The sequence below is a fragment of the Cajanus cajan genome, chromosome 6, assembly GCF_000230855.2.
Source record: "Cajanus cajan strain Asha chromosome 6, NIPB_CcT2T_4, whole genome shotgun sequence".
NCBI lineage: Eukaryota > Viridiplantae > Streptophyta > Magnoliopsida > Fabales > Fabaceae > Cajanus > Cajanus cajan.
In genome coordinates, this window is record NC_138522.1 from 16,729,050 (window position 1) to 16,801,138 (window position 72,089).

The 72,089-nt window shown below is 34.5% G+C and overlaps 7 protein-coding genes across 8 annotated transcripts; 3 read left to right on the forward strand and 4 right to left on the reverse strand.

Annotated features, from left to right (window-relative positions):
- Positions 1–13,909: 13,909 nt before the first annotated feature.
- LOC109806878 (kinesin-like protein KIN-8A) lies at positions 13,910–18,869 on the reverse strand. Of its 2 annotated transcripts, none has more exons than XM_020369412.3 (7): positions 18,272–18,869; positions 16,874–17,147; positions 16,390–16,440; positions 16,197–16,289; positions 15,747–16,112; positions 14,914–15,555; positions 13,910–14,377 (listed from the first exon to the last, which is right to left on the reverse strand). In XM_020369412.3, exons 1-7 carry the CDS (start codon positions 18,628–18,630, stop codon positions 14,345–14,347), a joined length of 1,818 nt encoding a protein of 605 aa, XP_020225001.1. In that variant the 5' UTR covers positions 18,631–18,869; the 3' UTR covers positions 13,910–14,344. The 2 variants fall into 2 exon arrangements, with proteins under 2 accessions (XP_020225001.1, XP_082932945.1); XM_083076819.1 differs by having other exon boundaries at positions 16,874–17,139; positions 18,272–18,464.
- Positions 18,870–28,749: 9,880 nt separating this feature from the next.
- On the reverse strand, positions 28,750–29,913 carry LOC145958582 (uncharacterized). The gene has a single exon (XM_083076086.1). The coding sequence runs from the start codon at positions 29,911–29,913 to the stop codon at positions 28,750–28,752; it is 1,164 nt and encodes a 387-aa protein (XP_082932212.1).
- Positions 29,914–30,012: 99 nt separating this feature from the next.
- LOC145958583 (uncharacterized) lies at positions 30,013–31,086 on the reverse strand. Its single transcript, XM_083076087.1, has one exon. It carries the CDS (start codon positions 31,084–31,086, stop codon positions 30,013–30,015), a length of 1,074 nt encoding a protein of 357 aa, XP_082932213.1.
- Positions 31,087–37,863: 6,777 nt separating this feature from the next.
- LOC145958584 (zinc finger BED domain-containing protein RICESLEEPER 2-like) lies at positions 37,864–38,418 on the forward strand. Its single transcript, XM_083076088.1, has one exon. It carries the CDS (start codon positions 37,864–37,866, stop codon positions 38,416–38,418), a length of 555 nt encoding a protein of 184 aa, XP_082932214.1.
- Positions 38,419–50,400: 11,982 nt separating this feature from the next.
- LOC109809717 (DEAD-box ATP-dependent RNA helicase 27) lies at positions 50,401–57,155 on the forward strand. The gene is made up of 11 exons (XM_020373103.3): positions 50,401–50,804; positions 50,887–51,258; positions 52,201–52,284; positions 53,530–53,571; positions 53,786–53,857; positions 53,946–54,245; positions 55,070–55,108; positions 55,211–55,315; positions 55,582–55,650; positions 55,741–55,866; positions 56,818–57,155. The coding sequence occupies exons 1-11, from the start codon at positions 50,511–50,513 to the stop codon at positions 56,929–56,931; spliced, it is 1,617 nt and encodes a 538-aa protein (XP_020228692.1). The 5' UTR covers positions 50,401–50,510; the 3' UTR covers positions 56,932–57,155.
- Positions 57,156–60,304: 3,149 nt separating this feature from the next.
- Positions 60,305–61,468, reverse strand: LOC109807084 (protein ASPARTIC PROTEASE IN GUARD CELL 1). Its single transcript, XM_020369611.1, has one exon. It carries the CDS (start codon positions 61,466–61,468, stop codon positions 60,305–60,307), a length of 1,164 nt encoding a protein of 387 aa, XP_020225200.1.
- Positions 61,469–70,739: 9,271 nt separating this feature from the next.
- Positions 70,740–71,631, forward strand: LOC109807083 (uncharacterized). Its single transcript, XM_083076089.1, has 2 exons — positions 70,740–71,172; positions 71,264–71,631. The coding sequence occupies exons 1-2, from the start codon at positions 70,740–70,742 to the stop codon at positions 71,629–71,631; spliced, it is 801 nt and encodes a 266-aa protein (XP_082932215.1).
- Positions 71,632–72,089: the final 458 nt, after the last annotated feature.

Sequence of the window (72,089 nt, forward strand, 5' to 3'; positions counted from 1 at the left end):
AGCTCAGAAACATTATAGCGACGCTTAAGCTCGCGCCACAAGTTCTTCCCCATAATGCCTGCAAATAGAAAACAACCCACATTAGCAAAGAAACCCCGAGCTCAAACCCTAACAAACAACCAAAACACAGGTGATGGAACTAGGTGAGGAGATTGTTGTTCCTCCACTTTGCTCCATGCTTAGGACCGAATCTCTTGAGGTAGACCTTGGATTGAAGCCTGAAATCTCCTTGAAGAAATCTTCAATGGAGGTGATGCCTTAGAAGGAGGTTCGGTTACTTCTCTTGGAGGTAGAAGCTTGAGGAACCTAGACTAAGGTTTTTGAAGAACTTTGGAGAATCCTTAGAGTAGGAAATTCTCCACGGTTTCTATGAGAGACTCTTGAGAGAGAAATCAGAATTTTATTTCTCTAAAATGTCAAAAGTGAGTACAAGTGTAGGAAAATCAAATATATAGGGAATAGTAGCTTGTAGGAGAAGTTATCCCTAACCATGGTTCATTAAGAACCATGGTAGGATTAACTTAAACTCCTACGGTTTAGCTAGCTTCTAGGAGAAGCTAAACCTTGACCATGGTTCTTTTAGGAACCAAGGTAAAGTTAAGCTAACCTTGCTTGAGTTTAGAAGCTTGCAAGACAAGCTTCAAACTCAAGTAAGAATGCTTGAAAAATTCGGCCAAGGAGAAGGAAACAAGCTAGGCGGCCCATGGTTCAAATTGCTCCTTGATTTAATTTGAAATTCTTTGATTTGGTTTAGTTAGGTTCATCATATGATGATGAAACCTAGCTAAATCAAATCTATGAAAAATTAGGAGCAAAATGAGTCCCATATGTAAAATTTTGCCTAGGCCCAACTCTGGCCCAATTTCTAAGCACACTCCCTAACTTTGCTAAATGTCACCCCCTTTTTCCTACTGAAAAATAAAGAATGAATGTGTCAACTAGGGAGGTTAAATGGAGTTAAACTCTCCAAGTAACCTACCTCAAAATCAATATACAAACACTAGAAAAAGCTAGTAAAGTGCCTCACAAATACAACGGCAAAAGTAACCTATACACAAGACTATGTATAAACTGTACAATATAAACAAGTAGAACTAAGGCCTTCTCTTCATGATAGAGCATTCCAAGTGAAGATTATCTTGGGCCTGACAAACCCATTAGTCTTCTCTAGATCCAGCTCTTCCTGTATCCTCCTAGCCATAGCTCTGGTCACTGGGCCCTTGGCCCATGGTCTATCATCGCCTCCTTCTTGAGAAGGATTTGTCCTCAAATCTGTAGGTTCATCTTCTTCACCATAGCCTGTAAAAGGAATAAGATCACTCACATTAAAAGTGTTACTCACTCCATAATCACTGGGAAGATCTAACCTATAAGCATTATCATTTATTCTTTGGAGGACTTGGAAGGGACCATCTCCTATTGGGTTGAGTTTAGACTTCCTTTGAGAAGGAAATCTTTCCTTTCTCAAATGAAGCCAAACCCAATCCCCTTCCTCAAAAATGAGGGCTTTCTTTCCCTTGCTTCTATCTAAAGCAGTTCTCTCATTTTGTTGTTGTATTTGAGTTTTAACCTTCTCATGCAATTTCTTAACAAATTCAGCCCTCGATACCCCTTCTTTATGAAAATAATGAGAAGAATCTGGTAGGGGTATTAGGTCTAAAGGAGTAAGAGGGTTAAAACCATATACAACCTCAAAAGGTGAGATTTTGGTAGTCTTATGGACTACCCTGTTATAAGCAAATTCAATGTGGGGCAAGTACTCATCCCAAGACTTATGGTTACCTTTAAGAACTGCCCTTAACATTGTAGATAGGGATCTATTAACTACTTCTGTTTGCCCATCAGTTTGTGGGTGACAAGTAGTAGAGAAAAGTAATTTAGTTCCTAGCCTACTCCAAAGAGTTTTCCAGAAATGGCTAAGGAACTTAGTATCCCTATTTGAAACAATGGTCTTGGGTAGACCATGAAGTCTAACCACTTCCTTGAAGAAGAGTCTTGCTATGTTGCTTGCATCATCTATTTTGTGGCAAGGTATAAAGTGGGCCATTTTACTAAATCTGTCTACTACCACAAAAATAGAATCCATGCCTCTCTGGGTCTTGGGCAAGCCCAAAATAAAATCCATACTGATATCAACCCATGGAGAGTTAGCAACAGGCAAGGGTGTATAGATGCCATGAGGCATTACTTTAGACTTTGCTTGTAAACAAGCTATACATCTAGAGCAAAACCTCTCAACATCCCTTCTCATATGGGGCCAAAAGAATTTTTCTTTTAGAAAACTTAGAGTCTTTTCAACTCCAAAGTGCCCCATGAGACCACCCTCATGACTTTCTTGAACAAGGAGTTTTCTTATAGATCCTTGGGGTATACAAATTCTTCCCTCTTTATATAAGTACCCCTCAGAAATATAGAAACCTCCTTGAGGCTTTGCTAAGCATTGGGTATAATTTTCTTTGAATTCGAGATCATTAGTATACAATTCCTTAATGTGATTAAATCCCAAGATTTGAGATCCAAGGGAGATTAACAAAGTGTGTCTCCTAGAAAGGGCATCAGCCACAACATTATTTTTCCCTTTCTTGTATTTAATCACATATGGAAATTGTTCTAAGAACTCTACCCACTTAGCATGCCTTTTGTTTAGCTTGCCTTGGCCCCTCAAATATTTAAGTGACTCATGGTCACTATGAATGACAAACTCTTTGGGAATAAGGTAATGTTCCCAAGTTTGAAGGGCCCTAACCAAGGCATAGAGCTCTTTGTCATAGGTAGGATAGTTAAGGGAGGCACCTTTGAGTTTTTCACTGAAATATGCAATAGGGTGCCCACCCTGTAACAAAACCGCCCCTATACCAACTCCAGAGGCATCACATTCTAACTCAAAAGTTTTTGAAAAATCAGGTAGAGCTAGAAGTGGTGCATGGGTAAGCTTATGCTTCAAGGTTATGAAGGCATTTTCTTGTTTCTCTCCCCATATAAATTCCACATTCTTCTTGACTAAGTCATTTAATGGGGAGGCTAGTGTGGAGAAATTAGGAACAAACCTCCTATAGAAGCTTGCCAAACCATGGAAGCTCCTAATATCTCCAACACTTTTAGGAGTGGGCCATTCTTGGATGGCCTTGATTTTCTCGGGGTCCACATGAACCCCTTTTTTACTAATTATAAACCCTAGAAAAACTACACTATCTACACAAAAGGTACATTTTTCTAAATTTCAAAAAAGTTGATTTTTCCTAAGAATATCAAAAACTTGCCTTAAGTGTCCTATATGATCACTTAGACTCCTACTGTATATGAGAATATCATCAAAATAAACTACTACAAATCTACCTATACAATCCCTAAGGACATGATTCATGAGACGCATGAATGTACTAGGAGCATTGGTGAGCCCAAAAGGCATCACTAACCACTCATATAATCCAAACTTGGTCTTGAAAGCGGTTTTCCATTCATCTCCTTCTTTGATTCTAATTTGATTGTATCCGCTTTTAAGATCAACTTTAGAAAATATGATGGCTCCATGAAGCTCATCTAACATGTCATCAAGCCTAGGGATGGGGTGTCTATATTTCACAGTGATGTTGTTGATGGCTCTACTATCACAACACATTCTCCACTTGCCATCTTTTTTTGGAACCAACAACACTGGAACAGCACAAGGACTTAAGCTCTTTCGAACCCAGCCCTTCTCCAACAAATCTTGGACCTGAGACTCAATTTCTTTAGTTTCTTGGGGGTTGGTCCTATAGGCAGGCCTATTAGGTAGGCTAGCTCCAGGCACCAAATCAATTTGATGTTCTATTCCTCTAGAAGGAGGAAGGCCCAGTGGACCCTCGGGAGGAAATAAATCATCAAATTCCTTTAAAAGTGTTTTTACCCCCTTAGGTAAAGTCTCATGTCCACTAGATGTGGCAGTGCAAGAAAAAGTTCCTTTACAGAGAAGGAAATAAGAGGGTTGTTGAATCAAGAGGGTTTGTTTGGAAATTTTATTCTCTTGATTAACGACCTCTAGGGAGGGAACTCCTTTCTCCCTAGATTCCTCTTTATCCTTAAGTTTCACAAACTTTTTTTTTTCTCTCTTTTCTTCTTCTTTTTTTTTTAAATCTCTTTTCACTATCTCTTTTGAGTTTCATTTGTGCTTCATCCTCAGCCACCTGTTGAGGAGAAAGAGGATGAAGCACAAACTTTCTTTCCTTATAAGTAAAGGTAATCTCGTTAGTAAGGCCATTGTGCATGGTTTTCTTATCAAATTGCCATGGCCTTCCTAATAAGATGTGACAAGCTTCCATTGGTACTACATCACATAACACCTCATCTTCATAGTTCCCAATGGAAATTTTGACCTTTACTTGTTGGTCAACTGCTAAATCACCATCTTCATTAATCCAATGGAGTTGATAAGGTTTAGGATGGGAATTAGTAGTTAAACCCAACTTCTCAACCAGCCTAGTGCTACAACAATTGCACCATGAGCCACTATCAACAATGAGAGAACATGCACTGTTTGAAACTTTGCATCTAGTATGAAATATGTTCTCTCTTTGTGATAGAGTATCACTAGGTTGGTTGTTGAGGAGTCTTCTAATCATTAAGAGCTCCCCTTCATAAGGAAAAGTAGACTCTACACCTTTCTCTTGATCACTTGCTTCTTCCTCACTATTACTAGAGGAAGTAGTAACCTCATCTTGGCTACTATAAATGTCATGCCCCCTCATGATCATTACCTTCTTTGTGGGGCATTGGGAGGCAATGTGGCCTCTCCCTAAACATTTAAAGCACTTAATATCACTAGTCCTAGAACTAGTGTGTGTAGTGTCCTTTCCCTTTCCCTTATCTTTTTCTGTGGCTAGATTTTTGGAGGGTTCAAAAGTTTTCTTCTTTTCAAAAGTTTTTCCCTCCTTCTTGGAATCTTTCTTTAGAAATGAAGAGTTGGAGCTATTTTTGTAAGATTTCCTCATTCTTTGTTGTTCTACCCTTACACAAAGTTGGACCAAGTCATTTAGGTCCCTGTAGGGTAGTAGCTCCACTTGGTCTCTTATTTCTAAATTAAGACCACTCAAAAATCTAGCTACAGTAGTAGCTTCCTCTTCCCTAATACAAGCCCTCATCATTAATAGCTCCATTTGTTGTCTGTACTGTTCTACAGACATGTCTCTTTGTTGGAGCCTTTGGAGCTTATTCATAAGCTCCCTCCCATAGTAGGTGGGAATGTGCCTCCTCCTCATTGCACTTTTAAGATCATTCCAATATTGAATTGGAGGATCATTGTGGAGGCGTCTCTCTCTCTCTAGGGCTGTCCACCAATACATGGCATGCCCTTGGAAGCTAAGGGCAGCCAAAGGTACTTTCCTCTCTTCACTTACCCTATGGCAAGCAAAGAGTTGCTCAACCTTCATTTCCCAATCTAAATAAGACTCCACATCATCTTTGCCAAAGAATTGTGGGAGGTCAACCTTGACTTCCCTTGGCCTAGTAGTTCTCCTAGGAGTATGTTGGTAGTGATCCCCTTGATTCATGCTTTCATTAGGGGATGTGTATTGGGAATGTGAGCTCCTACTCTTTTTCTTATGTTTCTTCATATCTTCTTTCAATTTTTCCTCCTCTTGTCTTAAAATTCTCAACTCTTCCTCAAGATAAGCAAGTTGTCCTTCTCTTTCAATTCTTTCCTTCTCTCTTTGAATGGACTCTTGCTTTTTCCATAGTTTAAGTGATTTGAGCTCTTTAGTAATGTAAGAAAGACTTTTTGGAGAGCCATCACTTTCACTATGGGAGGAATCTTGAGACATTTTAATTCAAGAGATATTTTTCACACAAAAATAGTTTTTATGAAAATAAGGTTTTGGAGTGCTTTAGACTTGGCACTTAGAGGTCTAAGAGTACAAATTGAACTTTGGAGGGAGGTGAGCTACTAAAGAGCCACTTAATAACCAAGCCTCTTCAAGTAAAAATCTCTAAACCCCCTTGTACTTTTGTCTTGCACAAAACAATTTTCACAAAGAACTTTTCTAAAGAAAATAACAAGCAAGTGCCTATGTGTACAATTTATAAAATGCTTGAAAACATAAAGAGCATGAAAACATAAATTGCTTGAAAACTTAAATGACTGAAAACATAAATTGCTTAAAACATAAATTGCTTGAAAACTTAAAGACAAGAAAACATAAACTAGACGTTGAAAGCAAGTAAACCTAAGTGAGAGCTTGAAAGGCACCAAAGACCTTCAAGGACCACTCTCACAAGTACTACACGTGGATTACTATAAAAGTTCTTAAGGAGAGATGGAGATACACCAAAGGCACTCCAAGACACTCCTTAATAAAGGCCTTGTACAAAAATTTAGAAAACAAAAATTACAAGGTAAATGAAATTCAAATTTGCTTCAAATGAAATGTAAATTTACACTCCAAATGAAATGTAAATTCACTCTCAAATGAATTTAGTGGCTGCACCTAATTTCAAGGAAAACAAATTAGCCACTAATTTAGAACAAATTTAGAGACGGATTTTGTAATGAAAAACTAGGTTTTAGAAACCAAAATTTCCGTCACTAAATTTAGTTCTAAATTTTCACAAAAATTTTCACAATTGGTTTAGTTTCTTGTTGCTCCAAATCAGCCACCAACTGCAGCCTCACAAGGTGTTTCACTCCTCTCTTTAGAAGCAACTTTGATGTTAGTCACTTCTAGGTGTTTCCAAGAGCCTAGCCACCAAGAGAGAACAAACTCCCTAAGCAACCACCAAAGCCTTCAAGTGGATGTCCTTTGCCTTGGCCTCCTACACCTTTCAAGAAGCACTCAACCACCTTCAAGACTGAATATTAGTGCTAAAACTGAAAATGAACAATTTAGAATGGCTACACCAAGTGGTAGAAGAAAATGAGACAAGACTAGAAAGAGTTCCACAAATTGACAAGCAAAAATTAAGGCAAATTTGGAAGCTAGCACACACAAGAGTAACCTAGGAAAGGCACTAGAATGGATTACAAAATTAAAAGCTAAGATTATGAACAAAAACAAGACACAATATGTGGCTGGACCAACACAAAAAAAGTCACACAAAATAGATCAAAACCGAGAGCAATATTTTCTCAAATTTTCACTCCTTTGGCTTTTCTTTTGCTATTTTCTTTCTTTTTCTTTTGCAAATTATTTTTCACTTATTTTTTTCTTTGTATGTTCAGGAGTTTCAATGCCTTTTAAGCACTTATATGTCTCGGTTTCAATATAGACAAACTGCAGCAAAATTATGACACAAAACAAGAGGTGTTCACAAGTATGTTTTCACTAGTGCTTCACTATTTTGTAGTATTTTTTTAGGTCAAATTTTTAAGCACTTTGTTTCTTTGTTTTTCTCAAGCAATTAGGACACTCACACCTCTGTTTTGGTTCTGTTTTAAGGTCCAAAAAATTTCAATAAGTTTCAGCCACAACACAAGATACAAGGAAACCTAATAGAAGAGTGTTTATGAACTTTTCTTGACAAAACTTTTAATATGACATAAAGGAAACCTAACTCTAGGAAATTTGCTAGAACTAATAGCAAATTAGGAACTCAAACATGTAAATCAAAAGCTCATATAGTAAGGTACAGATTTATCAAGAAAATATTCAATAATTTTCGGACACAAAAACACAAAGCAAAAAATTAGGTCAAACAAGCTAGTCTAGGAATCAATGACATTCAAAGGACTACACATGACTCTAGACAAAACATATGATTCAAAAACAAAATATACACTAAACATTATCAATGTCCAATCACGGACTCGTGTTATAGGAATGGAGAAGACTCAAGCAAAAATTAAAAGCACAAGTACATGAACCTAGGCGCACAACACAAATTGATTCAAGAATAAGGAACAAGCAAAACTATGAATCAATTACTTCATATGTGACATAAGGATCCATCAACATATTTATTAAAACTAGATCCATGCAGCAACACAAAGAGACATGTAAAAGGAGGAAGATACAACACGGATTCAAGAACAAAAAGTTAGAAACAAAAACCTCAAGAGCACTAGGCTCTAGATACCAAAAATGATGGAACTAGGTGAGGAGATTGTTGTTCCTCCACTTTGCTCCATGCTTAGGACCGAATCTCTTGAGGTAGACCTTGGATTGAAGCCTGAAATCTCCTTGAAGAAATCTTCAATGGAGGTGATGCCTTAGAAGGAGGTTCGGTTACTTCTCTTGGAGGTAGAAGCTTGAGGAACCTAGACTAAGGTTTTTGAAGAACTTTGGAGAATCCTTAGAGTAGGAAATTCTCCACGGTTTCTATGAGAGACTCTTGAGAGAGAAATTAGAATTTTATTTCTCTAAAATGTCAAAAGTGAGTACAAGTGTAGGAAAATCAAATATATAGGGAATAGTAGCTTGTAGGAGAAGTTATCCCTAACCATGGTTCATTAAGAACCATGGTAGGATTAACTTAAACTCCTACGGTTTAGCTAGCTTCTAGGAGAAGCTAAACCTTGACCATGGTTCTTTTAGGAACCAAGGTAAAGTTAAGCTAACCTTGCTTGAGTTTAGAAGCTTGCAAGACAAGCTTCAAACTCAAGTAAGAATGCTTGAAAAATTCGGCCAAGGAGAAGGAAACAAGCTAGGCGGCCCATGGTTCAAATTGCTCCTTGATTTAATTTGAAATTCTTTGATTTGGTTTAGTTAGGTTCATCATATGATGATGAAACCTAGCTAAATCAAATCTATGAAAAATTAGGAGCAAAATGAGTCCAATATGTAAAATTTTGCCTAGGCCCAACTCTGGCCCAATTTCTAAGCACACTCCCTAACTTTGCTAAATGTCACCCCCTTTTTCCTACTGAAAAATAAAGAATGAATGTGTCAACTAGGGAGGTTAAATGGAGTTAAACTCTCCAAGTAACCTACCTCAAAATCAATATACAAACACTAGAAAAAGCTAGTAAAGTGCCTCACAAATACAAAGGCAAAAGTAACCTATACACAAGACTATGTATAAACTGTACAATATAAACAAGTAGAACTAAGGCCTTCTCTTCATGATAGAGCATTCCAAGTGAAGATTATCTTGGGCCTGACAAGCCCATTAGTCTTCTCTAGATCCAGCTCTTCCTATATCCTCCTAGCCATAGCTCTGGTCATTGGGCCCTTGGCCCATGGTCTATCAACAGGATACTCATTCTCCAGGCCCCTCTCCCTGTGCGCCGAGTTTGCAAGCGAAAAAAAGAGCTTGCAATCCAACGGACGAGGAAGCGCGGCGAGGTTCTCGATGGCAGCCGCCTCTGAAGCCGTCAGCTTCACTTGGCCCACCCCGTGAAACCTAGACGGTCGGGGGCACCAATAGAAGGGAAATCTCAGTAGCCCCCCGAAATAAAACGCCCCATCTTCCAAGGGGTCAACGTCCACAAGAGCGACTCGGAAAAACTCTTGTTTGAAATTTTTGTACGACTGGGAGTAAAGAGTAAACAAACCCCCACCCCTACTCCCACTCAGAGATAATATGTCGTATCGCGGAACGCCTACCTTCAACTGATAAAAATGAAGGAAGACGGGAAGAGACACCTCTATCCCCAAAACTATACACAGGACTTGAAAAGCCTTCAAAAAACCCCAATTATTAGGGTGCAACTGGCAAGGAGCCGAGTTGACGAAGTTCAAAAAATCACACTCAAACTGAGTGAAGGGAAGACAGACACCTAAATCTCGGAAAAAACAATGATACATATAGAAATGGGGAGGGTCGGTAGACTTCCCCATGTACACACCCTCACCGGCCTGACAAGGTTCAAGCCGGATCATCCGGGAAATAGAAGGGTCACAAACCCTGCACGACCGCGGGATCCCGTTAACCTCAAGAAAGGACCGAAAAACGCTCTGGACCCCCGCCATATCACGCTTGACCCAGTCGTAGCCAGAGATGCCTGGCTCCGACTCCCGGGGCGGAGGCGGATCCCTCTTCTCGGTGGCGGCTCTCCCGGTAGCCACCGCCTTACCGCGTGCCTTGCCCCTAGCAAGCGCAGAAGAGCCGGCACCACTCCCACCAGCCATTAAAGAAAGAGAAGATCTGGGGAAAAGAAAATAGAGAACTGTAGAAAGGAAGTACCTGGTACTCCTCCTCAGAAAATAACCCTAGTAGTGACGGGGTTACCAGAAATGGAGACGGAAAGCGAGCGGAAACGAGAAGGCAAGGAACGAGAAGGCAAAGGGGACTATCGTACCCAAGAAGCCAAAGAGTGGAAGGAAGTAGAGTGAATGGGGAGAGATGCGGGAGAGAAAGAGAAAAGGGCTTTTTCCCCAAATTTCAAAACGGCCATGCCACGTGTCAACCTAATTAAGGGCACGCTGACAACACATTAATTTCAAGACCATCATTGCACAACCGTCATTTCCCTTAACGCGCCACTTGCACATTTTCGAAAAATGAACAGTTACGACACATGGTATCTCAACAGGCAAAAGTACGCAAAAGGTCACTTCCCCCTAGCGAGCTCGGTCTTAACTCCTCGACCTACGGTCTTCGGAGCTCGGGGGGCTAGTGTACTGTCCGTACCGCGAAGCCGAGCTCCGAGCTCGGCATCACAGCACAAGATGAGGTCGGGCACGCGCTATGCGACGTCATCTCGGCATTTAAGCAGATCATAACTGATCTCGAGGGATCTCGCTTCCGACGAGATCCACTATCTAATCTTATCATATCTTATCTCAGGCCCAAGGCCCAAAGCAACCCTAATTCACACTAAGGTACGTGCATTACTTATACGAGATTCATACTCCCACAAACACTAACTTTAGCATCGGAGTCTCTTTTGCAGGTACCACCCCCATCTTGGAGCAATAAGCGTACCCGTGAAGGAGGCTCACCAATCTTACTCGGCAGATCACCTCTACGGCAGATTTTCGGTAAGAACAGAAGGCTTCAATTAAAACACAACTTCTCAAAAAACTTGTATTGAAGACTCTACTCAAAAGGTTTGAAGAAGAAGATTTACTCAAAAGGTACCTCATTTGAAGAAAAAGTTGCTAGTTCCATAAAAGGCAAAGTACAATGATGTCAATTTTGCTAAAAAAAACTTAGTCACAACGGATCTATTTCAATGGCTATAAAAGGAAGACTAAGGCTATATTTTGGAAGCGAGCAAGATCAAAAAGAGAAATCAATACAAAAGTTGTCAAGTTATAATCCTTGTTTCATACTCTAATTCATTCAAAGATCTCCACTTCTATATTTTGTATCATTCTTGTAATAGAAAAAGAAGTATGAATCTTCCTTAGTAGGAGCTCCATTATAAGAGACTTGTTGTAATATTAGTTGTGTGTATGGTTACAAAATCCATCTTTGTAAAACCCTTTTTACCCAGATCTGAGTGCGCATAGGTGTCAAAAGGTAGAAAGGAATCACAACAATGGTTGTGTAATCTCATATAACAAGTGGTTGTGAGTTTATGTTTTTCTCAATAGGTTGTTGAGTGTGGAAATCTCAACAAGTGGCTATGTAATGAAGTTCTTGTATCAGCAGATGGTTGAGTTGTTCTTGAACAACAATTGAATGTGATAATAAAAATCCCACAAGTTTGTGTAGGGACTGGATGTAACCAAATTGGGATGAATTGGTATAAAAATTTGTGTGCAATCTCTCTAATTCTATCACTTTACTTATTTCATTTATCTTATTGCATCTTGTATTCTATTGTTGCATAATCTATTAACTCAAAAATTATTTTTAGAAGAATACTCTAAGTTTAAATACTCAGAAGTTTACCTTTTAAAGAATAGAGTCCCATAAAGAAGTCATTTAAAAAAACAATTCAACCTTCTTTTCTTATAGTCTAACATTCACTCTACTCTCCTTTCAATGAGGTTGGAAATACACGACACATGATAACATCTTCATTTGTGTAAAAATTCATTTTAGTGGTGTAGGCATTAATATGCTTGTTAGAATTAGAAGTTTCATCATATCGTTCAATGTATAATGTTTTCCATTCTTTAGGAAGGTGGACTTCCATTATTCTATCAATGAAAAGGTGTCGTCAGACAGTGTGATGACCTTGCAAATGATTAGATTGGTATGTTCAAATTGGTATGTGATCAAGAGAAGAATTATTTTCTTCTTCTTCGCAAGGGGCATGACTAGATTCATTGTGCTTGTTGACACAATTGATTTCTAATGGCTTTGTTCTTAGTACATAATGTTTGGAGATCAGCTTCAAATTAGTAATGCATCTAGCTTAACCTTTTGTTGTAGCATGGTCTATTAATCTCCATAGTGTTGCACTATCTTCCATGGTTGATGTTCCTTGATCTATTACTCTCATAACACTCCTAGCGTGGCTTCGACTTGAAAACATAAGTAGTTGAAGGAAACTTACTTCAACTTTACAATGGACGCCAAAATGTTCTAACCAGAATATACTTGGATGAAATAGTTATTTTGTAAGATCTTTTTCCTTTCTTGTTCTTTGTATGTTAGATCACATTGTCTTCAATTTTCATCCAAAATGCATTGGAAATACCTATAAAAAGGAATTTCGATGATCAAATTAGTTTGTTTCATCTTCTAACATATCATATTATATACACCTCTTTTGACTAATTGTACTTGTCCCTTTTTTACCAATTCTATAACCATTACAATTACAATATGAAAAAAAAATATCTGAGTTGAACATCGATATATTGATAATACAATCAAGCTTATATGTCGATATAATTGATATATCTAATATAAGGTTATTTAACCAAGTTAAAGGTCTATACATTTAACTCGATAATTCAAGTATATAATCGGGTTACGTCAACCACATGGTTAGTATAATTACAATGATGGAATCAAAATTTTGATAATGCTCTAGACTTTTCAGTATAAAAATTACATAAAATAAGCAATTATAAAATTAAAAGTAAAGGTATTAAAACACGCTTAATAACGAGAACTAAAATGGAACTAAAAGTGCATATGTGGGATTAAAATTGCATTATTTCCCTATAAGGCTATAACTTATTATATGCAATTTTAGTCGCATATTTATTTTCCTTTGTAATTACACAATTTTGGTATTGTTCGTACGTTAATTGTTGTTGTTATTTGACGCATGTGACACAGATATGAACAAGTTATATGGGGCTGATACGACAAAAAGATATAAAATTTTAAAAATATTAAAAGTAACTCCAAGATTAGAATATCATGACCCTCAATTTGAAATTCATTGTTTAGATTACTTGATCATCTACCTTTTTGAACTATAATATAAACACTATATTATAATAATATTTGTTTTATAATTCTTATATAATATTAAAAATAATTTAAAATTAATAAATAATAAATTTATATAATTAAAATAAAAGTACTTTTAGTAAATAAATTATAGAACTTACTATTTAATTTTTTATACAATAAATATAAACATAAAATCACTTTTTGGCTTTTATTCTTGATGAATTCCAATTTTTATTTTTTAATACATCATTAATGTTATATTATTTATTTTAATATGATAAAATTTATATTAGTATGAAAATATATTAAATAATAAATATATTAATATTGTATTGCTTATTTTATATTTATATTTATTAGATGAAAAATATATTAAATAGTAAAGTAAATTATCCTATTGAATAAAAAAAAACATTAGTAGATAAAATAAATATAGTAAATAGAAAACCATATATATTCTCCGCGAGACAATACTACTTGAACAAGGTAAAATCACCATGGATAGCAAAAATAAATAAATCAAATAATACAAATTATACAATATTTGTAGATATATACTAGCCTGATGCATGTCAAGTTATCATCAACTAATAGTCAATTAACAGACTAAAATGACCTAATTAAAAAAAATCAAAAGTTTAATTTAACCAACAACAATATTGCAAGTGTAGAAACTATATGAAGATTTTGAGCTATCTGAGCAATTAATCCAAAATAAAATTTAATCCTCTCCTGCTCACCCATGAACTTATTTTTAGCTGGGGCGTTAGTTTACAAACTCAAATTAAAAAATTATGTCCCATTGATAAAAAAAAAATGGAAAAAATGGATGTACAAATACAATTGGAGTTTCCTCCAAAAGTTTCAATGAAGCATGTAAAACAGCACACTGGTCTGCTGCTTACTAGGCCTAAAGAAACTATCCTCCTATTCCTATAACTGAATTGCACGAGCGGAGATTAGATGGAAGTAGGAGGAGCACACCAACCTGCAATGATCTCTTTCGTATTGGGCCACCAGACAGAAGTTGAGGAGGTGTCAAGGTCTAGATAAATAAAAACAAACAGACCTTCTATCAATTGGGCTTCTGTCCTTAAACTTTCCCTTCTAGCTCCATTCTTGAAGATCACTTTTAAATAACGCCCTTTTGTCTAGCAAATCCAGGCTGAATAATGTAATCCACAAGTTGGATCAGTAACACAACAAACAGAGAAAAAAAATACGTCCATGAAGTTTATTACAAATGTAAGAAAGGGATCCCAACATTGTAACTAAGAATCATCATCTCTCAATTGGGTGAAGTTTTCAGAAAATCATGACATGTTAGTTTTTTTTTTTATCTTTTGAAAAAAACTTGGGTGTAGTTTCGCAGATATTTTTTTTATGTTGTTTCCCAATTAAAATTAGAGTTTTACTAGAGTGTAATAAAGGTTTACATTAAATGTTACTATAGATTAAAACAAAATAAAATTTCAATTCTGATTAGAGAATAATACTAAAAATGCCTAAATAGTTGTATTTTTCCTTGTTAATTTATTTTCTGAGATAAACATAAGAAAAAAGAGCTGCATTATGAGTATAGAGTACTAACTATAAAAAGAGTACATATTATAGGAGACCTTAGATGAGAGACTTAGTTGTGTTATACGCTGATGTACATGCAGGTGAAAAGTATGAGTAAGGTGAAAAGAAACATTAGACCTGAAGAAGCATAGATGAAGGTGCAGTAGGTTCAGAAATAACATGACTTCTAGTTTTTCTCCCATTCAATGTGGTAACTGATGGGCTATTCGCAGCCGTTATGTCCCAAAAGCTTCGTTTCTTCGCAGTTGATACTGGTGACCGAAATCGATGGCTAGGACTCTTCAATTCTCCGGTGTTTGCCACTTTTGGCCGTAGACTAGCCCTTGCTGCTACCACTTTTTTCCCACCCTTTTGTGAAAGCTCACGAATGACATCATCTTTCTGCTTTAGCTGCAAGCTGTGATTCTTTTTCACTTTCTCTAGTTCTGCCTCCAAGGCTTTTACTCTTTGTTGAATTGTTCTGATTGTGACAGCCACCTCATCTCCCTTGCTTTTGGTCTCAGTTGCGGCTATGAAAGAGGATCTGGTCCTTAGTTTTTCATTTGGTCGGGCAGAAGTTGGAGGAGTGGAAAGAAGAGATGTAGCTGAAGGTGGTGTTGGGGGGGCTAGAGACTCTGCTTGGAGTGTCATAAGCTTCTGGTGCTGCCGTGCTAGCTGCATTCGCAATTCACAATTCTCCTTTTGCAGATCGAGTACTAGCTTGGCCCGGTCTGTTTCCGTCTCAGGTACTGACAATAGATCCTCATTTGCATTAGTTGCCTACAGCCATATAAAACAAGTTAAATAAAAATTAAACAACGTACCTGTAGAGGTTATAAACTAAAATGCAGAAAAATACTTGTTATCTCTTCTGAAGATCCAAATATTAATGCGTATGTTGATTTATGGCAATATTTGGAAGATACTAGTGTAAATATGAAGAGCTTGAAATGATAAGAGGATGATTAGACCTTTGTTCGAATCTCCTTGGCCCTATCAGCCCAATGAAGGGTGTTCTGAGTTTCACCAAATGAGAGGTTACTTGGGCTTATATTTGCAATCATGACAGTGTTGCAAGTTCCTCCTAATGAGTCCTTGAGAAGTTGAGTGAGTTTTGAATTTCTGTATGGTATGTGTTTCTTGCCTTCTACAAGAGCATTAATGCAGCTGCTTAGTGCCAGGAGAGACCGGTTTATATTGGCACCTTCAAGAGATCTAACTGTTCTTTGATCTGTGGCAAGAGCTCTCTCTGACCCTGCAAGATCAATCAGTGAGAGCTTGCCGATTTTGTTAATAATATTCATTGCAGCATCTTTAACTTGGTACTCAACCACAACCTAAATATAACAAATTAAGCACGTCAAAATCAAAACATTTAAGGGATTGCTCATTTTCTTTACCTCAAAAGCTTCAAAGTTTACCTGCAAAATAGCATGGGAGCGTGAAGATGTTTCATTTGCACGAGTTGGTTCTGTGGTTCTGTTCTTATTTCCTTGTTGAAGCAATATCATCACCTGAAGTAATATAGAAAAGAATAAACAAACTCCTCTCTGAGTCTGAGGGTACAAACAGCTGTGTAAATTTGTAATCCACCAAAATGGATCAGGATATTACTTCATCAGTGGAATAAGCTCGGTATTGTGTAAGACCAGCTGCAATAATCCCCTATAACATAATTAGACAATATACAATCAGATATCTTTCAGAGTTAAAATTTTAAGGGATAAATTTGAGTCGGGAGAGTTTATGGAACAATTGACAGGATGGCATAAGTAGCTAATATCTAAACCAACAAATTCATTTTCTATATATTTTATCTGAATAGTAAAACAGGTGGCCTGTGAGGGTTTGGAAACCCAGGTGATACTTGTCATATGTTTGAAAAATAGAATATGACCAAACATTAACATCAAGCAATACCATAAGAAAACCATTCGATTTCTCTCAAGAACAAGCATTAACTGAAGACAATCAAGTCACAAGAGTGTCTAATCACATACACTATAATGTGCCTGTGACACAGCGGGTACAAATAATGCTCAGTAGCTTCTCTCGAATGTTTCTGAAGATTTTACATTTATGAGATAAGAACATGGACCTGTTTATCTTCTCTGAGAATCAGAGGTCTTCCAGGTGAAAGCAAATCCCTGACAGTTTCATTATAAACCTCAAGATAGGACAGATGAACCACATGGTTTCCGTCACAACTTCTCATCCTGATTTTACTGAACAGATCCTTAATTGCCAACACCATCACACCAGGACTCTCCACTGTACCAAGCATTGTGTAAGTTTTTCCAGCTCCAGTGGCACCATAACAGAAAACTGACCCATTCCTCCCTTGCAGAACTGCCTCCACAAGTTCTGAGGTTCTGAAAATGTAAGGTCAATGTATACCTTTTCATTGGTCTGGGCAACAAGATTTTGAATGCATGCTAAATATTAAGCATGGAAAAGATTCTATACTGCTATCAAACCCAAGTTTTAATTTACAAGTATAATATAAAAGTCAAATGAACTCCAAACACCAACGAGCTTGAAGCTCAATTAGTAATATTGACATAAAAAGTTCAATCCTCCAGAATACCTTACAATGCGCATACAAAAATTGTCAAAACAAGCTCCACTGACACAAATAGAAGAGAAAATAAAAGCACATCACTGATATCAATACTGCAATATAATGTAACATATATTCAACTCTGGAAAATGATCTACCTCACGAATGACATGGACAACACTTTATATCAACATAAAAGCTGTATTAGTATAAAGACAAAACTAGTCAATAGAGAAATTAAAATTAGTCTTCAGAAAACACCACATCTGTCATTAGTGCCAGTTCAAGTAGTGAGAGAAACCTAGTTTGAAGGACAAACATTTCCCAAATTCCAATGCATGTCCAACACAGTTTTCTCAAACCAAAAATGCAAAAAGTATAAACAAACAAAACCTTAGAATGTATTTGGGAACCAACTGAGTTGGGTTAAAAAAATTACACTCACAAGGGTTTACTTTTTCTGTATTGGAACGTGTATTTTTCCATCTAACGTGATTTCAAACTGCTATCCAAACATTCACTTAGTCTCTCAACCATGAAAAGCACCACACTAGTATGTTCGTATATACACTTTCAAAATATAATCTCTTTTCAATTCTCAAAAAACTGAAGGAAAAATCTTCTAAATAAGCTAACTCAACTCATTCCCATTCCTAAGTTCTCAAAATGTTAAATTAATCAAGGAACTACCGAAATGGAAACTCGTGATAATTTCCTTATTTTCAGTAATGCTATACCCATTTTCAGCTCCCTAATAGCATGCAATAACTCAAGTCATTGAACTCTAACAAGAAGAAACTCTAATTTGACGAGAGAACATTAAATAAATAAACAAATCCCTAAATCATTGGATCTAAACGTCGTTCTTTCTCAAAAATTCATTCAACAAGTTCACGAACCGAATCCAAGTAAAACACACCGAGACTCGTGACTCACGTGGTGGAATAAACTTCTTGTTGAGAAGCCGAATCGGGAAAGGAAGCATCGAAGGCGAAATGGCGACCGCGAAGCCTCTTCAAGCGGAGGTAATCCTTCTCGGAGGCAAACTCCGTCAGAAAGACGTCACGGCGATCGACGACTCTGACGCAGCACCGTGAACCCGCTTCCGTTTCCTTCTTCGCCAACGGCCTCACCCTCACGAAGACGAGAATGCGCGTCTCGTTTGCCTTCAAAGAAGGGTTCTTGGGAGGAATTAACGCGGCAGCGCCGTGCTTCTGCTTGTGCTTCTCGTACAACGCAAGAAGCGCTTTCATCTTCGCCGTTAACGTGTCGTGTGGGCGCTCCTCCTTCGGCATTGTGTGGGTTAGAGTTCTGACTCAAACTTTCGGTTGCGTTTGGCTTCGGAAATAATCGATTGTTGTCGCTGTGAGCTTAAGCGGTGGGAGTCTGAGGTTGAAGCTCCAATTTCTGCTCATTACGCCACGCAAGCGCGGTTGGATTTTTTTTTTTTTTTTTCCGCAGATTCTCGGTAAGAACCGAAGAACTAAAAAAGCTGCGCTGTGGAGTATTGTAATGTAGAACAGAATAGTCCAGAACAGATAGTTTTTAATTTTATATTATAAATTTTGAACTTGTTTGTATGTAACGGGCGAATGTGCTCGTACGGTAAATATACTCGGGTCGGGTTTTCTTTAGCTGCTCCGAAATTAACTTTGCAGTTTGTGGTGCAAAAACAGATATAGGATAAAAGCATGTTTTTAATCACTTAAATTTAAGATAAACTTATATTTGATTTTTTAAATTTAAAATTATTATTTTTAATTTTATAATTTTTAAAAAAATTATTATAATTTTTTAGATCATCAATAACATATCTAAAAATAATAAAATAAAATGATTATATAATATCAATTATATTTAATGTGATATTTTTACTAACAAAGACAAAGATAGATTTTATATAATAATATTTGATAAATTTCTAAAAATAATTTGAATATAAAGACTAAAATAAATTTTTTTAAAATTATAAAGATTAAAAATAATAATTTTAAATTTAAAGAATTAAAAATAAATTTATCCTAAATTTGAGAAACTAAAAACATATTTAAGTCTTTAAGACAATTAGTAGTATTTTAGTATATGCATTAGTTTAATTATTTATTATACACTATATTAAAAAAGTTATTATTTTTATGAATAGTTACTCAAAAATAGTTTTAGAATAAAATTTAAAAAAAAATAGGCAATTATTTACATGTGATTGTACTTTAAAATAAAAAGAAAAAGAGATATTGAGGAGATGATTTTAAGAAGTTGTAGAAAATAAATAAAGGATAGAATGGTATATTTAAAAATAGAAACCAAAGTCAGTTATTAAATTGGATATCTCATTTATAATATGTATGGATAAAATGGTCCATTTAAAAATTAAAATTAAAATTAATTATTAAATTGGATATTCTTTTTATGATAGGTAAATAGAATGATTCGTTTAAAAATGGAAATCGAAATCGGTTATTAAATTAAATATTCTTTTATAATAGATATAGATAATTAAAATCTAAAATAAATTATATATATAAATAATATTATATTTTAATGTATAAATTATATTTATATTTTGAATGAGTAGATATTCTTAAATATGTAAATTATATTTTATATTTATGATAAATAATTTATATTGTAATATAGATTCTTTTTATTTATTGACAATTTATTTTAAAAATATTTAAATTTAATTCATAAATAATTGTGATAAATAAAAATTAAATTAAATATAAAGTTGAAAGAATTCTTAAAAACTCATTCATTGAAAAAAAAACTCTTAAAAATATTTCCATGCAAGATAATCATTCGTATTTAATATATATATATATATATATATATATATATATATATAAGAGTTAATTTAATAATAAGTTTAAATAATTTTTTAGTCTTTGTAAAACAGAAAATATTTTTTTTAATTCTTTTAAAAAATATTTTCATCTCCATAATTATTTTTAATTTTATTTTCATCTTTACCATTATATTGACTATTAAATTTAATGAAAAAAAAGTCAAAAAAATTATAGAAACTAACATAGAAAAATCAAGAAAAAAATTGTTAGGACCAAAATAGAAAAAAATAATGATTAAAATGAATTCAATTAAAATTTGGAAGAACTAAAATGAAAATAACTAAATTTAAGAGGATTAAAACAAAAATAATTAGAATTGAGGGGATTAAATTAAAATAATCTTAATTTAAAGAAACTAAACTTCTATTTAAGCTAAATTTATGAAATTTAAACTTTAATTTGCACTTATACAAAATAAAAATCTAATTTTTATTGATCATCTAAAAAAATTAAGCCTAATTTTTAGAAAACAATACAATTAATAAAAAAATAACATAAATTATAAGATTTAAATAAATAATTAAAGAAAATATAGTATAAATTTTCTAATCTTTAAATAGACAATAGACAACTAATTATAGTTTCATCTCATTCTAACTAACATTTCTTCACATATACCTTTCATGCATTGACATTTTTTGTTCATATTCTCAAATTGGAATGATAAATTCAAAAATATGATAGTCATTATTTGGCAACACTAAAATTTAAGATTCATTTATTAATTCAATTGAAAATTTATCTAAACAACATTCTTTATGAAGAAAATTATTTAGCATTATAACATAAGTTCTAGCTGTGTCTTAAATAAAAATGAAAATGTATACTTAAAAATTGTGAAGCATAATTTAAAAATACCAAAAATGTTTCAATCACATTCCTTAAGAATGTATGACGAAGATTGTACAAATTTTTTTTTATTTTGAGAGTTATTATCATTATCGAAAAAATCTTGAGAAAACTTATGACATTATTGGTAACAATATTGTATATAAATTAAAAGTGAAACTTTCACTCTCATAGTTATACATTCTCAATGTTTTATCTTTAATATCTTTCAAAGTTATATTTCACACACTAATGTTATAAATAACCTAAATTCTTTTTATTTCAATTTGATGAGAAATTTTAAATTTTGGAATTTTGAATATTATAATTGTTAAGTAAAAATCTTAGATTCTTCAAGTTAAAAGTTTTTATGATAATAGACATAAATGTTTTTCCAGAGAAAAGTTTTTCAGATCATTCATTAAAACAAATGTACTAAGACGATTAATTATCTTGACATAAAAAGTCTAACAAATAAAACACTTCATCTATAAGGCATTTATTTTGAATTCATATCATTTATGATGTGTGATAACTAAATCAATCTTTGTATACATGATTCCTTAACAGATCGAAGTAAAATAGCTTTCTTGGTACCCACAATAACAAAAGAGAAGGAAGACATGTTTTGCATAAAAATAAAAATAAAAAAAGATAAATAGGTCCCTTAAATCACGGAAATCCTTAGAAAAAAGTTGTTTTGAACTAACACACGCATGAATCCACATGTTTGGTACATCAAAGGTGATAAGTAACTTCCTTGATCAGATAAGAAGTAACAATTTGGTGAAACTCATTCAATGCAAGCAATTAATGCACTAACATACATTTCTCTCCATAAGGAACGAAAATTAAAGACAGACAAAGCAAGTGTACCTGTCTAGAGGGTACACCAAGTCTTCTCGTATTTTGAAGGCCGAACGAGTACTCCGATCCAACGCGAGTGAGGGGTTGGTACCTGCAAAAGGCACTCCAACGCTCAAGTCAGGACAAGCACCAATATCGAGAGTAATTAATGAACAGTGACGTTACCTTTTGACCTGAGCTATTTATACTGACATTTATGGGCCTTGGACCTTATGGGCCGTATGATGTATTTACCATATTAGGTAATACACCTTAATTAAGTAATTATCCCTTAAGCATAGATTAACTATCGAGTGATGGACTTATTCAGGTGACCGATTGGCGATCGGCCACCTGACTCTGCCATTCGTTGGCCGATAGAGAGGTGGCCGAATGCCCCTACCTGTACACTGCCCCCCAGCCTTAATGGAAGGTGAGGCTTCCTTTGAGGGTAACAAAAGACAAGTGTTGGAGGAATGTGAACGGGTGCACCACTGTAACCGTTGGATCTGAAGGATCTAACGGTTACATATAATTTAAAACTTCGAATTTTCCCGCCTTTTTGAGCTTATAAATAGGTGGTGTGGTAGGGCCAGTCACACGCGTTGCTCTCTGCCGAATTGTGATAGCTAACGATTTCCTAAGCCGATCCAACGAACGATTGTGTTATTCCGAGCAAATTGGTAAGTTTTTTGTAGCCATGGTTACTACTTCTTTATCCTCTTCGGCAAGCAGCTCTCGGTCGTCGTCATCCGGGGGGTCCTCGTCCAGTGATTCGAGTTCTAAAGCATCGTCGTCTCCTGTGAATGCCGAAAGGCCAAATCGGAGTGGTTCTGCTTCGGGAGAGGCATCTACCAGTGGGAGTGAAGAGATTGAGAAAAAGCCAAAGCGAGTATCGAATCGCCAGCGATACGGTCCCTCCGAAATACCTGGATACGAATGGGTAAACGGGGAGGTTACTTCCTACTACTCCCGATACCGAGATACAGATATGATTACGAGACTATTGGACTACACCAACTGTCTGAACTTTGATGCTACTGAGAACCCATACCCAATTGGCGTTCGATCATGTCGGAACAATGCGTCCCCGAATCCCGACCTGGTTTGCCTTGATCAAAGCGGTGCTAGAATGGAGTCATTTTACATGTATGACTGCCTTCTTCGGGATCTTAAAGTGAAACTGCCGTTTGATGAGTTTACCATGGGAGTATTAAGGATATTGAATGTTGCACCGACGCAGTTGCATCCGAACAGTTGGGCACAGTTACAAGGTTTCAAACACTTGTGTAAGTGTGTCGGTATTAAGCTTTCTCCAATTCTTTTTCTGTATTTCTATTCGTCTCGGCCTACCATATTAGCGAAGTGGCACTCTCTGAGCCGAGTGAGTGATTGCTTATTATTGGATAGCTTCACTTCTTCATACAAAAATTTCAAGGCCGGATTTTTCCGAGTAACCATCAGGCCGAATGGGAGACGGTTTTTCTTTGATAAGGACGAAAAGCCTTTATTTCCGTTGTACTAGACGCGTACCCCTCGGCCTTATGACGTCGTTCCGAAGAAAATGCTGACAACCGAAGAGCGAACAACTCTTAAGTTATTGCTTCGTCTACCCCGGCGTTTGCCAACTAGGTCTTTGATCAACGTGGTTGTATCCCCTCGTTGGTGGAATGACTTGATAGGTATGTTATTTGTCCGAATTAACCTGTAAACTTAATTCCTATTGATATTTTACATAATCCTTTTTGCAGGAATCATGGTTACCAGTGGTGCTAACGAGCTGGATATTCGTAGTTTGCTTGCCGCTCGGGTGAAGCAAGTTCGGCAATCCGGAGGGGTGGGGACTTCTACCGTCGCAGGCTCCCCTCGACCGGCCAATGATGACCGATTGACTCCTCACCCTGAACGCAAAAAAAAAGAAAGAAAAGAAAGGGAAAGATTCGGGTCGGGAGAATACAAAGAGGAAGAACGTCGAGGAACGTCAAGAGCAGGCTAAAAAGGCCAAATCTACGCCTATAGCTTCGCCGAACCGAACCATGATTGTGGTGCCGCCACCTTTGATGTCTCGAGCCTTTCTGAGTGATGACACTCCGGCCGAGATGGTGATTCGGCCTGATATGGTGTCTCCATTCGGGCAGGAGTTTTTGGCCACTCTGGACACGAAGACCAAGTGGAGGCTTTTCTGCGAGGTACAATCTCACTCGTTGGCTTTAGCGCACCATCTTGCCATGGAGCCTGTCGGCGAGATGGAGCATTTGAAGCGAAGTGTGGAGGAGGCCGAGAAGATCGCGGCCGAGGCGTTGGCGGCTAATGAACAAGTATTAGCTAAAAACCGGGAACTGGCAGCTGAACTGGATGCTTCTCGGCGAAAGATCGATACTCTGCGTCTGGACCTCCAGAAAGCAGCTAACGAGGAGCGTCGCCGTATGGAGGAAGCTCAAGCTGCCTATGACAATCTTAAAGAGCAAGCAAAAGAGAAGATTGTTGCTCAACATGAGGCTGGGTTTAAGCACGCCATTCGGCAGGCCAAACACTTCGGCCAATTTCCGGAGGATTTTGAGTTCGACATGACTCAAGATTTTTATCAAGGGTCTCTCATGTCGTTTGCTGATATGCCCGAAGGGGTGAATCCGGATGACGAGGAGCCGTTGGATGCCCCCCAAGCTACAGATGTTCATACTTCATCTGATGAGGAGGATGAAGAGGTTGCCAATCCCCGTCCCGAGGGGGAAACGGAGGCCCCGGCTCAGGATGATCCAATGAGCAACCCCGATGAGTAGTATTAGGACTATAACTTTGTAGCAAGGGGGCCGATAGAGCCTCCACTTGTGTTTCTTTTTAAATGAAGGTTTATTTTCAGATTTGAAAATGTGTCATCTTGGAATGAACTGCCTGGATGTTTAATCTTACCGAGCCGATAGATATTTTTAGGATACCGATAGGCTGTACCATTAGTAAAACTTAACTTGCGCAAATTACGATAACACTTGTGAACTTAGCTGCTAGTCGTTCGAGTAAAACAGGTTGAATTAATGCAAGAGTAAAACTTGTGCAAATTGAAAGAACATTTGTGATGTCGAGTGGTTTCGTTCGAGAATGCTTGTTTTGATAAATGCCGAACGGCATCGTTCGGGATTGCCAGCTTGTTTGAGCAATGCCGATAGAGTGCCTTCGGAATTGCTGGCTTTCTGAGTAATACCGAAAGGGTTTCTTTCGGAATTGCCTGCTTTTTGAGCAATGCCGAAAAGGTGTCTTTCGGAATTGCCTGCTTTTTGAGCCATACCGAAAGGGTCGTTCGAGAATGCTTGTGTTTTGATTAATGCCGAATGGCATCGTTCGGGATTGCCAGCTTGTTTGAGCAATGCCGATAGAGTGCCTTCGGAATTGTTGGCTTTCTGAGTAATACCGAAAGGGTTTCTTTCGGAATTGCTTGCTTTTTGAGCAATGCCGAAAGGGTCGTTCGGAATTTCTCACTTTTAGCGTAATACCGAAAGGGTCGTTCGGAATTGCTTGCGTTTTGAGCAATGCCGAAAGGGTCGTTCGGAATTGCTCGCTTTTTGAGTAATGCCGAAAGGGTCGTCAGGAATGCTTGCTGTTCAAGGCGCATCCTTAGTCGAGTTGAACAGCTCGGGAGGGAATCCTGTTGCGAAAATTTTGTAAGTCACATCCTTAGCCGAGTTGAACAACTCTGGAGGGAAGCCTGTTGCGAAATTTTGTAAGGCACATCCTTAGCCGAGTTGAACAACTCGGGAGGGAAGCCTGTTGCGAATTTTTGTAAAGCACATCCTTAGCCGAGTTGAACAACTCGGGAGGGAAGCCTGTTGCGAAATTTTGTAAGGCACATCCTTGGCCGAGTTGAACAACTCGGGAGGGAAGCCTGTTGCGAAATTTTGTAAGGCACATCCTTGGCCGGGTTGAACAACTCGGGAGGGAAGCCTGTTGCGAAATTTTGTAAGGCACATCCTTGGCCGAGTTGAACAACTCGGGAGGGAAGCCTGTTGCGAAATTTTGTAAGGCACATCCTTGGCCGAGTTGAACAACTCGGGAGGGAAGCCTGTTGCGAAATTTTGTAAGGCACATCCTTGGCCGAGTTGAACAACTCGGGAGGGAAGCCTGTTGCGAGGTCGTAGTTGTGAAGAATTGATAAATTGACACAATAGATTGTAAGAACTGAAGTAATTTCATTATTGGGTGCCTCGTTAAAAACCTTGTCGGCCAAAACCCCTTTTCACTTTTTTATAAGGGGAGAAAAGACCGATCAAGGAAAAGAGTACACCTTTTGCTCATACAAGTCTTTTACAATGTATACTAGCTATAGTATGTCTTCAAATGAGAAGCGTTCCACGTTCGGGGAATGACCTTGCCTGAGAGTTCTTCTAGTTTGTATGCCCCGTTTTCCAAATTATGTCGGATCCGAAAGGGGCCATCCCAATTGGCAGCCAACTTGCCTTCCTTGGAATTGCGTCTTGCCGGTCCTTGCACTCTCCACACCAAGTCGCCCTCTTTGAAACTTCTCTTGATAAGGTTGGAATTGAACCTACGAGCCATCCTCTGTTTGCAAGCCTCTGCTATGATTGCGGCGCGGACACGTACTTCATCGACCATATCAACTTCAGCTCGAAGAGCAATATCATTGGTGTTTTCCTGAAAATGTTGCCTCCGAAAAGATGGTTCGCCTACCTCAACCGGTATCATGGCATCCGTGCCATACGTTAGCCGAAAGGGTGTTTCTTTAGTCGTGGACTGAGGTGTACACCGGTAAGCCCATAAGACTTCTAATAACTCTTCTGCCCAAGCTCCTTTAGCATCTCCCAACCTTTTCTTTAATTCTCCAAGGATGACTTTGTTTGCAGCTTCGGCTTGTCCATTGGCTTGCGGGTGTTCGACCGAGGTAAACCTGTGCTTGATACCGAGATCCTGAATGAACCGATTAAGTTTTTGATCGGTGAACTGTAAACCATTGTCGGTAACAAGTGCATATGGAATGCCAAAGCGAGTGATGATGTTTTTCCACAAAAACTTTTGAACATTGGCTGCTGTGATACTGGCAAGTGGCTCGGCCTCGACCCATTTCGTGAAATAATCTACAGCAACCAGCAAAAATTTACACTGTCCCTTGGCGATTGGGAAGGGTCCAAGAATATCCATACCCCACATGGCGAATGGCCAAGGTGAACTGATGCCATGAAGTTCTTCGGCCGAAGCGTGGATGAGGTTACCATGTCGCTGACACGATACACAATGCTGTACAAACTTTACACAATCTTCCTTGAGAGTAGGCCAATAGTATCCGGCCCGAAGCACTTTAGTTGCTAAAGTCCGTCCTCCCGAATGGAAGCCACATATCCCTTCATGCATCTCTTTCAATATATAATTGGCTTGTTCTTCATCAACGCATTTCAGCAACGGAGCCGAGAATCCTCTTCTATACAAGTCTCCTCCAACCACGACATATCTAGCGGCCTGCGTTCGGAGTTTTTTAGCTGCCGTTGGGTCAGATGGTAGGGTGCCATGCTCGAGATAATCCATTATCTCAGTGATCCATGTACGAACGGACCCCTCTGCTGCAAAACATTCGGTGGCTACCACACTTGGCGATTCAAGATCCAAGTGAAGTGTGGTTCGTAGCTGTCCAGGCTTTCTGGTGCTGCTTGCCAACCGAGCCAACTGGTCCGCCCTCGCATTGTGTTCTCTTGGCGTGTATTTTACCTGAACCTCTTCAAACGTATCGCGCATTTTTTGGAATAAATGATAATATTTCAACAAGTTTGCATCTTTTACCTGAAAATTATCATTCACCTGTTCGGCTACAACTTTTGAATCGGTCCAGCACTCCAGTCGGTTGACACCAATTTCTTGTGCAAGCCTTAAGCCAGCCAATAACGCTTCATACTCGGCCTGATTATTTGAAGCTTTGAACGCAAACCGTAAGGATTGTTCTAGGATTAATCCTGTTGGTCCCTCCAGAATTATACCTGCCCCACTTCCTTGATTGTTTGAGGAACCATCCACATGTATCGTCCATACATTATTAACAAAACGACCTCTCGGCTGCAATTCATTAACAAAGTCCACCAAGCATTGGGACCGGATTGGTCCCCTAGGTTGGAAACAAATATCAAACTCCGATAGCTCAATCGACCAAGCCATCATCCTTCCTTCCAACTCGGGTTTGCGTAACACTTTGGTTATCGGGCAATCAGTCCGAACAATAATTTGGTGACTCTGAAAATATTGTCGGAGGCGCCGAGCGGTGTGAACAAGTCCTAATGCTGCTTTTTCCAAGAGCTGGTACCTTGTTTTGGCTTCTTGTAACATGCGACTGATGAAGTAAATAGGCTGTTGTCCCTCCTTTTCTTGAATTAAAACTGTGCTTATTGTATCATTTGAAACACACAAGTAGACCACAATTGGTTCTGCTGGATCGGGTTTAGAAAGGACAGGTGGGGAACCGAGACGTTCTTTCAAAGTCTGAAAAGCCTTCTCACATTCAACGGACCATTCAAACTTGTTTGCTTTTCTCAGCAACTTTACCATAGGTTTCGTTGTTTCGGCCAAACATGGGAGAAACCGGGACAACGCTGTAAGCCGTCCTGCTAGCTGTTGAACTTGTTTAAGGTTCTGAGGACTTATCATGTTGACGATTGCCATACATTTGTCAGGATTTGCTTCAATCCCCCTGGCCGAGAGCATGAAGCCAAGGAATTTTCCTCCGGACACCCCAAACACGCATTTCTCCAGATTGAGCCTCATGTCGTACTTGCGCAACTGTTGGAAAATTTCCGAAAGATCCATTACATGCCGATCAACGTTTCTGGATTTTACAACCATGTCGTCCACATATACCTCCATGTTCTTGCCTATTTGATGTTGAAACACTTTGTTCATCAACCTTTAGTATGTTGCCCCTGCATTCTTCAATCCAAATGGCATTACCCGATAGCAGTAATTGGCCGAATCGGTTATGAAGGCTGTCTTTTCCTCGTCGCGGGTATGCATGGGAATTTGGTTGTATCCCGAGTAAGCATCAAGAAAAGTCAACATCTCATGTCCTGAGGCTCCATCAACTAATCGATCTATGTTTGGAAGTGGATAGGCATCCTTGGGGCATGCCTTGTTGAGACTTGTGTAATCAGTGCACATTCTCCACTTTCCATTCGACTTCTTCACCATCACCACATTTGCCAGCCAAGTGGTGTAATGGACCTCCCGGATGAATCCAGCTTCAAGCAACTTGGCAACCTCCGTTTCAACTGCGAGTTTTCTTTCAGTCCCCATTTTCCTTTTACGCTGTGCGATTGGTTTTGCTTCGGCGCAGACCGATAACTTGTGACACATGATCTTTGGATCTACACCCGGCATGTCAGAAGGTGTCCATGCAAATAGATCTTTATTCTCCTTTATAACCTGACATAGGGCCGAGCGATCATCTTCGGAGATTTCTGCGCCGATGTACGTAACCTGTTCAGGGTATGAACCTATCTGGAACTGCACTTTTGACTCAATCGGCTCCACCCTTTCTTCATTACTCATTCTAGGATCCAGATCCCATACGGCCTCCTCTACAGTTGCCGAAGCATTCACAGCATGGATTCTGTTCGACTTGGTTTTTCTTTCTTCCAATGGCACAACTCGCAAACTAGCATAATAACATTCTCTCGCCGCCTTCTGATCAGCATGAATTGTGATTACTTTTCCTTGGTCGGATGGAAACTTCATCGCCAAATGTGGTGTTGAAACGATAGCTCCCAATGTGTTCAAAGACGGTCTACCGAGGAGGATGTTATATGAGGTGCTTGCATCCACCACAATGTATTTTACCTGGATTTCCCTGCTCTCCTTTTCGTTGAAACAAAAGCGTGTGAAGAGTTTAATGTAACCCTTGGTATTGACCCTCTCTCCTGCAAAACCAACCAACGGATCGTCATAGGGAAGCAATTCTTTTTCAGAAATGCCTAACTGTTTGAATGTGTTCCAATATATGATGTCTGCCGAGCTGCCTTGATCAATCAGTGTTTTCTTGACAATGCAGTTGTGAATTTCTACACTGATGACCATCGGATCGTCTTGCTCTGGGTCAATACCTTTGAAGTCGGCATCTGTGAAGGTTATTGCTGGCAATCGCCGAGACGACTGTCTATGAACAGCGTTGACCGATCAGATAGCTCGGAGATGTCTCTTTTGGGCCGAAGAAGTTGTGCCCCCACCTGCAAAGCCACCAGCAATAGTATTGATAACCCTCCTATGCGAAGGTGCCGAATCATCTTTTCTTTCACGTGACCTGCTTCTCTCACGCCGACCTCTATCAGAGGTTTTATCAGAACGGTCTTGCCTGTGCCGATCCTGATACCTGGGTTGATATGAACGATTCTGAGACGAACCGGACCGGTCCACAAAGTTATGCAGTTTTCCTTGCTTAATCAAGTCTTCAATCTTATCTTTAAGGGCTACACATTCATCTGTTGAGTGTCCACGATTTCGATGATACCGACAAGATTTGCTAGTATCTGCCCGTGGCGGAGTGGAAGCCCTCTTCGGGATTGTCAACACTTCAGATGCCAAAGCCTGTTCAAGGACCGCCGCGCGATTGGCATTAAGGGGAGTATACTGAGTATACTTCGGACCACGAATAGGTCGCTCCCGAAGGGATATCTCTTTGCCTCGCCCCCTGTATGATGGTTCAACCGGTTTCTCGGATTTAGTGGACTGCTCGGCTCGGGCCTGATTTCTAAATTCTGCCAACTCCTCCATCTGCATGTACTTATCCGCCCTCTTACGTAAGTCGTTCATGTCCGAAGGAGGCTTTTTACAGATGCTGTTGACGAATGGGCCCGGTTTTAAAGCTGTTGTAAGATGATGTAGCGCCACGGCTGGGTTGAGATCTCTGATTTCCAAAGTAGCCTTGTTGAACCGATCCATAAACGCCCGAAGAGACTCTTTTTTGTCCTGTCTAAGACTAACCAAGGATAAAGATGTTAGACTATGAGGGCGACTCGTCGCAAATTGGATAGTGAACTGTGATGATAATGTGTTAAAGGAATCGATTGAATTGGGTGGAAGACGAGTGAACCAGCTGAGAGCTCTGCCTTTGAGGGACGTAGGAAAAATCCGACACAACGCAGCGTCATCGGTCGTGCTCAGAGTTACCTGTGTCAGAAAAACATCTAAATGTTCATCAGGATCAGTGGTACCATCATACTTGTCGATAGGCAAAGCCTTCCAATTATCCATTAAGGGGAGTTGCATAATGGAGGGGGTAAACGGATGTCGGTGTGATCCGACAGTGGTTACATCTGCAGGGCGACCCACAGTAGGTAAGGCCGAAGGGAATCTCTCAGGGGCTACTGCTGAAGCATGAGGGACTGATGTATGGATCGCGTGAGATTGATATGACCCTTGAGTTTGTGTGTTGGTGATATGACCTGACTCTTCAGCGCTTCATTCTCAGCCCTCAAGGCCGAAAGCTCCCTCGCATCTTTTTCTCTTTGTTGTTTCATCAGCTCCATTTCTTGTTTGAGTAGTCGTACTGTTTCAGTGAGATCTGTTTCATCCACAACCTCCACATGTTCTTCAGTAGGACGGTCTTGCGTGTTCGTTCTCCTAGTTATCGGCATTGTTTTTCTCAGCAAACTTTCAACCACTTTCGTTCGGCCCCACGGTGGGCGCCAAAATGTACCTGTCTAGAGGGTACACCAAGTCTTCTCGTATTCTGAAGGCCGAACGAGTACTCCGATCCAACGCGAGTGAGGGGTTGGTACCTGCAAAAGGCACTCCAACGCTCAAGTCAGGACAAGCACCAATATCGAGAGTAATTAATGAACAGTGACGTTACCTTTTGACCTGAGCTATTTATACTGACATTTATGGGCCTTGGACCTTATGGGCCGTATGATGTATTTACCATATTAGGTAATACACCTTAATTAAGTAATTATCCCTTAAGCATAGATTAACTATCGAGTGATGGACTTATTCAGGTGACCGATTGGCGATCGGCCACCTGACTCTGCCATTCGTTGGCCGATAGAGAGGTGGCCGAATGCCCCTACCTGTACAGCAAGCTTATGAGAGACGCTAAAAAATTTACAACGGTCATCTTCACTAAAGCATCTATATAAAGAAACTTGAAGATTAATAAAGAAGCTAGAAGAGAGTTACACACGAACACAATTGTATATTTCATTTTTTTGTAAAAGGCCTTATACTTAATTGGTTATATCATGTCTTGATAGTAAGATGAAATAGCATTATTAGTTTACCCATCTTTAACTTTATATTATTACTTTGAGCCTAGAGAAGCTTGACCGTAAAAGAATACTTAATTGCTTTGATTGGAGAGGTTTGATTGTAAAAGAATACTTGATTGTTTGAAGCCTAGAGAGACTTGATTGTAAAAGAATAATAGATTGCTTGAAGCTTGGAAAGGCTTTGTGTTAAGGAATACTTGGATAGTTGCTTGAAGAGGCAAGTCAAAGAATATTTAGGTTGAGTTAGAAGTGACTTGTGAAAGAATATTTGTTTCCAGGTAAAAGATAGTGAAAGTTGATCAAGTTTAACCAACAATGGACATAGTCTTGGTGGTGGAGACAAACTAGTATAAAAATAATTTTTCTTCTTCTAACTTTTTCGTCTACACTCTTACAATTTCACTACTATTTCACTATTTCAAAAAAAAAAAAGTGAGTTTTTAACCAATAATATTCAACCTTTTTCTAGTGTCTTTCTTTTCTCCACAATAATTATTTTAATTCAATAGATAAAAAATAAAGAGAAAAGTGACAGAAATGAAAGAGAAGGAGAAAAAGAAAAGGAGAGATAAATGAGAAGAAAGAAAAAGAAAGATTGGGGGAGAAAGAAAATAAGATTATAAAAGAGATGCGAGAAATGTGAGAAAGGCAATTAAGGAGATGGGAGAAAAAAAAATGACAAAAAAGTCACTCAAAATCTAAAGGTTTGGATGAGATCGATGGATAAGTCTATTATATATAATTTATACTAAAAAAAGTGTCACAAAATCCATCTTAATCCATGAAATCTATATGCTTTTGAATACTAAAAGATTTTTAAAGTGAAAAGTCTAAATTGAATATCATCAAATTTTGACGTACTTTCAAAAAAATCCTAATTGTCTTGATTAAATATCATAATACTTTTTTATTTTTAAAAAAATCTTAATTTAAAATCACATGAATTTTTTATAAGAAAAAAGTTTTCAAAATCTTATGAAATCTTAATCAAATACACTTTCTAAAACATGAAATTTCTTAGAAGTTGTTTAGTAAGGTTGCAATCACCTTCAAGTTATGAAGGAAATATAAAAAATGGAAAGCAATAAGAAAAAAAAACATTAAAACATGTCAAAATGAGTGGTAAATGAGCATGAAACAATAAGAGTTTTTTTTTAATATCATAATGTAAACTATAAAAGATATCAATGTGATGTAGAAACTATAAAGGATGCTAACGTACTATTTATCATTTTTTTGTTTGATTTCTTTATTATTTCATTCTTGTATGTTACAATTCATTTTACTATTTCTACCTTATTTAATGTTTTAATTTTTTTACTTATGTGTTATATTTATTTTTTGTACATTTATAAGCGTAACACTATGTTTTCATATATGTGTTTATATAATTATATGATGATATATATTGATGTGGATAGTTGTGTTTTTAATTGTTTAGTAGAGCTTTAAAGGTTATAGAATCCTTAAGAGTTAAGCTGTAGAGAGTAGTTTGTGTTGATGTCAAGTTTGACCAAGAAAGGGAAAAGGTACATAAGGTTTTTAAAAACCAAAACTTCATAATTTTCATTATTAAGAAATTTTAAAGAGAAGTTAGAGAAAGAAACTCTAGGATCAGGAAGAGCATTTCTACATTTAATCCCTTAAGAAACATCTATATCTTTTCCCAAAGCATATCGAATATGAGGAAGAAGTCAACCTTAAAGAGTTTTTGTTGTTCATCACTTTCCTTTCAATTCTAACTTCTAGAAAAGTTAATTGAGGTAAAAGAAGCTTGTTATTTGATTTCTTAGTGTTGTATCATATTGTATATGTTGTTGATTTTGCCCATTGGTGGATTCTAAGTTGAGATTTGATGAATTGAAGGTTAATTATGGCGAGGGCGATTGGGGAATTTCGGCTCAAAACTTTGTGTTTATGAATTTTTTAGTTATAATGGATGCATGTATGATTTGTAGGTAATTTCAAGTTCTCGATGTTGTTTTAAGTTGATCTAGTGGTTTACATGTGGAAGTTGGAAGCTTGAAAGTGCTCCACATATTGATGTTGCCAAGCATTCTCACATAGTAAGCAAATTCTTGCTAGCGGATCTTCATAGTTTGAAGGCTTAGACACTAAAATTCAAGTTTTTGCTCAACGGGAGTTGCCTCACTAAGCCAAAGATGAAGAACATAATGAACACAATGAAACTCCACTCAACAAGCATAAGCCATTGGTGTTTTTGGCCAAGTTGGTGTTCACTCAATGAGATATCCTTACCAAGTGAACTTTGGCCTCGATCGATGTAAGCCAAATAATTATTAAATCATTTAGTTAAATCTATTATCAATTAATTATTAAATCATAATCAATTAATTCACCCTTAAATGAAATCATATTTTATTTAATGACTTTACCCTTAACATTTACTCTATATGTATGATCCCATAAGTTCTTACTTAATTAGTAATAACATTTAATATTATTATATTAAATATTATAGACAAGGATTGATATCTAGTAATGTATTATTGCCACTCAATTAAAGAGAATAAACCGATGATTTGATTTTAACCTTTTTACAACTATAATTATTGTAAGGTAATTTGTCCCATTACCCATATGTCTTTGATTGAACATAAGACATAATAATGTCATTATTGTTAAGTCTAATCATATGTTTTTCGATACCCAAGTAGACATTCAAACATGAATAGACCCTATGTACAATATTGACTCATTCTCCCGTGGCTAGGGGTGTGCAAAAAAACCGAATTGAACAATTTGAAACTGAACCAAACCAATCCAGAAAATAACCGATCCAAACCTAAAATATCTGAACTGAACTAGTTAGAAAAAACCAATTAACCAAACATATTTATTTGAAATAGATCATATCAAAACCCCTAAAAATCCATTTTAACTTTTATATCAAAACCCCCAATTTCCTAATGTTTTAATTCGAACTACTCCTACGTGTGATGCGTTGTCACTGCGAAATTGTGAACGAAATGAAGTTGCGTTGGACGAGGCTGAGGTAGTTGTGAGTCTCTATGAAAACCCCTGATTCCCTGAAGTCTGAATTGCTCCTTGCGTACTACATAGTACGCGCACGGTGCATTGCGAAGTCGCGTTGGACTGGTGTTGGTCGTGGGCTAGTGGCTGGTGTTGGTAGTGGCCTGGTGGCTGGTGCATCCGCTTATCTGCATAAGCCATAAACCTTATTTCCTAAATTGATAAATACCTTCCTTTTTGCTTTCTCTTTAATTTAGTCCTTAGGATTTTAAATAATCAAATTGTGTTTTGATCAAAGGAAGGAGATGAGGCAAACTCTATTTGGATCAGTTTAAATGCATTTTTATATATGGAAATTCTATTTTTTCGTTATTCATCTTCCTATTGTAGTTTGGTTTTAGTTGTCTCTAATGATCAATATGGCTCTGCCCCCCTGTTATTTTATTTTATAGAGGATGCTTACTTTGACTTTCTTTATTGTATATTCTTGATTTTTATAGGAAAGTTGGAGTAGGATCTAAAGATCCACTGGCTTCATGTTCCATAATTAAGAAGCAAATAAAAATAAATCTAAATGCAATTTCAAAGCTCAAAAAGGCGACACTTGATCATTTAAGGTATGTGAAGAGAACAACCATGTATCCTCTAGAGCATAGTCTTGGACATGGGTCTCTTTGCACTATGCCAACTAATTAAACTGTATTGATATTCTTTGAGTTTAGCTTGTGCGATTGGGAAGCATCCAACCCCCTGATTTACAAAAGTACCTGTTTGTTTATGTTTATTCCAAAATATGTCATTAATTAGACAAATGGAAATAAAGCTTCTATTCACTAGTGTGGTGGAAAATCAAGGAGTTTTGTTTAATTTCTGTCATTCTTTTCTTCTTTCTTTTTTTAGACTTTTAAAGGATTTATATTTGGTTAGGGAGAGAATTACAGAACGGCTAGGACAAAATTTTTAAGGCATCTGTATTATTTAGTTGAATTATAACAAATTAAGCTGTAATGAATAACTTGTTTTTATTTAAAACAATTGATTCCATAATCTTAATGTATTGACTAAAAATGGTATTGGTTTTAGAACAAAGTATTAATTAATAGTTCTATATTAAAAGGGTTTTTTGTGTTAAAAAGACAAGTGTTTTTTCCTTTTAATACATAAGTAATAAAATGTTGCTTTTGTGATGAAGTTAATCAAGTGAGACTATAAATTTTATCTGGAAGCATGCCAAACATAATTGCATCATGTGTGAGGTCATTTTTTAAAAGCAAATGGGATTTTAGGTGGTTTTAACATGAATATTTTGGGCTTCAAAGATAAGGAATGCATGATCATCTATATTTTTCATTTTACCTCTATACAATTACGTATCTATGGTTTTTGATTAATTTTGCATGATTGATTTGTCTATAATTTATAATTACTATGTTGGATTGTTTGGGCTTGTGTCAATCATGGATATTTTTTTTGTTTTAATTAATAAATAAATAATGTTATTTAAGGAATATGTCAACTGGATAATGCTTAATTGTTAATTGTATTTGCAGGAGCCGGTTTCTCATGTTGTGGCTCATCCTTCACCAAGTGATATTCTTGAGTGGCATAAGTTTGTTTCGCCCTTACATTTCTTGTATTAATTTATGTTCAACTCTAATGTTTAGAAAGAAGAAAAATATTATGTTGAACCTTTGATATATTTAGTAAATTTTATATTTCTTGTTGCCCACATTGGGTGTGCGTGTTTATCAATTTCGAATCTACATGCTCTTAAAATAATTTGTTTATCTTATGTTACCAGTTTATTAAAAAGTTGAAGAATTAGAGAAGATGGCAGGCTAAGTATCCCCATTGACTCGTCAAGTGGGGAAAGTAATCTATATTTGAAGGACGCATTTACACAATAAATATTTAAAGGATGCATTTTTCTCATTCTGATTTCTGACAGTACATTAGCTCAATTAATTGTACTTTTTACCCCTCTTACCCTTTTATTATATTCTCTTCCTCACGTTTTAGCATGACAACTTCATCTATGATCTGAATTAATTAACATCCTATTTTTCTTTTCCATTGTAGAAAAACTACATGGCTAAGCTAAATGAAACTTTAGTTTCTGACACTATAGAACATCTAGTTGAACAAATGTTACTGCTTCGCGATTTCGAAGGGTGTAAGAATCGATCTGATGTATGGAATCACTTTATTAGGGAGCCAAAGCCCAACATAGATAAGAGAGTTAAATGTAACCATTGTGGTACATTGATTAGGTTTGAGAATGGAACAAGTGTTATGCGAAATCATTTACGTAGATGCAAGGGTATATCAAATAAAATGGCAAGCAAGAAGCAAAAAATCAGACTCATTTAGAACCATGGTTTCTTCCCTTTCATTGGCTAGGCCCAAAATTGACCAACAAGCATTGAGAATTGCAATTGTCAAAATGTTTATGGCAATGGAGCTCCCATTTTGATGTATTGAGCATGAAGCTTTTCATGAGTTTTTGAGCATTGTAGCACCCTCTCTTAATGTCATCTCACGTACTACCCTAGCACATGATATTTATAAACTTTAGGATAGTGAAAGAGAAAAGTTGAAGGAATTTATTTCTCAAAATTGTCAAGGGGTTTGCCTCACCATAAACACATGGACTTCATCTCAAAATTTGAGTTATATGTGCTTGACTGCTCATTTCATTGACAACAATTGGAAGATGTAAAAGAAGGTGTTAAACTTTTGTCAAGTCACTAGTCACATAGGAAAGACCATGGCTAAAAAGGTTGAACATTGCTTGAGTAAATGGGGTTTGAATCATGTTCTTACTTTGACCGTTGATAACCTCTCGTCAAATGATGTTGGAATCCAATGTCTAAAAAAAAGGCTAATGTCTTGGAATAGTTTGGTTATGAAGGGAGATTATATTCACATGCGTTGTTGTGAGCATATTTTGAATTTGATTGTGAAAGAAGGTTTCAAGGATAACATTCATGCTATTTTGAGAATTCGTGGAGCTGTAAAATATATACAATCTTCCCCTTCTAAGTTGTCTAAATTCAAGACATGTGTTAAGCAACAAAATATTGAATATAAAGGCCTTGTTTGCTTGGATGTGGAAACCAAACGGAATTCTACCTATTTAATGTTAGAGGCTGCATTGAAACTTCGCAAGACTTTTGAAGAGCTTGAGATGCAAGATAAAAAATATATTCAAGAGTTAAGAAAGGTAAAGGGTGTTCCTTCGTATGCTAATTGGGAATTTGTGCATGTAATCCTACCATTTCTAAAATTGTTTATGATGCTACTTTGCGCATGTTTGGCTTAGTTTATGTAACAAACAATATGTACATGTTTGAGGCCTTTGGAATTGGAAAGAAGATCAACCAAATGTGCAATCCTAGGGATATAAATGTATGCATTATGGCAGACAATATGAAGAAATATGATAAGCATTGGGGCAATACTAATCGTCTAAATATGTTTTTACTTATTTCTCTTGTGTTGCATCCAGGATACAAATTATAGTTCATGCATTGGTTGATTAGTCAAAATTTTGATGGTGAGGTGGCATATAGTTTGATAGAAAAAATGGAGTCTGGTTTGAAATTACTTTTTCAAAAGTATAATGGTGGAAGAGATGAAGAAGAAGTTAACTCACAAGAAGCTCAATTCAATGAAAGAGGTAATGATGACCCTTATGGTTATAACTATTTTTTTTCAAAGAACTAGCTCTAATAAATCTAAATTAAGCAAATACTTGGAGGAAACCTTAAAAGAAAGTTACGGAGATTTGGATATTTTGAGTTGGTGGAAGCTCAACTTAGGTAGATTTCCAATTCTTGCAAAAATGGCTAGAGATTTGCTTGCTGTACATGTTTCTACAGTGGCCTCTGAAACTGCCTTTAGTATTGGAGGAAGAGTTCTTGATCCATATCGTAGTTCTCTTACACCTAGAATGGCAAAAACACTTATTTGCACACAAGACTGGCTTAAAGGAACACAATTACCATTATTTTCAAATGAAAATGAGGATTTTGAGAAGTTGAAGAAATTTGAACAAAGTAACAAGCTAGATTTTATTTTATACTGCATTATTGTATTATATACTTATTATAATTTGATCAATAATTGATAACTATTTTTTTTTCATTTTGCAACAATTGTTTCTCCACCAGGCATTGCTTATTCAGCTTCTTCTATTACACTTGGTGATGATTGAAGATGGATTATTTAGTTAATGATATGATTTGGACATTATAATTTTTGTTGTGGCTCAAGTTGCTTTGACTTAATTGGTAGATATTTTGGTGGATATAATATGACCATAGTGATTACTTAGTGGATATTTTGATTTTACCTAAAAGGGTATATAGCCTTAGGTGAGACTCAAAGCCAATTGAGCAAATACTTTGTGGAATGTTTTGAATTAGATATTTTCAAGTTTCTTTTAAGAATTAAGATATATTGTAATTCTTAATAGGTGATGTGAGTTGTTTCCACATATATCTTTATTTTTTCATGTCTTTATTTTTTCATGTTATGATTTATTCCTTTTGCTTCTATGGATGGACATCACGTGTATTATGCAAACAAGAATTATTGGTTTAAAAAACCTAATTTTAGAAAAACTAGATGAAAAATTTGTTTAAAAAAATCGGTAAGAAAATCTAATTTAAAAAAGCTGGGTTAAAAAAATAGTTTTAAAATTTGGTTTAAAAATATTGGTAAAAAAATATGATTTAAAAAAAACTTTAAAAACTGGGCTAAAAAATTACTTTACAAAAAATATGGTTCAAAAAACTGGTATAAAAAATGTTGGATCGAGCACTTACCACTAGGCCAAAAGCTATAGCTAATAGTCAGGGCGCAACTCTTTTTACTTAAGAGCGCAGCAGCCCAAGCGCCATAATTCGACAGTGATTTGGCCCACCTAGCCTCCGCCACGGGACAATTGATGCAACCCGCAACAATCTCCCCCTCAGCAATTGCCCCACTGGGTATCGAACTGTAACATCCCAAATTTTACACAATGGTTAATTATTTTATTTATGAAAATTAGAATTGTAACATCCTAAAATTCAGGTACAATATTATTCTTCTTAAAATAGTAATCAATTTTTTTTATTATATTTTAAGAACCAATAAAAAAAAAGTATGATATTTATAACATTCTAAATTCTCAATTTTAAATTCTTACTTTTGTAGTTAAGACTATTATTTTTTAGTAAAATTGTATATAGTATGATATGAAGTTTTAATATTAATATTTAGTTGAATTTATATTTTCTTATGTATTAAATATATAAATATTTTATCATGATCAGTTATAAATATAAATTTATATATATCTATATATACCTATATATTAATATATATATATATATATATATATATATATATATATATATATATATATATATATATCCTGTAGCAATGTACTTTAGATAGGCATTACGTTACTTCGTATGAGAATTAAAGGAAAAGAAAAATAAAATTAAACTCAATTTGATAAACTTGCACAGAAAGTTGATGTACGAATGGATGAGATAAAATCTTATCTATCTGCGGAAGCACATGCCAATCTTAAATGAAGTAAACTAAACCAAGCTAACTAAGTTTTAGAAATGAACTAGGTAATCATGACAGTAATAAAAAAAATGATAATTTTCATAACGTTACGTGTGAGAATTCGCCTATAAATAGATGCAAGAGTTGAGAAATGAGAGATACACTACGTAGAAGACAACAGTTTCATAATTGAAGCATAAGTAGACTAGCGACTTTTTTCTCTATATTATTGTCAAATTTATTAAGGTAAGGGGGAGGAGAACCTTATCTCTTTAAAATTTTGTCTACTACTATTTTTATGTTATTTTTTATGTATATTTATTTAGTGGGGTGTCCCTAACCTCATTTATTTTCTTAACCTTTGATTATTTTTGTCTATAATAAATATTAAGGTGTTCATATTTTATATTGTTTCATTATTTTATAATGATTGTCATTTTTATTTATATCATTGGTATTCTTAATATATTCTTTTTACATGGATATATTTATTGTAAATATATTTATAATCAACTATGTTATAGTTGTGATATCTTGGACTCGTTTTGTTGTTATTTCTTCACGTATTTATGAAGATAAATATTGTTCTATGGCCATAGAAGATAAAGTTTGAATTATTTGTAGCTGGAGGTTTGACCTTGGGGATTTAAATGAGTAAAGAAATGAAGGTGAAATATCCTATTGTTGGTTAAGGTGAAATATCCTTTTATTGGTTGATATTATGATGATGCTCATTTATCCTGACTAGTCACTACAAGTATAATTCAAATTTTATTGTATCATGAAAATCTAATATATGATCTGTATATATCATATATATATATATATATATATATATATATATATGTTTAATATTGATTATAAATAATTCTTTATATTCTTTTGAATTATTGTATTTATTGGATATTGTTCTTACTCCTCTCTTTTCTTTATTTTTTTTTAAATTAAATATATTATAAAATAGATGGATCTACTTGGGATTCCAGAGCATTTTACAGTGATTATAGCTGTTGTCGTTCTTGAAAGAAATTGGAATGTGGAGGCTATTTGATGAACCTATTATAATTGTTATTGTAAATTTATTTCTATTATCAATGTAAAGTTTGTAATAGAAGTGAAAGAAAGAAATATTGTGTATAATAATACATTATTATAAATACTTATGTTATGTATTAAATTCACAAAATATTCTGTTTCTTTATCTTTATCCATAAAAAAAATATTGTTAACGATATATTTGCGAAAATATTATATAAGAAATATATAATTATTATATAAATTTGGCGTTAGAATCGGGCGTTTCACAAACTCATGACCTTGGCTCTGATACCAATTATTAGTCAAGTAGCCTCGTATAACTTAAGAGGGGGGGGGGTGAATTAAGTTATCTAATTTTTCTTCTCTTTTTAAGTTTTTCAAACTTCTTTCTTATAAATTCAATATCATAAACAATTTGAATGTAATGATGCAAAAACTTCACAATCAAAATTAAAAGTATAGGGAAAGAGAATTGCAAACTTGATTTTATACTGGTTCGGCCAACCTTGCCTACATCCAGTCCTCAAGTCACTCACTTGAGATTTTTTACTATGCTTGTAACCTTTACAAGACTCAAATTCTCCAACACTTAGGAATTCCCTTTCCTTGTGTTGAGAATCACAGACCACCAAGGAGAACAACACTTTCTCCTTTTACAGATCAATAGTTGAAATGAATAAAGTAGAACAACTCTCTTTGAAGAGTGGATTTTACACTTTGTTGATCTAGTAGAACTCTTTAGATAATATTTGCAAATGATTTTTGGCCAAGTGAATGTAAAGATAATTTTTCACAATAGAGTTCGTAACCTTTTTCTGAAAAATTATTGGCTTTTATAGATGTTTGTTTCATAGGTCATGACTTTTCATGAAGAGTTGTGACTTTCTAAAATTTTTCAGAAAATTGCCTCTGGTAATCGATTACAAGACTTGGTAATCGATTACAACGGTTAAAGTTCAAAATGATTGAAACGTTGTAAAATTTAAATTCAAAATTTGAAGTTTATATCTTCTGGTAATCGATTACAGGGAATGGGTAATCGATTACCATAGTTCGTTTCAAATTTGAACATATGAGTATCCATTCTCTGGTAATCGATTACATGTACTGGTAATCGATTACCAGATTGTAAAAACTGAGGATTTGAAAAACTTCTATTTTCAAAAACTTATTTAAAAAATTATATTTGGGTTTTCTTTGAAATTCTTTATTTTAAATGGCCAAGAACTTTATGCAATATTTTCTAAAGATTTCTTTTTACATATTAAACTAGGTTGACAAGACTTATCTAAAACATTTTGAGATTTTTGTTTCTTGATCACCTTGCTTTAACTTGACCTCTTGTTTTCTTTAACTTCTTTGGCATCATCAAAATCCTTTACATACGTTCTTCCACAAAAAATATGGTTTAAATAACTAGTTAAAAATTTTCGGTTCAAAAATGGTTTAAAAAATTGGTTTTAAACTGGTTTTTATCTGATTCATTTTGAAAATGGATTAACCCATAAATCTGGATTAAAATTGGTTCGAAATCGATCCATTAATTAGGTTTGATTCCAAATCAGATCAGTAAACTGGGTTGAATCGGAATCTACTAAGCTAATCCATTTAAAAACAGATCAGATCGATTTTCTAAAAAACCGATCTATGCCCACCTCTACGCGTGGCACGTATATTTTAAGTCTCACTCTATCGAGAGATCCAAGAAACATCATTTGTTATATGAGAGGGATGAAACCTTTCTATATCACTTAAACACTCACATGATTCATTACAGGCCTAGTTAAAAACCCTTTATAATCACAATGTTACATATAACATTTGATTGTATCAAAGCCTACAACTTCTACATGCAAGAATCATAATGATTTCATGTCAAATAATTACTCTATTGTGATCATCATGAGAAGTGCTTATGACATTTTTATAACATATTATGAACCCTTCTTATAATGGGTCCATCAAGTAAAAATATTTACCGCCAATATTTATACATGTATACTTGACTTAAAATCTCCATATTCATGACCTGTGATATGTTGTCATTAGTCAACTTATATAATAGGCTTAATATATAATCAAGAACCCATACATAAGAAAAAGTTATGATACATAAATAAATTGTTGGCCACTAAGGTAACTTTAACATGATTGATGCATAGTCATAATAAACTCACACGTAAGTTGTTCTATTTCTAACGGTAGTACCGGATCTTCCTAGTTTCAGTAACAAGATCTAAGAAACCAAGTTATTTACCTGGCTTGAAATGTCAAACATTGTACTATACTTGGTTCCAAAAAGAGCTAGATTTTGTCTCTATACTTAGTCCAAAGAAGGGCCAAACATCATAGGTTTGACAAGGTTACACCATTTGAATGACTCATAAGTTGCAAGGAGATTTCCAAAGTTGAAAATGTGTGACGACACATAAGTTGTCAAGTTGTTGTATTTAAAGTTGTTAATTGAGTTGTTTGAATTGAAGGTTGCATATGTTGTTTAAGTTGTGAAGTTGTTTTTAGTTGTTTAGGTAGATATTTGTGCATTAAGTTGTATAATTGATATAAAGTTGAATGTTGTGTCATTAAAGTTGGAAGCTATTACTTTTAAAGCTTTTATTCATATGTCCATGCCTTGTATATAAGTTTACCCTTATGTTTCCATGTGTTAGATTACAATAATCATACTTGATATAAGAGTAAGAATATTGGGATTTATGTTTTAGTTTTCGGTGATTGTACACACACACACGCACACACGTATATGTGTGTGTAAGGAGGGATCTACTTACTCTAAGAGTAAGTCTATTTAGATTTACTTCATTCAATAAGTTATATTCTACATCAAATTTCAATGATCTAATATGTGTGTGTAAGGAGGGATCAATTTACCTCAAGAGTAAGTCTAATTAGATTTATTTCATTCAATAACTCATGTTTTACATTAATTTTCAACGATCCAACCTTTCAATTGAAAGTTTTTGATATATATATCAAGTTTGCAAATTTTTTAAAAATTTGAAAACTATTTGATACACCATTTCATTAATTCAAATTGATGAATAATTAAAGAAACATTTTATATGTTATATATATTATGTATATATGAAAGAAATGATCCACTTACTCCAAGAATATGTCTACTTAGACTTACTCCATTCAATAACTCATGTTCTATATTAATTTTCAACAATTCAACTGTTAAGTTAAAAGGTTTTAATACACAAATCAATTTTGCAAAGTTTTAAAAAAATTGAAAACTATTTGATACTCCATTTTGTTAATTCAAATCAATATATTAAGGATGACAAAGTGGGTTGTGACCCGTTGGCCCGCCAAAAATTGGCGGGCTGGGCCCATCATCTCAACCCACCAAACTCGCCCGCCAAACCCGCCAACCCGTCAAGCCAAATGGCGGGCTGACCCGTAACAACCCGCCAATCCGCATAAGTAATTGGGCTTCAATTGTTTGTATAAGTAATGGACTTATTTTGTGAACTATCAAAAAATTTAAATTATTAATAATTTGTAAGTTTATAATTTGATTTTGATTTTGGTGTAAGTGGACAAATTTCTATTTGATTTTGATCTAAGTTTGTAATTTGCTTTTGTTGAACATATATTATGTACAATATGTATGCATTTTTAATTTTATATGATTATATTTATTTATCTATAGTAGTTTTTTTTTTCTTTAACATAAAATATATTTTTTTTTTCATTTTTTTTGCAATTTTTTTATATGCGGGCTGGCCCACCAACCCGTCCTTAGGCGGGGCGGGCTAGCGTTCTCAACCCGTTTTTCATTGATGGCTCGGCCCGGCCCGGTCCATTTTTGGCGGGTCGGGCCAAAACGGGCCGGGCTGCCCGTTTTGCCACCCCTACAATGTGTATAAAATGTTTTTATGATTATCCATTAATTTGAATTAATGAAATAAAGTATCAAATAACTTTCAATTTTTTAAAATTTGTAGACTTTACTATATATTTATAAATTTTAATTTAACAATTGAATCATTAAAGTTTATATAGAACTTAAGTTATTGAGTGTAATAAGTTTAGGTAAACTTACTTTTAAGGTAAATGAATCCCTTTTTTTTCTCTCTCTCTATATATATATATATATATATATATATATATATATATATGTAAACCATAAGGGATGTATGCCCCATGCAACTATTTTTCTTCACCTTATATGATTTTAAAGTTGGTTGAGTCTTTTTGGGCACTACTCTATGAGAATGAGCCTATTGTGTTTCTATTGCTAAGTTGCTGAGATATTATAGTTGTGTCGTGTTGGTTGTAAGTGTTTCCTTATGGGTTTATGATCTCAATTTATAATAGTGGGTAAACCTCTTAAATATCCTCATTCACCACAAAACTAATGGTGCCTAGATATAGCTTAGACTATTGAAATGGTGGCAACTAATGTGACTCAACAAAATGTTGATATGACTCAATAAAAAACTACAAACTTGCAATATCAAGCCATGTTGGCCAAGTAGTAGACTACCTTGGATTAAATGAAGAACAACACGGTGGTGGTTAAAACACTTAGATCAGTAGTTCCTCAGGAGTATAGTGTTCTAAGTGTGTTCATAAAGGTTAATCCACCATAATTTAAGAGTGATAATGCTCTAGAGGTGGCTAACCAATGAGTTAGTGAGATAGAGAAAATCTTTGCTTTTCTATAATCTGTTTCCATTATCTGTTGTGTGATTTGAGTTGGCAAAAATATTCAACCCCTTCTAATGTATTTTTTCCCTACACTTGTAATCATTGTTAGAATAATGGTTATTAATCACTATTTGAATAATTGGATTGAGTACATTGTAATTGTGAATGGATCAAAAGTTATGAATAATTGTAAGGTTCTTGAGAGAGTAAGGAATTGATTTGTGGATTAATAAAATGAAATTAAGGGTTTATTTGAATAAAATAGCAATGTATTAATAGGATTGAACCTATAAATCACAATTAGACATAATAAATAAATTAGGAGTTTATAGTACCCTAAAAGTACTAACATAACAAAACTACAATTGTACAAATTGTGCATTCATATTAAGCATGAACTCCTCATGAGAGTTAGCCCAACTCTACCTCTTTTGAGGTTAAGCGTATATAGGCTGACACTAAGCATAATAACCACAATAAGCTACACCTACTTTGATGCCTAGTGAGAGTGTTTCTTTTCTAAGTGCAATAATCATAGGGAGACCTGTTAACTTTAACTTTAAGTGAGACTAGGTCTGCACTAAGCATAAGAGTCACAATGAGAACCTCTTAGATTGACACAAAGCATGACATGTGGTAAGTTAAACAAGGGAGCTTTAGAGAGCAAATATTGCTCTTTGTGCTTCTGACACTAACTATGAGTAATGTGGTATTGTGCATGATGGTGCTAGGAAACAATCTCTATTCTATGTTGTTATGGTGCTAAGCAAGAATAAAGTCACACTAAATTATAAATTACATTTGTATTGGTAGGAAATTAGAAAAGGTAGGAGTTTAAACAATAAAACAAGGAATGTGAATAATTATTCCCCAAATGAGGTCATTAGTGGAAAAAGGGTCTAAATAATTGGTTGTACAACCAATTTTGTTCATGTTGATGTTGTATCTGAGTACTTTAAAAACTAGGTGTTGATCAATTTTGAAAATCACATACAAAATCGATTGTTTCATAAGCAATTTTGTATATGCTTTAGGTCATAATGTTGTTCTCCACCACCTGCAACTCTCTCCTCATCCTTTCCATGTTGCACACATTAAACATTTTTTCCTTGACGTGCCGCCTCAACTCCTCATTCTCTTTGTAGATCTGCTTCGTCTCCATGGCCTTCACCTCCACCCATTTCTTCTCCACTTGCTTCGTCTCCCAAATAGTTGATTTGCAAACTAAAATCCCAATAAAACAATATATTTCCATCATAAAAATAACCAAATTTATAATCAATTCAAGTAAAGCATACAAACAATCAATCAAATACAAAGATAGAAAATGAAAACAAACAAATGTTCATGGAAGAGCAAGGCCACAAACCACCTACTTGAAAAAAAAAAACACCGTTGATTTGTAGTGGAGAAAGGCTATTTGTGGTGTTGTGGAGTAACACCAAATTGGAGCGTGCTAAACTTATCTTGACTCGTCTTTAATGTATATTATTGATGCATAAAAACTCTAGTTGAAGGTATAGTTTGTAACTTCATTTTTTTATATCATGTACCTAAAAAAAATTATTTATAATATTTAAATTATTTAGAATTTGAATTATTTTATTCATTTTGAATCTAAACGAATTACATAGTATTTGAATGACTGAACGTATAAAAAAGATACAAGAATTGAAAAGAAAGAAACAATAAATTGGATAAAAACTTTATTTAAATCAATTAAATATTTCAAAGTTCAATACATCTCTACCAATAGAAAATCCACCAATAAAATCAAGACATACTTAAATCAAAGCCCACCTAAATTAATCTGTCATTTAGTCGAGTTTGAATCTAAGGGGGTTGTATTGGTTTAGGATTTCGTAGGATTTTAAAAGATTTTTTTTGAGTAAAAAAGTCCATTGGTATTCAATCAGGATTTTATGTCACTTAAAAACAATCCAGTGGTATTCAATCTGGATTTTCAAGATTTTTTTAAGAGTCCATTAAAATCCACTGGTATTCATTTGAGATTTTTTACAACTTAAAAACAATCCATTGGTATTAAAAAATATAAGGATTTTAAAGGATTGTTGTGTGAGAGGGATTTTGAAGGAATTTCTAGTGTTATCTATAAATACCAGATTCATTAAACAATCCCATCCAAACCCATCGGATTTTGAAGGATTGTTTGAAGTGATTTTTCAAGTGTTTTAAGAATTTTCAAGTGAGTTTTTCATTTTTTTTTCTATGCTCCTGTCTTCTCCATTTTTTCTCTACTAAAATACTACACTATTGTTCATTGCTCATATATAATATTGTAGTACTGTTCTCATCCCATTCCCTTATTTTGTGAAACTCTGATATGTAAATGATAATGTCATTGACTTGCTCTATTTTTCTGTTCGTTCTCTTTAATTGACTTGCTTTATTTTATTCTATGTAGTTGAATTTGTTCCTTTATAAAACACAAAAAAATGCTTGAAATTTCAACTTTTAAGTGGTAATATTTTTTATAACACAGGTCAAGAAAAGAAAAAGGTGAAAGATGAAATTGATATCATAATCTCTACAATATATATATATATATATATATATATATATATATATATATAAGATGAATTTGTTAGGGTTTTTGTGAGTAGAATGAGATGAAAATGGATCTTAGTTGGGGGAAGAACCCTCTCAGCACAAAAACTGCGAACTCTCTCATTCCCTTGAATTTGTAACTCTTTTCCCTCCTCCTTTTATGAATCAATAATTATTTTATTTTTTTTACTATGAATTTTTCTTTTTATTTTTATATTGTGAAATTAAGATTTTTTTATATTTTAAAAAAATAAAATTAACATAAGACATTATAGTATCTAATTTTTTAGGGTTTAGGATTTATGCCTTCATTAACTTATTTTTTAAAAAAGGAAATATTGTTAAAATATTTGTTAGAAGAATTTATATTTATAAATATCGTTAAAAATTATCATATAATATATAACTAAAATAATATATATATATATATATATATATATACATTCTCTATATTTAAATACTTCCTTTTATATAAAAAAAATTATATATCTAAATATTTTCTCAGTATCGAATATACTGATTTTTTTTATATAAAAAATTATCTTATGTTTCTATATTTTTATTTTTACATGTTTTTTTATAATGATTGAAGTATTTGATCCATTTAGATAGCCAAAATATATTCGATCTTGTATGATTGGTATGCTTCTAAAAATAATAATATAATTTTATTGATTTTGTCTCTTATGCATAATTATTTATATAACTAGTTTTCAACATATATTATTTTAGTAATTCAAATGAGAGATTCACAAGGAAATAATAAAGAAAAAGGAAAAGAGAAAGAAAACTATGAAGTTTGGACCAAGGAGGATTCCGATGAATTGTTACAATTGATAGTGGATGCTATAAAAAGATGATAGGATATTATGGAGAATTATTATTATTATTTATCTAGACATTATTATTATTATTATTTTTATTATTTTTGTCTTTGACTCTTTTAAATTTGAATGTATGAATTTTTTTTTAAATCTTATCAAATGTCAAAACTCCACAAAATCCCACAGAATCCATTAAAATCGTGATTTAAAAGTCTTGCAGAATCCATTAAAATCCTCATTTTAAGTCTTGTAGAATCCTGCAAAATCTTAAAAGTCATGAAAATCCTGCAAAGTCTTTTAAAATCTGCAGGATTTTTTTTAACTAAAAAAGTCCTTTAAAATCCTAATCCAATACACCCCTCTAAATAATATAATTTGTAGGTTATATCAATTTTGGCTATATTGATCCAAAATTAATTGTATTCTACCGTTGATCATCCCTAATTCATTTGGGTTTGCTTCTTTGGACCAATTAAAAAAATGGAAAAAAATTTGAATTCTTGAGTTGCATTCATATTTTGAAATAATAATAATAATAATAATAATTATAATAATTATAATAATTATTATAAAATAAATATAAAATAACAAATAAAAAAATAAAGAAAAACCTAGCAGAGCCCAACGCGAGGTGCTTGTACCTACTAGGGTTTAACGAACGGCTAAACAACAACAGAGACTAGTTCAGTTATTCGGCTGTCGCAAATTCTGAAAGGAACCAAAACCCGCGGAGGAAGCAGCTATGGCCGAAGCAGAGCACAACGATACCTCTTCGCCTGAGCGCGAGGACCAAACCAAAAGTAACAAGAAGAAGCTTCGCAAGAGGAAGAGGCCTCATAAAACCGAGCAGAAACAAGAGGAGGAGGAGAAGAATGACACTGCGCAAACACAAACCGAAGATGAAGAAGAAAAAGAGACAGAAACGAACAACACCGTCACATCAGGAATCATGAGCACCGAGTCCTTCACCTCTCTGGAACTGTCCGAACCCACTTCCAAAGCCATTGCAGACATGGGCTTCCACCGCATGACTCAGGTGACGACGCCGTTTTTGCGTTTCATCTTATTTTAATCGATTAATTAGTAATCGCGTTTATTCATAAATTGAAATCACGCAGATTCAAGCGAGGGCGATTCCGCCGCTTCTGGCCGGAAGCGACGTTCTCGGCGCGGCGAGAACCGGTGCCGGAAAAACCCTAGCGTTTTTGGTGCCGGCGGTGGAGCTTTTGCGCAGCGCGCAGTTCACGCCGCGTAACGGAACGGGTGTTGTTGTGATATGTCCGACCAGAGAGTTGGCGATTCAGACGCACGCGGTGGCGAGGGAGGTGCTGAAGTATCATTCGCAGACGCTAGGGTTGGTGATTGGAGGCTCCGGGAGGAAGGGGGAGGCTGAGCGCGTTGTTAAAGGGGTGAACCTGTTGGTGGCCACGCCGGGTCGCCTCCTCGACCACCTTCAAAACACGAAGGGGTTCGTGTTTAAAAACTTGAAGGTAGATTCTGGATCTTTCACATGGTTGTTAACGTGTTTCGGTGACCTGTTTGGGTTTGCTATGATGTGCATGTGTTTAATTACTGACACTGGCAAACAATGTAAGCATTTTGTAGGTTAGTTATTTGGGGATTTGTGATGTGTGTTGATGTTGATTCATCGAATGCGTGCTCTTGCTTGTTTGTGAGTGGTTAAATGTTGGAAAGTAATAGCTTAGTTTTCAAAAGAAATGTAATAATTATGTGAAATGAGCTGAATTAGAGATGCTCTGCATGAGGCTATTCTCTTGTGCACAATTTGGCTTTGGAGTGTACTTTTTAGTTGAAGTCCTTGGGGTGGTACAAATACATTTGTCTATTTGTTTGTATTTGGGTACTAGCCTACTAGGTAGCATCTGTTGAGAATATGACTGAATCTTGCTGAAGGTGATGTTGGAAGACTGATATAGGCTTAAGTGAGAAAAGCACAGATAAAATGGAAGATGTTTTGATTAAAAGGCAAGAAATTTTTAAGAAAAATTGTTAAAAGAGACCTTGTTCTGAATGGGGTTTTACTGCAAATTTGGTTGGTGATAGAGCTCTGAAGGCTTTGTTGTTGTTGTAAACTTATCTGGTGGCATAATGATAAGTCAGATGTCCTTATTATCACTGCTTAGTCTTCTGCCTTCTATGTTTGTTTGTTGTTCAAGAACACATAAGAAGAAACTAGTTATTAGGAAGGGAAGCTGGCTGTTCTTCAAAGCAATCACAGTATTCAATGCTGACATGTCGTAACTTCTGGTGTGGGAGGCTTTTCTGTTTTTTCCCATTTTGGAGTGATGACTCTTGATTTTATTCCTTTTATATATTTCATTTCTGGAATATTAGCAGTTGCATGCATCTGTAAGTCTATATCCTGGTTATCCTTCTTACACTGAGGACTGAGCTCTTGTTTGATTTGGCAGTGTCTCATCATTGATGAAGCTGACAGGATATTGGAATCAAACTTTGAGGAGGAGATGAAGCAGATTATTAACTTACTTCCAAAGGTATTCAGAACTTTTGCCATTTGTTTCTGTTATCTCCTTTCCATCCACCTATTTTGTTGTGCAATAAGGTAATAAATATGAAATTGCATCATGTCCAACAATCCAACTGTGTCGCTGCTTTGTTGATTGGATTATTTAACTGGAAAACACCAAACAAAAAGTACTAATGTGATAAATATAATAATATTGTTTAATAGAAAACTAAATTGGACAAATAATCCAACTGTGTTGCTGCTTTGTTGATTGGATTATTTAACTGGAAAACACCGAACCAAAAGTACTAATGTGATAAATATTATAATATTGTTTAATGGAAAACTAAATTGGACAAATAATTAACAGCAAATATTTTTCTAAGTGGTTATTTCAATTTTCAAGTGTCTTTTGAGCTGTTAATGAAAATCAATGAAATTTTATGGTCCCAAGAAGAAATGAAATGTTTTCAAAAGGTCTAGAAAGAAAAAAAAAATAAAGACAGGAGGTGACATGTTTTATGAAGGAAGGTTCACATCCCATTTAATATTTTTTTTATAACTAGTATGAGTATTATTATCTCCATCAAGTTGTAAAGTTGTGCAAGGTGGTTTCAACTTTCCATTTCTACTTGAGTCTTTTCTGGTGCTATGGCCTTTCGGTGTTTACTCCTTTGCACCACTGTCTGGGATTACTTACTTTCCCCTAACCGTAATACTTCCTAGTGAGTTTTTTGAGTTTGATAGCATGTTTTGGAAAGATTTTTTCCCATCATTTCAGCTGATTTCAATGAAAAAAGCTTTTACAAAAAAAAAAAGCTGGTTGTTTGGGACAACTACTTTGGTAAGCACTGCTTTTTTTTTTTTTGCCTGAAAATATTTAATCTGAAAATTTGAAAAGCTTATGATTATTTTTCAACAACTTTTTTTCTCCTGCAGCTGATTTACTACATAAAAACTGTTTTTTTTTGTTATATCCAAACGAAATTACCGATGTTTTTACCCCACAAAGTACATTTCTTCCGGTAGTTATATGATTTTTGTATTAATGTCTCTCGTAAAAGTTCCAAATATGTGTGGTCAGTTGACTGGCATGTTTTAAGTTTGGGGCCAATCTTTGAAGGCTGAGATGTAGCTGTTGTATCTCCTATTTAATTTTTCCCTTGTCTCTCTCTCATGTAAATTATACTTAGCTTTTAAGTCTATATATCTAGATTTTCTTTCTACTTAATATCTATGAGTATGGCTAATTAAATTGTTTCTCATTTAACAGAAAAGGCAAACAGCTTTGTTTTCAGCTACACAAACAAAGAAGGTTTGTTGTCATTTCATCCTTATATTGTGCTCCTTCGTCTAAAGCTAATCTTAATTCCAGTTTTGTTTTCTTATTCAATATTACCAAGAAACGAGCATTTTTCCCATGACACACTTGAAGTGAACGCATGTTACATTTGAGAATGGGAATCTGGGAATGCAAACATATATTTCTTGTTGTCTGAGCTTTTGGATAAATTTTGTGTTAAATGCAGGTTGAGGATCTTGCCCGCTTATCATTTCAGACAACTCCTATCTATATTGATGTAGATGATGGGAGAAAAAAGGTGATGCCTCCTCTCTTCTATCATAAGCTCTGAAATTTGTTTTTCAACATTATTATTACGTTGACTGACATGATCCTTATGAATGTAGGTCACAAATGAAGGATTGCAGCAGGGCTATGTTGTTGTTCCCTGTGCTAAACGTTTTGTTGTTCTATATTCATTTTTGAGGAGATACCAATCAAAGAAAGTGATGGTCTTTTTCTCTTCATGCAACTCTGTCAAATTCCATGCAGATCTTCTCAGGTGTACTGGGTTGGACTGCTTAAATATTCATGGAAAACAGAAGCAACATGCCCGAACTACTACGTTTTTTAACTTCTGCAAAGCAGAAAAGGGGATCTTGCTCTGTACAGATGTTGCTGCTCGTGGACTTGACATACCTGATGTGGTATGTTATTTTTTCTTGTTAAATTACATGAATATTTATGGCCTGTAAGTGTTTTTAGGTTGTATCATACTTTTAAGGATTACTCCCAAGACTCTTCAGTTGCAATTTGCAACTAATCAATCACAACTGCATGTACAGAAATGTCTCAAGAGAACAATACAAACTTTGTTTAGAAAAACTTCCATAAAGAAGTTAAAGAAGGGAAATTCTATAGTAAGTACTCTAGAACCTAGGTAGCCTTGTCTGATTTGAAGCATCCTTTGTCATTGGATGACTGGATGAATTTGGATATAGAAACCGATGATAGATGCAGGGTGAAACCTCCAAAAGAGAAACACAAGCAGGAGACGAGATATCTTACTAAGAGAAATGTAAATAGTGCCAAATTATGAACGAACAGGTAAAACATGTCAACTAAGCTAAGCTGAACAACTGGGCTACATGAAAGGACTAGAAAGAAGACCACATTATCTCACAATATAGACAATAGCGAAATCCCCGATGCTATACTAAAGAAACAATACTGAAGAGTCTTGACTCTTGCCCACTTGAGACACCCGACTTCCAACATTCCCAAAAATACCAGAGTTAACTACAAACAGCTAGCAGCAGCTGGACAATGTTAGAATACATTGTGACGAGTCTAAGAAACATTTGGAAGGAAACTTTTCTGTGATCTAAAAGCCTTCCAAAGTCATTAGTGTTGACTCTAATAAAATGTAATGGCAGTAACACAGTTCAACTTGACTTAACAATATAATAGTTGGAAATCAAGAAAGCGTGTGTAAACATTTTATCACATTTTTTCCTTTTCTGCTTTGCAGGACTGGATTGTGCAGTATGATCCACCTGATGAACCAAAGGTACTTCTTGTTCTTTATTGATGGTTGCTATCTTTTTCCATTTGTTTCTCTGCAGTCTTATACTTCATTACACAGTATAATATGTGATTATGCTGCTTCCAGGAATATATCCATAGGGTTGGTAGAACAGCACGTGGGGAAGGCGGAAAAGGAAATGCTTTACTTTTCCTGATTCCTGAAGAATTGCAATTTCTTCACTATTTGAAGGTCAGTTTCTCTCTTTTTATTGTAGAAGGTAATAATAAAAGAGGCTTCTAATGTATACTCTTGCTCTATCTTAGAAAGTTTCAATATATAGAATACTTGAGGAAACTTTTGGTTTGTCATGCCTTGTGCCTGTTTCCGAGAAAGGAAAGACAGTTTGTATTCCAATGGAAGTGTATAAAATTTGTTGATGAAATGAATGAATAAAATAATATATTCTTGGATTATTATTCTGAATCATGAAATTATAAACTTATGCTTAATTTTAGGCAGTGAAGGTTCCTGTGAAAGAGTATGCATTTGATGATAAGAAGCTTGAAAATGTACAATCTCAACTGGTATGTATATTCCTTCTCAAATGCTAATTAACATTTTATTTAATGTGTCAACAAAAGTTTATCTTACACTGCACCATCTGGATTGTGCAGGAGAAGTTGGTGGCTGGCATTTATCATTTGAACAGTATGGCTAAAGATGCATATAGGTCATATATATTAGCATATAATTCACATTCCATGAAAGATATATTCAATGTTCACCGGCTGGATTTACTGGTAAAACTCTCATTACATTTTACGGTAGTTATTTCATGATTTTCTGAACTGTTAAATATTCATGCCCATCAAATGGACACGTACACTTTCTGAACTGATCTAGGTCCAAATTTGTGTGTGCGTGTGCATGAAAGAACACCTACATACCTCACTGGACATTATAAATCATCTGCCTCCGGTAGTTCTGCTATTTTACTTTCATTTTAATGTCAAGCCTAAGAATAGCGGTACATTGTAGTAATGGTCGAGTAACAAGATTATAAGAATAAATAACTCAAACAAATAATAAATAATTACACATGGCAACATAAAAAAGGGAGTTTTGGTAGGGTTCTTTTTTTATACTTTTGCAGCAAAGTTCATCAAATTGTGGAATATATGTTATAGAGGATAGATATATAGAGGCAGGAGCTGACAAGCTATTTATAACTTTCCCTCGTTTCTTTGTTACCTACCCAACTCCACTATATTTTAATTTCATTTTTCTTTATCATAAACCTGGTCCATCCATCCCCTCCTCATCTAACATCTTGTGTCAAATACTGGCAATTTGTTAATCTCCTTTCTTTCCTAGAATAACATGCGTATTTCTCTTCCCCTGTTCTATCCTTGTTAATTGCTAAATACTAAGCTCTCAGGCCTGTTTGACGTTATGCTAGCTGCAAGATGGGTAAGACTCTGCACAATGCCGTGCCAGAAAATGTTCAAAAGATGTTTAGTGGCAGAAAGTAATAACTTTCTTAAGTGCTAAATTCTTCCCATTCTGTGATTTTATCAAATAAGTTGTGTGGCAGTCTGGCTTGTGTAATGATTGTTTATATTAGCCATGTTATACCATGCCCCCGATGAGGAGGTGCTTGTAAAATATCAAAACTATCAAACTTCTTGTCAAATTGTTGGACATTAAATCAAGTATCAAGTATAATTAGACTAAAATATGATATTTTGCAGGCTGTAGCTGCTTCATTCTGTTTTTCAAACCCACCGAAGGTGAATCTGAACATAGATAGCAATGCTTCAAAGCATAGAAAGAAAATACGCAAAGTGGAAGGAAAGAGAAGATGATGAAAGGCAATTTGTGAAGCATTAGCAGCAAAAATGCGAGGGTTGTGCAGTGGTGTGATTCCCACGCCACTCCATGAAGTTTTGGTAGGAACCCCAAATTAGTACGAAGAGATGACTTTTGTAACTTTATCAAACAACTTAGTTATTCTTAGAGGCATCAGAAAAACTAGAATGTATTGTGGCATTTTTGAACTGTAATATTCAACATGACTACCCGTGTCCCATCCTACCTTCCAATTTTTAAGCGCATTTCTTTTGTTGTTGAAAATTATATCATCAATTTTCGAAAACATTTATAAAACAATGAAGTACTAAAATGAGCTACATCAAACTTTTTCGTGATATACTGTGCATGTACGAACCATACTAGATACCAACTGACCATTCTGTCTTCTCTAAGTTCTTGACAGTCCATTGTTAATGTTAAGGTTTCAAAAGTTCTGAAATTAAGTTTATTATAATGTAGCATAAAAAAAAACCTATTCAGATCAAATACATACAAGAATTTCGAAGGTTCAAACCTTATATTACGTTTCCCTCCCCGATTCCTGGTGAGACATCCATTGATGCAATCACAATCATAGGTCAAGTTCAGAAGGGGTAAAAGAGGAGTGAGTTAGACTTCAAAAGAAGATACAAGTTTATGTTGAGCTTTGAGTCACTTTTAATAGTCTATTTTTTTTTTTATAAATATTTTATTTTATTTTTGATTTTGTATTTTTGGGTCAAATATTTTAGAAATTTATTTTCGGTTAATTTTTTAGGAGTGTGTTTAGTATTTTAGGAAGATTTAACTAGTATTTGAAAAATGTGTTTTGAGGCTTGTTTGGGTTAAGGGAGAGTGAGAAGCCCTTCCTCTATGAAGTGGATGTCCACTTTATGCACCATACACTTGTTGGTTTCACATAATGGCTACCAAGTCATATGTTTTACATAAAAGTTACACTTTTTGCATGTTTGTTTTTACACCCTCATTTTTATTAACACATTCCCATCACATGTTTTGCACCTTGTCATTTGACAAGCTCTTATTTACTCTTCTAGATCTAGGATGTTGGCATTTTTAGGGAGAAAAATTTAAATTTAAATTCAAATTTGAACTAGAGTTAGTTGATTTGAGTATAAGTTAACCAAGTTCTGGTTACATTATCTTGGTTAGTTTAATTTGCACCACAAGCTACTAAATTCTATATATAGGATCTCATTGTGTATATTTCATCACTTTTGATCATATATATGGGAATTGAGATTGATTTTTTTTTTCCTCTCATTTTTTAAGAGTCTAGGAGTTTCCCTCTTTGGGTGTGATTTTGTATGCATCTCTTATTAAGGGTCATTTCCTCTTGGAGAGATGCATTTCTTGGCTTATCTTCTTCTTGGAGTAGTGCCACCATCTTCTAGTCTTTTCCATTATTTGAAGTTTCTTCTTCATCAAAGACCTCATTAATGAAAGATCAATAGAGGATGTAGAAGCATAGAGAAGAAGGCAATCCTCCTTGAAGTTTTATTCCATCATCCATTAATGATAATTGACAATACTCAAATATCATTGGTATAATTTATTATGACTATGAATACATATTTTATAATTATTTATTTTTAGTAAAAATATATGTTATAGAGTTATTTTAAATATAAATGCTTTAAAACTTTTTTTATTTTTTTTTATTTCTAGAAACTTTTTTAAATTTTTATATTTTAAGAATCAATAGATATCTCTAAATATCTACACTAACACTTCATAGTGAATCAACATGCGACTATTCTTATTATAAATTCAAACTTTTTATAATTTATTGCTTTATTTTACTTTCACTAAATTTAATATTTCTTGTTAAACAATTTCAATTTTTATTAAATCATCTATTTAGTAGCATAAATTTAATTAAACAATTATAACTCAAGTCCATGTAGATTTGATAACTTATACTTTTGTCTAATTTACTATTACAATAATAGATATATTTGCCGCGTAACAAGTAATTGCCAAATGCATATGACAATACAACAACAATCCCAGATGGAATCACACACACTTTCACATCATTATAATATAATATGATTCAAGACATTTGCATATGCATGTTTAGCTCCTAAATTTCTACCGTATGCACGTTTTTTAGTAAGCCAAAATGTGTAGAAGTAGGAGTACACTCATAGAGAATACGATCTCAACTACTCTAATATCTCTGATGACCAGTCAGGGTCACCTATCTACGTAGTACGTACAAACTCAGATGAGATCAACATGAATTATTGGAGTTTCTTCACCATATGTCATCACTCAAAGGCCAAGGTTAATTAACAACCTTTTGTGATCTCCACCAACTAACTTCTTAAGCACTTTCCAAAAACATGTCATCATATTACAATGCATGATCACACATATAGTGCACATGATCTCACAAGCATTTCACATTAAGGACATTTCATAACTGATCTAGTCTAATATAAACTGCAGAAATTGAACCGAAAAAATTGAAAACCAAAAAACCAAAAATTAAAAAAAGTCAAAAGCAAAAAAAATCAATTTATTTTAATTAGATTAATTGAGTTTTTGTTCCACATTTTCTCTCTATATATATATACACACTTCTTTTAGCCTATTATTAAAATTAAATTATTGCTTATACTTAAAATGATATTTATCTTTTTATTTTTATTTTTATTTTTTATCTTTGTTCTTTTAACTGTTTAAAATAATTCTTCCATATCCACAATTTTTTACTTACAAACTTAAAATGATTATTAAGTGTCCACTCTCCTCCCACAAATATTAGTTATTCTCGACCCCTCATAAATGATCCTATCTCTTATAGTTTATGGCCCATTCATATCGTTGCTTTCATAACATTAAATATACAAAGGACGAATAAAGTATTTTCATATGATGTTACTCATATTTCTCGTTATACACAGAATCAATAATAACACAATCAGTAGACTCATATTTCCACATATTTTTCATTTAGTGAGAGCACGACTTGATTAACAACACAACTCCTGGTGCTTCGCGTGACGTTATGTCCGCAAAATCAATTGAGATCAACTTATTATATGGCTGGCTCTGTATTTCTTAATGGCTTGATGAGAAAAACACATTAATTAGTGTGCACACTTCAAGATATACCCTTAATTTGTGCACCCTCTACCCTCAAAGACATACTTAATTAATGTGTTCTCATATAGATATTCTTTAATTTGCTAAACAAGCTTCAAATCAGGTTATTAAAATAGTATGTACTTTGAGTCATGACCAACTTGCTAACATACTCATTGACACATTACACTTACAATATTACCTTAAAATGAGAATGACAAAAAATAATACAATTCTCTATATTAATTAAACAACCAATGGCACCTCATTCTTCTAACAGTTATTATACGTGAAGACAAGGATCTCATTGACCAGATCATACATTAACTGAGTTCCTTGGAGATTGTTACTGCCAATCACCGTAAGTGCAGAATTTTTCCCTTCAGCAAACGCCAAACAAACCGTTCCCTCTTCCACTCTCAAGAGCAATTGGTCGTTGTCCAACTTGAATGACACAAAATTCTCACCCGCAACATCACCATTCTCAAAGTAAAATTCAACGGTTGGATAAACATTCGTTGCACCTTCTTCGTAACAAAACTCTAGCTCCTCATACCCTCGTCTCTTGGTAAGGTTACGATCCGTTCTACGTATCTCCGACCTAAACACACTATACGCATCACGTGGCAAATAGGTTAACACCGTTCCCGTGTCCACAACAACCCCAGCATCGTAGTTAAGCCCGTAACCCCAAACACTAGATTGAATATCCAACATGAAGCCGTTGATCCCTATTCCCACAAACTGCACAAAGTAATAGTAAGGGTACCAACTATTGTCCCTCAATGGAACCATAATGGAAACGTTTCTACCACGTTGGTGTGGTTTAGGTGGCGTGTCGTAAAACTCAAGAGACGAGGGTTTCTCGGATTCTTGACTCACCATGCAAAACGAGAAGGCCTTTGCATGGAGTTGACTTTGCACCGAAAGTGGACCTCTTCCGAGACCAAAAACACCCGAAAACTGAGTCCTGAAGGGACCTTCGTAGGAATCGCCACACCCCACGATGAAGTCATTGACTTGAAGATTCGAACGTTCCAAGTTGAGGGTTTCGGTTACCATCTTACCGAAGGAGCGAGAGCGAGAGCGAGAGCGAGGTTGCGTGGAAAATTGATATTCTACATTGTATCTGCATGTCCATGAAGTGCAGTTTCCGAAAATGCCCCTCATCATTGGGATGAGGCACGTGTCGGAGTAGCACCCGAGTTCTCTGAAGGAACTTGAGGCACGTGAGTTGAAGGGAGGGCGCTGCATGGGGTAACAGTGGGGGCAAGGGTCGCATTGGAACCATGTGATGGGGCTTCCCGTGTCAAGAGTGACGAACACGATTTGCACTGGGGTGCCGACCCACAGGAACATTGCGTAGGCCTCGTCTATAGGGTATATATCTGCCATGGCTTCTGTGTTAGGGTGATGATGACGATGATCACTCGCCATTTTCTTGTGGTATAGTGGGATGCTGAGTATTGGAGCAGAGTGGTGAAGAGGAATAATTGTTAATAGAGCATACCAAAGTGGCAATAGAGTATGCATTCTGAGAAATTAAGGTTGGTTGTTATTACTTGTTACCCTTTGAGGAGTTGCCTTGGCTAATGGCTATAGCAATCGGAAATGGCCATTAACCTATTTCAGACACATATATGGAATCTTTGGTTTATCTTAAAATGTATTGCTTGGGAATTCAGAGTTGATCATCGATATGAGATGGGCTTTGGGTTTTGGTAACTCATTTCATTTGCCTGGTTGACTGGTTCACATGAAACGATTAAACTAGGGTTACTAAACATTTCAACAGCATGTTAATGTCACTTGTTTCCCATTATAAACCTACCCATACTTTTTTTTTTGGAGAAATTATTATTATCACGTCTTCGTGATACCAATGAATTATTATATGATATGATATATATATATATATATATATAATTTTTTTAATTTATAAATTTTTTTAATAATATTTAATTGTGTCATAGAAAGATTAGATTGGTACAATGTAATTCAAGATCATCCAATAATTTTTCCAATTCTTGAGATATACAAAGCTAAGATGTTGCATTGAGTACAAAGTAGTAGCATAATAATCGATATTTATTTTTAAAAAAAATAAAGTTTATAATAAAAAACGTTAAGATATAAATTATAAATTACATTTATAATAAATAATTTAAATGATAATAATTTATTATTTTAGAAACCACATATCATTAATACTAAACAATCTTACGTGAGTTGAATAGGATCATTAGACAAAGCTTTTTTATTTTTTATTTTTTATTTTTTATTTTTTATTTTTTATTTTTTATTTTTTATTTAATTATTTTTATTTTAATATTTAATATAGTTGCACTACTAATTAAGCTATAATAAATTCACGTCAATTGATTTATATAATAATATATAAATTATGATAAAAAATTAATTTTAACTATTGATAGTTTTTATTAAAATATATTAAGTTTAATTTATAAATAGTAATAATAGGATAAATTGAAAAAAAAAATAATCATAAAAAAATTCAATGATAAATATAAGGGTAAAAGGAATATAGTTTGATATGGTTGTGTAAAAAGAAAAATTTGATTGGAGAGGTAAAGGTGTAGCCTTACTTTTTAAGTTTTGAACTGTAATTTATAATATAATAATAAATTTTATATTTTAAACTTGTTTCTAAACATAAAATATTTTATTTGAAAAGTATATTTAACTAAAGGCAATTCTATAAAATCAAGACCCCTTAAAATCAAATTTACAAATTTTCACGTAAAATATATAATTTACTTGTGGATGGAGAAATATTCTTTTGAACAAGGTGAAGGAAAATGACAATGACAATGACAGCTAGTGGTAAAACAAAGTACATTATTCAAAGTTGAACAAAAATGACATAAACGACAAAAACGTAAGTACCAAGGACGTAAATCCAGAACGTCCTCTGATTCCTATCCCGATGAGACTGCGTTACCACTCCAATTGGCCATCGGAAAACACTAAACGACAATGTTGAAGTTCTTTGATTCCGACCAGCTGGTGATTGTTGTTTATTATTTTTGGGTTCATTTTTTTCTTTCTAAAGCAATGTCAGAAACGTTATCCCCATTTCAACGAGGGATTGTTGTCATTTGTGATGTTTGATCCTCTTTTAATTCCTGGTGGATATGAATATGATAATCACACGGTTCTACACTCCACACCAACGGATTGAAGATATTTAGCATAATCAATCAATCATATTGCCCAGAAACGCCAACTTGAAATGCCAACGAGAATTGCTAAAAAAACTTTTATTGTATGTGATAATTAGAAGATTAAGTTGAGTTAAATTTAACTTTATTTTTTATTTTTTAATAACACTATGTGTCTTTTATTTAACTGAAATTTGTTTGTAATGTACATTCAACAAAATAGAAAGAAAAAAATTTGTCAAACATGTATACTAACTTAAGTTCAATAATAAGAAACAAATTTTGTGAGTAAAAAAAACATGTAGGTACTAGTATAATTTAAAAGAGTGATATATAGGGAACATATATTGTGATAATGACATTTTTATGTGAGAACAAGAACTATTACTTTCAACTGTCAGATCAAAATAGAAGATTATGATTAAAACACTCATTAAAATATATTATGGTCCATCACTTATTGGATTAATCTTCCAAATTTCTCTTATTCACTCACCTTCCCACCATCATTGACACTACTGCCAACATTATCATTGTCACAACCATCATTGCCACCTTGGCTATTAACATTGTTGTTACTATCATTGTCACTACTATTATCACCCTTGGTCCACTACTATCACTATCATCGTCACCATGTTACAAGGTCATCCTTGTTTTTTTTCATATGGACAATGATGATCATATTGTAAGAGAGCGGGATAAGATTAGATGAAGGGTAAGCCAAGAATTGAGTAACTTTTTGTGGTGGAGCTATTTTGATACAACTTAGTGTAGAGTGCTCGACAGACACCTAAAGATTTTGTTTATAGTCCTATATAGTTGTTGATATTGATATACCTTATACATACATACATATATATATATATATATATATATATACATTCCAAGAATAAGTTTTGGATAACTTATTTCATTTAATAACTCATGTTGTATATCAATTTTCAACAATCTATTAAATTAAAAGTTTCTAATGTATAAATTAAGTCAACAAATTTAAAAACTATTTGATATTTCTTTTCATTAATTCAAATTGATGGATAATCATAAAAGCTATTTGATATATATATATATATATATATATATATATATATGTGTGTGTGTGTGTGTGTGTGTGTGTGTGTGTGTGTGTGTGTGTGTGTGCGCGTGTGTGTATATATATAAATTCTAATCAAAATTCAATGATCCAATCATCAAATTAAAAGTTATTAATAGATAGATAAAGTCAATAAATTTTTAAAAATATTGAAAATCATACAATACATTTTATATAAATTCAAATTAACGTATAAAATATTTTTATGATTATCGATTAATTTGAATTAATGAAACAAAGTATCAACTAATTTTTATTTTATTTTTTAAAATTGTAGACTTTATCTTATAGATTAAGAACTTTTAAATTAACGGTTGGATTGTTGAAAATTAATATACAACATGAGTTACTGAGTAGAGTAAGTCTACAAAGACTTACTTGGAGTAAGTAAATCCCTTCTCTCTTTCTCACACACACAAAATGTTGCATGGATATCTATGATCTATTTGCATGTGAACCCTAAGTTAACTGATTTTATGTTTTCCGTTGTTGTTCAGATGTTACGTGGACATAAAGAGAAATTGACAAATAAGAGATGAAACTATAATTGTTAGATCAAAATACAGTTTTAATGATAACAAACTTAAATGTTTTTTAGAGAAAATTTTTTCATATCATGTTATAAGAAGAATTAGAATAGATGAATTTGATTATGATGACATGTAGTCTTTTAGACAAACTACTTTGTCTATAAGCTAAATGCATTTAATATATATCATGTATGATGTATAAGAACCAATCATATTTGTCTATGTTATTCCTTAAAAGTTTGAAAGGAACGAAAAGCTTTTGATACTCCCACTTCAAAAAGGAATGAAGACATGCTTTGCATTAGAGAAAGGATAAACAAATCCCTCGAGGCATGCAAAATCTTAGAATTTTTTTTGATTGATACACGCAACAAATCCTTTTGTTTGGTACCATAAACGTGATAAGTAGCTTTCTTGATTAGATAAGAAGTGATAATTTGGTGAAATACATTTAATGCTCACAATTAATGCACTAATGTATACCTCTAATTTTCACATGCAAGGAAGACGAAGACTATTTTGGTAAGGGGATTGTCAATAGAGAATCCTTAATAAAATACCCACTAAGAAAGCCTAACAATTTTCCTAGCTCAGAACATTCAATAAGTGTAACCTTAACTTAAACTTGATAATGTCCTCCTATATATTAAGCATACCTTGAGATCAGAATCCCTTATCTTTTACTCTTAAATCCTAGATTGATTATAAAGTAATGCTCCCAATTGTTATCATTTAACAATCATTTACAACCACATATCATTAATATCTCATGATCTTGTAAATTGTGCCCCTCTTCCAACATATTAGGATGGATCTCCAGGAATTAAGATATATTCAAGATATATCCATAATCATATAAATACCAACCCATAATAGGGTTAGTGTACAGGTGACCTGTAGGATACATAGTCCTCAAAGGCTTAAATGAGTAAGCATGCAGAGCCTTATTGTGTCATTACAATTAGGTCGATAGTAAAATGATGTAGATGATATAATGGGTCGGTGTGCGAGTGACATGATGGAGATTCTCTCCTAAATTCTCTCTCTCAAAGCTTTTTTTTCTCTTTAAAATTCTTCTTTTTCTCTTATCTTCTCTTGAGTGTGGTGAGAAACTGAAAAGACTTATCATTCTTCAAGAGTGTGGGGCCATCAAGGAGATTCTCTTTCTCATGTTGTTTGGTGGAAATGGCTTCTAGCATCCATGGAAGCCATTGAAGAAGCTTGAAGGAGTCTAAGAAGTGAAGATCCTTCCTTAGAAGTTTGAACGAGAAGTTATATCAATCTTGTTTCTCTTAGAGTTTCCATCACGGCCTTGGACTGTTCCACCAAGTGAATCCATAAAAGCATCTGGGTTTGCTTTTGAAGATTTGGAGTAGTTGATGGAAGAGCTCTCAGATGGGGAGGATAGCCCGAACTTCATTATAATAAGCAATGTTCAGTGGAAATCGTCTTACTTGAATATGAAGGAATATTTATGTCTTTATCACCAAGAAGGATGCAAGATTGCTTTTTATCCTTGCATTGAAGAAATTCTTGATGTGAAGCCCCTTGATTTCCATGGTTTGCATTGCTTAGATGATCGAATCATGGTGCATGATCGAACTATGGTGCTCATCAAACAACTAAGGTTTGAGCATGAAGACGCTTGCCGCACTCGGGTTGCCATGGAACTAGGCTATGAAAGTACAACTCAGAAACTTCTATTCATGATTGGTGCACCTCAAAATCCATGCCTAATTCAGTCCTAGTCTTAATTTTTCCAAGTTGAGTTAAGACTTAAGGTTGTGTGGTGCTTTGTATGCAAATGGAAAGAACACCTTGCTGAATATATCAAAGACCATAAGGTATATGCATTACATCAAAGCTCATCAGTCTAAAGCTCTAAAGCTAACAAAGATTACCCAATCATAACCATGGGTTGTAATGTTCTACAATCTCTTATGCCTTCTACCACCAAACCATATTCTCGCAATGCTTTCTACCAACCATGTCACCATTTTGTTTATCCATCTTTTTTTTTTCTCTTCATACTATTGTAAATATTTGTTTCATGTATACATACACTGTCCCTGCTCATGTTGTTGTTCCCTCTCCTTTGCTTGATCAGGAAGCACAAGTGTTGCCATCATTGTTTGCAAAGGTCCTTTCAAAGACAGTCTCAAAATTGAAGTCTATGGTCAACACACTAGTTTCTGCTCTCCAAAAATCAATTCATCAGTAACATTGCTCTGATTTTAAATACCAGAAGTTTCTTAGTAAACTCCACATTGAGGTTAACTCTAACAATGAACCCTCACTTGACTATTGTTGCTTTACTCAATTTTTACCTTGGTCTTGACTTTTGTTGGGGCCAAAAGGGGGAGTAAAATAGACTTTTAGTACTTGAAATTTTGTTTTCAAAACTACAAACTTTATCATTCTATCTTAAGGGGAGTTTATTTCAAAAGATCAAATTTCTTTACTCTAAATTCTCTTTATATGCTCTAATATTTATACATTACATGCTCTGATATATAGTCTGACTAAATATTTAAGTGCTATGATATATAGTCTAACTTAATATATGTATGCTCTAAAATATGCTTTGATATATAGTCTAACTAAACATATTCATATATGCCTTGTTATGTAGGCTCTGATGTTTGCTCTAAATGACTCTAAAATGATAAACAATTTTTTTGAACATGTCATGAACACTTGCTCTAAATGAACATGATTGCTTTGATAAAAATTATCTTGAAAGCTAGTTATTCGTTTGTCAATTGAAATTGACTAGATTTGTAGCGTATAAAATTTTCTTTTAAAAAATATGTTTGTCACCATCAAAAAGGGGGAGATTGTTAGATCAAGAAATGATCTTGGACCCCTCAGGGTATTAGTTTTGATGATAACAAACTTAGAAGTTTTACAAAGAAAAGTTTTTTAGATCACACTATAAGACGAATTAGAATAGACAATTGGTTATGATGACATGTAGTCTTTCAGATGAACTACTTCATACGTAAGATAAATGCATTTATTATGTATTATTTATGATGTTTGATAACCAAATCATATTTTTCTATGTTATTCCTTAACAAATTGAAAAGAATAAAAAACTTCTTCAGTACTCACACTTCAAAAAGGAATGAAGAAATGTTTTGCATCAGAGAAAGGACAAACAAATCTCTTGAAGCATACAAAATCTTAGAAACAGTTATTTTTGAGCAACACACACAATAGTTCCTTCAGTTTGGTAACATAAAGGTGATAAGTAACCTCCTTAATTAGATAAGAAGTGACAATTTATTGAAATACATTTAATGCTCACAATATTAATGCACCAATGGACACCTTTTTTCACGAGGAAGGAAGACGAAGACAGACGAAGCAAGCATGTGAGAGATGCTTAAGGATTTGTAATGGTCATCTTCATGAAGCATCTATATAAAAAAACTTGAAGACTTAGAAAGAAAAGAGTGAATGATTAGTTGTAAAAGTTCGTATTCATTCTTTTTATATCATGTTTTAATTTGGTTGTATCGCGTCTTGATATTAAGACAAAACAACAAGTAGATTTTAACTTTAACTTCGTATTATTACTTGAAGTCGAAAAAGGCTTCATTGTAAAGAATACTTGGTAGTTGAAGCCTAAAGAGACTTTGTTGTGAAAGAATACTTAGATATTGAAACTTGGGAAGGATTTGTTGTTTAAAGAATACTTTGGTAGTTGCTTGAAAAGGAAAGTTAAATAATACTTAGGTTGAGACAAAAGTGACTTGTGAAATAATAATTGTATGTTTGTAAAAGATAGTAGAACTTAATCAAGTTGATTAAGAACCTGAATGCAATCTTGATGGATTAAGACAAACCAATATAAAAATACTATGTTCTTTACTCTTGATTCTCTGTCTACACTATTTTGATACTACTTCAATATTTTAAAAAATTATTGAGTTTTAATTGATACTATTCAATCCCTCTTCTAATATCTGTTTTTTTTTTTTTACAATAATTTATGTTAATAATGTCAAGTTACCTAAACTAACTTATATATTTCAACATATTAGGGGGTCACAGTATAATATCAACATCTCTCAAGAAATGATAGTGTCATTCATTCAAATATTAATGAGTTAAAAAAAATAAAATCCAAATTAACTAATTTTCATTATATTGACAACTTGTTTTATTCTGTATTATAATGGCCAGCGATAATGCAAATTAATTTTCATTATAAACTAATGAATTTCCGTTATGATGAAAAATTTACTTTCAAAGAAAAAGTTAAACACTCGCCATTTCCTTCAAAATGATACAGAATTAATTCAACGTGTATCTCTTCATATAATTCGAATACATTTTTTTAAAAAGAAAATGGATACGTTATGCGCTCAAACTCCACCACCACTAATAGTTGTGACTTCACCAACATTTTTTTAAATTTATAAAGGACACATCAAACCACGTCGCAACCATTTTCATTAATGACATGTGCCAAGCAACTATACGTCACATACATAATCCTTAACATATTCATTTTGAGTGCATACGGATTCCAAATACTTGCTTAAGGTTACTAATTATTAATTAAATTAAAGTACAACAAAGCTGACACCTGCTTCTTGTTGTTTTGTCGTTAGTTTTATATATGAAAGGTTAAATAATACCTACTGAGTGAGGGAGAGTCTACTCCAAAGTTAAATAAGTTGTAATCATAAAATTTAAAATTAATAAATTTTAATTAGTTATGTATTTTATTAAAATTTTAATCATTAATTTTTTAATTAATATATTTATTTTATTCTCTAAAATAAAGTAGACTAGACATTTTAATTTCAAATAACATATTCTCTCTCTCTCTCTTTTTAAATAACATGTGACATAAATAATTTTTATAAAGAATAATATGTACCTGTACCACATTCATGATAGTTGATTCAAGCAATATATATTTGATTCATTTTAATTAGGAGAAATTACAAAAATGACTTTCACATTACTTTTAATTTGTAACAAGACATTCACCTTTCTTTTATTTCAGTAACCGACATTTACACCCTTTATTTTATTTAATAAAATGAAAATAAATCACTTTTTTTTAATATTATTGAGGATATGTGAACACTTTTAAAATTTAAAGAGGATGTGAATGTCATTTAGAAACATTTTAAGAGAGATCAGTGTAATTTTTTCTTTTAAGCAAGAAGCTAAGTTGGAGTTGTATATATTGTATAAAAAAGATTTTTAGAAAAGCTAGTCTCATACCATATTTTGACAACTTAAATAAGAATATATTGTTTCCTAATTTGAAGGAACTCATGAGAAATAAGTTTGCACTAAGATTATGTTTATGTGAATAATTGTTAATTTGTGAGTCGAGATAGAACACAATGGATATGGTATTAGGATTAATGAGATTTTTCTCATTAGTTAGTCCATGATTAAATAAGTTAATTTTAATCATGGTTAGGGACCGCCCAATGTATTGTATATATATTACACTAATACTTGAGAACTGGGAGTGCTGGAAAAATGAAATAGGATAAAAATTTCTTTTCACGACTCTCTCAATAATTGCACTTGCTAACATGGTATCATCATTGTGACGATCCTCTGCTTCCGCATTGCTCTTTGCTTTATTGATATTTTTCTCTGATCAACCATGGCGAATTTCGCTAAAACTGTTACTTCCGATCATCTTGTCAATCCGACAGACCCTCTTTTTCTTCATCCAGGAGAAAATCATGCTTTAGTTCTTGTCACACCTTTGCTTTCCGAAAGCAACTTTCAACAATGGAAGCACGACATGCTAGTGGCTCTTGAAACCAAAAGCAAGGATCAGTTCTTCCTTGGAACTCTTCCATATATGTCCAGATTCCTCCGATCCTCTTCTTGAAGCATGGCGTTGCTGCAACAAGATGGTGATGTCATGGCTTGCATGTCCGATGCCTCCTTCTATTCGTCAATCCATTATGTGGATTGATTCTGCTTCAGAAATCTGGCGCGATCTCTGTGATCTTTTTTCCCATGGCGATAAATTTCGTATTGCTGATCTGCAAGAAGAATTGCAAAATTTTAGACAAGGTGATCTCACCGTTTCACAATACTACACTCGATTGCGCATACTTTGGAAGGAACTATTCATGTATCGCACGATTATGGCTTGTTCTTATTCTACTACATGTTCTTGTGGCATTCTTTCAAAGATTCAAAAAGAACGTGATGATGATTGTGTGATCAAATTCCTACGAGGCCTTAATGATGAATTTTCCCAAGTTCGTTCTCAAGTAATGCTTATGGAACCCATGCCTGGCCTCACTCGCACTTTTTCTTTGGTTCTTCAACAAGAATGTGAATTCGGAGGTCAACTTCCTCAAGTTCCCCAAGAATCTTCAGCTCTTGCTGCGATTAATGATAATTCTACTTGCAACAATTATTCCAGTCGAGGTGGATTTTCTAATAATCGTGGCGATGGTCGTTCTGGCAAAGGCAACAGTACTGGTGTTCACCAGATTTTGCACCAAATGCAAAAAGACCAACCACACCATAGACACGTGCTTCCAAATCTATGGCTTTCCACCTGGATATAAAACTGATGGCAAGAACACATCCACCACTTCCAAGCCTTCTGTGAATGTGGTAGACACTATTTCTCCTACTACTTCTAACACTTCTGCTCAAGATGATGTCAAGCCTCAAAACAATTTCAGTTTTTCCAAAGATCAATATCAAGCATTATTGGCATTGCTTCAACAGTCCAGGACCAGGATTCCTCCACTTATGTTAATAGTGCTCACATTTGTCCTTTGACCACCCCAGGTATCAACCTATATCAATCCTCTTGGATTCTTGATAGTTGTGCCACTGAACATATTTGTCCTTCTAAATCACAATTTACTTTCTTAAATCCTATAAAACCTGTTTCAATTAGATTACCTAATAACCAGTATGTTCTTGCTCATTATTCTGGCACTATTCAACTTGGAAACCTTACTCTTTGTAACACATTATATGTTCCTGATTTCTATATTCACCTAATTTCCTGAACATTTCCAATGAACAATCTCCAGCAGAAGAAACACACATCCTGCCTGTACTGGCAAGGCCTTTTGGCCACCATGTGGCTGACATCCGATCGGCACCTGAAAGGCCGAACCAGGTGGCCGACATACGATCGGCACCTGAAAGGCCAAACCAGATGGCCGACAGTAGATCGGCCACCGAATACCTATCGAATACGAATTACCGTTAATCAAGGATTAAGAATT

Coding starts and splice junctions, on each gene's coding strand:
- LOC145958582 (XM_083076086.1), bottom strand. CDS start 29,913: ATGGTCATCAGTGTAGAAATTCACAACTGCATTGTCAAGAAAACACTG.
- LOC109809717 (XM_020373103.3), top strand. CDS start 50,511: ATGGCCGAAGCAGAGCACAACGATACCTCTTCGCCTGAGCGCGAGGAC. Junction 50,805..50,886: donor GCTTCCACCGCATGACTCAG/GTGACGACGCCG, acceptor GAAATCACGCAG/ATTCAAGCGAGGGCGATTCC. Junction 55,867..56,817: donor TTCACCGGCTGGATTTACTG/GTAAAACTCTCA, acceptor GATATTTTGCAG/GCTGTAGCTGCTTCATTCTG.
- LOC145958583 (XM_083076087.1), bottom strand. CDS start 31,086: ATGGATAATTGGAAGGCTTTGCCTATCGACAAGTATGATGGTACCACT.
- LOC109807083 (XM_083076089.1), top strand. CDS start 70,740: ATGGTGATGTCATGGCTTGCATGTCCGATGCCTCCTTCTATTCGTCAA. Junction 71,173..71,263: donor TTTGGTTCTTCAACAAGAAT/GTGAATTCGGAG, acceptor CAATTATTCCAG/TCGAGGTGGATTTTCTAATA.
- LOC145958584 (XM_083076088.1), top strand. CDS start 37,864: ATGGCTAAAAAGGTTGAACATTGCTTGAGTAAATGGGGTTTGAATCAT.
- LOC109806878 (XM_020369412.3), bottom strand. CDS start 18,630: ATGCCGAAGGAGGAGCGCCCACACGACACGTTAACGGCGAAGATGAAA. Junction 16,113..16,196: donor GCTCCCATGCTATTTTGCAG/GTAAACTTTGAA, acceptor TGTTATATTTAG/GTTGTGGTTGAGTACCAAGT. Junction 15,556..15,746: donor CCAAGGAGATTCGAACAAAG/GTCTAATCATCC, acceptor ATATGGCTGTAG/GCAACTAATGCAAATGAGGA.
- LOC109807084 (XM_020369611.1), bottom strand. CDS start 61,468: ATGGCGAGTGATCATCGTCATCATCACCCTAACACAGAAGCCATGGCA.